Consider the following 68,986-nt stretch of genomic DNA (forward strand, 5'->3'; position numbering starts at 1 on the left):
CTCTCTTTCTCGCTCTCCCTCTCGAGAACCTGGCCCTGGAATCTGGCCCTCATATCAAAATGCTCAGACCACAGAGGCCGCTTGCAGCTCTGTGAGCCCACAGCGCCATCACAAGGGCGTGTGCCTCTTCAGCACTCCCCCCAGACCCCCACCCAGGGCGATGCGAGAGGACCCAAGAGACTTCTGGAACCTTGACTGATCGGTCCCTGGCAGCAGCCCCTTGGTCCTTGTCAGGAAGATCCTGAGAGTCCATCTGCTCAGGTCAGAACTTGGCACCTGGCCTTCAGACTGTTAGGTAGGCACCATTTCTGAATATTTCCCAGGAAAACCGCTATAGAGTTGGATGTACAACACATTTTACAGCTTAGGAAAGGGCCTCAGGGCTCTAGAGTTGTGGGGCTGGGGCTCAGGGAGGCTGCAGCTCTAAGAATGTGGGTCTAAGTCCAGTTCCTGTCACTCCAGGCTTCCTTTGCAAAGCTTCCAGAGGGAGCGGCCAGAAGAACCCACTGGCCCAACCATGGTGAAACGCAGACACCAGCCCTGCCACTCAACACCTGGCTTCCATGCCTCTATCTCCTATGGGGGCTCACACTGGACATGCCCAGGACAGAGTCCCACCTCACCCCACCCCAAACTCCTCTCCCTCACTGGCCCTTGGGGTCCAGACATCACTTCCTTCAGTCTCCACACTGTCGGCACCTAACTCCAACCCTCACTCCTGGCCTGGGCCAGCCTGGCTCACCTCTGTCTCTGTCTCTGTAGCTGGCCCTGCCTCTAGTCTGCCCCTGTCTCAGGAGCCAGATGTCCCTGAATGCAAACCTGATCTCTTCCTTCCTGCCTCCACCCTTCCCCAATCCCCCCTTTATGGGGTCAAAGGTTAGGCTCCTGAACTCACTTCTCCTAGTGACCCCCACCTGCCTTCCTGGATTGTTTAGTAAACTCAGTGTGATCCAGTCAAGTGGGGTCAGGGCAGCCAGTGCCTGACCTCCCAGACGTTACTGCCCAGTGTCGCAGATCACTGATGATAGATACACAAAGAGACAGAATAACACAGTTCATCCTTCTAGGAAGGCCACTAGGAGTGCAGGGTGGGGTGCGGAGGTCAGTGGGTACAGACTGTCAGGAAGGGCCCTGAAGAGAGCTGACCAGAAGGCTAGACAGAGGCTGGTAGGAAGGGCATTCCTGAGGGAAAGGCCCAGCAGTAGGGCGGGTGTGGGGTGGTCACTAGCCCAAGGGAAGGTTCTATGGGGAAGGGGGAAATCGCTGAGCTCAGGATCTTGGGTGGGGGTGTGGGGCCCGAGCTTGGAGGTGTACCCCTACCCTACTTCCTATACTGGAAACTGAGCTCAAAAGCCCTGGCTTTGCCCTGGCCAGTGTGGCTCAGTTGGTTGAGCATCTTCTTGTGAACTGAAAGATTACCTGTTCAATTCCCAGTCAGGGCACGTGCCCAGATTTTGGTCTTGATCCCCAGTGGGGGGCATGCAGGAGGTAGCTGTTCTCTCTCTCTCCCCCCCCCCCCCAAAATCAATAAAAATCTATTAAGAAAACAGCAACACCTGGCTTGCCTTAGGTCTTGGCTTAGCCTGGGTGGAGTCTTCTCCTTATTCCCCCAGTCTAGAGGCCAAGCTGGGCCCATTGTCCCTCTGGCCTCTCCTTGGCCTAGAGGTCACAGGTGGAGGCCCTGTTGCTCTCTGGGTGTGTCACTGGTTTTCCCATGTCTCCCTGCCTGAGGTCCCTGTCTATCATGGCTGTCCTGGCACCCAGCTCAAGGCTGCCCCATACCTGGCACTCGCACTCGGCAGAAGGATGGAAGTCCTGCAGCGTGGGGAGACGCCTGGAGGCTGCAGCTCAGCAGCTTGGGGACAGGGAACGCCGGAACCCCAGGGAGAGCTCATGGGAAGGAGCATCTTGGAGGGTCCCGCATCTGAATCAGCTCTGGGCACCCAGGCTCTCTGAGTAGCTATTTAGAGCCAAGTGTAAACAGGACACAGCTCGTTGGCAGAGAGAGCTGGGGAGAGAGGACCCCTTCTGGCATTCTCCTGCAGGTGGGAGTGTGTGGCTGGTTGGGATTGGGGGGCTTTGAAGGTTTGGAGGAGAACCTGCATCCTACAGAGCCAGGCAGGGCCATTACTACAGACTTTTTGCCCTGGGTTCCTCTCTGGGAGCCTGGCCCTCTGAGTGATGTGAGGGTGGGGGCAGCTCATCTGTGCCCGTGAGTTCTGTGTTTGCACAGGAGGAGGGGCTGGCTGGTGCCAGCTGAGAGCCTCAAAGGGTCGGCCAGCGCCTCTGCAGATAAGGCATTAACAGTCCTGTGGACTCACCCTTCAGATCTGCTGACGCTTCCTTTCAGCCTAGGTGCTTGGGGTGAGGTGCCAAAGGTTCCCTATAAAGTGCTGGGGCTCCGGCTGTGTCCACTCACCCTTCAGCTCCTGGACTGTTCTGCCGAGAAGAACCCACTCGTGATCACCATGGTGAGGCTTGTACTGCCCAACCCGGGCCTGGACGACCGGATCCCCTCCCTGGGGGAACTGGAGGTCATCGAGAAGGAGGAGGCCAGCTCGCGACCCAAGTGGGACAACAAGGCCCAGTACATGCTCACCTGCGTGGGCTTCTGCGTGGGCCTGGGCAACGTGTGGCGCTTCCCCTACTTGTGCCAGAGCCATGGTGGAGGTAGGCCGGGCAGGAGGGCAGACTGGGGGTCCAGGGAAAACAACACTGGTGTCCCCCAGGACATCAGCACGCCATTCAGAGTGGGGAGAAGTTTGGAGGGCAAAGGGTTGTGGGCAGGCTTGTGCTCTCCACCAGTTGACTTGAGCCCCCCATGTTTGCACAAAGGGCAGGGCTGGGCAGAGGGCTGGGATGGAGAATGCTCATTTGCCCAAGTTGGCGATGGAGGTCCAGTGCCTGATCCCACACGTCCAAGTGCCTGTGTGTCAGGGAAGACCACCCTTGCTCCAGGACCCAGGAGCCCTGACCTCTTCCCAGAGAACAGATCTGATGTGGGAGTGGGGGGACAGAGAGGGACAGCTGCTCCTCTGGGTAGAGCCCCTTCTCTGAGTGTGGAAGGTGCTGGCAGGAGGGGCAGTAAGGCCAGTCCTCCTTTCCAGTACACTGGTCCATGTCCTAACCCCATAGGTGGGCTCCACGTTCTCTGGGGGACCAAGGAGGAGCTGGGCCTGGAGTGGATGGCCCACAGAGGAAGGGCAGGCAGGCTCTGGATCAGTGTGCAAACAGGCCAGAGGTGGGAAGCCTGCATCCCCCATGTAAGGCTGCCTCAGCCTGTCCTGTTGCCTCCAGAGGTCTCTGGGGTCCTTGCCCGTAGCCCAGGGGTCTTCTCCCCCAGCTGCAGAGAGACCCCCTTGAGGCTGCTGGGTCTCAGTCTGCATGATCTTGTCCTTCCACCCACCCTCCCAGTGTCAACAAGCTTCAGGGATGGAGGTCACACCTATAGTCCCATCAGCCCCCATGTATCTGTGGCTTCTGTCTTCCCTGGGCTCCCAGCCCTGGGAGGGGAGCTGCCAGGAGCTGGGTGTCAGGAAGGGGAACAGAGTTGTGCTTGTCAGCTGGGAGGAGGTCTGGACAGGTGCAGCGTTTGGTGGGGAGACAGGCTCCCCAGAGCTGGTTGGGTGCTCTGAGGATGCTTCAGTTCTGTGGGCTTTTGAATGCCCTCCTTGGAATGCACAAACACCCTCTAGTGATGTGTTTATTTACTCTGAAGAACTGCAGGCTTTCGCCAAGCTTTGTGTCAGAAAAAAAAGCAGATGGGGTTGTTCCCAGGTCACCTTTGTGACCCATCTCCCTTTCCATGGCCAAAGACTGAAGTTTCTGAATGTCTGGGAGGGCCTGTCTTTATACTTCGGGTCCATCCTGTGCTTTCTAGATGGCCCTGTCAGTCTTCTCTGTGCCGGTAGAGAGGAGAAGGGAACCCCCGGGAGCCAGTGAGGTTATCCAACAGTAGGATCACTGACAGTCCCAGAAGTCAGGCTGCCCCTTCCCTCTGGAAGGCCCTGGTCATTTCCCTGACCCCCACCAGGGCTGCCCTAGGGCCAAGGTCCTGGCAACACCTGCAACATTTACTTAGTTCCAAAGGGAAGAGGCTGGGGGTGGGGGGGAGTAGTCTGGGACTGAGAAGAGTTCACCCCTGGGAAATGGGGCTTTGGAGGTGCAGCATACACTCACTGTGAGTCTGAAGGGCAGCATAGGGACACTGCCTCCAGACACTGTGGATGAGAGGAAGGTGTCCCATATTACCCCTGGGTCCTGTGGAATGGACAGCAAAGCGAGGGGTCCTAGCTCTTTCAGCTCTGGGAAGGTGCAGCTGCAGTCTCCCACCTCCTCGGGACCCTCCTGGTGGCTTACCTTCTGCCTACTCCAGGTCCTGCCCTGCTCCTCCTGTGTGTTCCCCCCCACCTGGAGGGCATCTCACTGTAGCTCTGGCCAGGAGCTGAGTACCTGGTCCCCCAAGCCCAGCAAACAATCATTGAGGACAGTGATAACCCCCCAAGCCTAGTAGACAATTGTTGAGGACAGTGATAAGGGGCCAATCCCCCGGGAGAAAATTGGCAGAACAATAACAAGGTGTGGCAGGTGACTGTGACTCCTCCCAGTGACATTTTCCAGCCTCTAGCCCCAGCCCTAGGGGAGGGAGTGGTTGGGTAACTTGGAGACACAATGACAGATCTGAGGACTCTGATGACCAGTCCTGTTTGGTGAAAACTTAGCTTGCCTTCAATTATGTCTAGGAATTTTTTAAAAAGTAAAACAAATCATTTACTTTATGTTTAACTGTATATTATGAAAAAGGAAATTTTGCCATGTTTAGTGGGGTGGTGGCTGTGCGTGATTGCGTGCGCACACACAGAGCCCCCTGCATGTTGCATTACACTGAGACGTGTTGTCACTAGAAGGCCTCACCTTCTAGGTCTTTGACGGGGGCATTTCTGTGACCAAAGGGGCAAACATCTCTCCTCATTCAACCTTCAGGGAACAGTGAGAGGAGCTTGAGGACCTATGGCCCCTGTGTGGGCTCTGGGGCGGGTGGGCCCACGGCCCCTTTTTCTGAAGAAGGGTATTTCAAGTTTCAGAAGTCAGCCCTGAGTTGAGTTGATATCAGAGTCCATGTCCTGGACCCTCTTACTCTCCTGTACACCTTCTGGGCCTTGGGGTTCCCGCCTGTGAAATGGAAGGTGATGGAGAGGTCTGATCTGAGGGCTGCACCACAAGGCTCCTCAGTCAAGCTTTGCAGACCTAGAAGCAGGGGGCACGCAGGAGATTGAAACCAGGAGACTTGACCAGAGTCAGGGCTCACCTGCTGCCTGAGTTGGCCACAAACAACCACATTCCAGTGACCAGACGGTCCACTGCCAAGAGTTCTGCACCAGCACCAGGCCCAGGAGTGTGTTCAAGTGAACAGCATTCACCACGCATCTGCCCAGAACATCAGTTGCCACGTGAATGCATCACCCACAGCCTGTCCACAGTGCTGCCCCCCGACACATGGTGTTCCCCTTATGCCTTCTTAGGAAGAGCGCACATAGGAGAGACGGGGTATGGAGGGGGGGAGCCCCAGGAGGCAGCGCCCCCCAAGGACCATGCTGACTGCTCACCACAGGGTTGTCCATGTGCTTCTGCAGCCTAGTCCCTGGGGCTGTTTTCCACTACTAGTGTTGGCCCTGCACCATCAGCAAATATTACTTGAGCTTTTACTCTGTGCCACACACATGACCTGCAGGACAGAGAGATATGGGGAAGGCTCAGACTCTGCCCTGGAAGACAGCTGCCGCCAGTTCCCAGCTCATCCCTCCTCTCCCCTCCTCGCTCCTCCCCCACCTAGCTTACTAAATTCTCAGAGAGAAAAAGCTGCATTTCTTTCCTTTTTAAATTTTAGCTCATTTATTTATTGATTTGAAAGAGAAACATCAAATTTTGTTGTGTTACTTATTTATGCACTCGTTGGTTGATTTTTTATGTGCCCTGACCGGGGATAGAACCCCCAATCTTGGCATATTGAGATAACACTCTAATCAACTGAGTTACTGGGCTAGGGCCAAGAAAGCTGTATTTCTATGCTAGTGTATCTTTCTCCTGTGGGACCTTTACACCTTGCCTTGTCCCACCCCATCTCTGCCTCTGTTTGTGTGTCCCTCGGTATGCAAGGGCACAAGACCGCAAGACCATGGGCCCCTGCAGACAGGAGGCCTGTCAGGCACCCACCATGTTACACCTGGAGGAGCTTGTAGGAGAGAGGGCTGCCAGGAGCACAAGCAGCAGAGGCTTCCTAAGGAGTGGCTATCCAAGTGGGGTTTTTAAGGATGAAAAGGAGTTTCCTGAAGGAGATGGAGAGGCAGTGGGACCTGCAGGTAAAAGTGACATCATGAGGTAGGGATAGGATCAAAAGACATTTGGGAACCACAGAAATTGTTTTCTTCCTGATAGCTTTGCCCAAAGGATTTTCACAACAAACTCCTGAGAAAACATTAGAGAGGCAAATCTTTTCTTTTTAAAAATGTATCTTTGTTCTTGAAAGTATTACAGATGTCCCCCTTCCCCCCTCCACTCATCCCCTTTCTTATTTTAACTTTACCCTCACTGATACCATGACCCAGCGAGTAGTCCCTGCCTGTGAGCCTGCAGCCCCAGTGGTACCCCAGACCTAGCGCAGCTCCCCACTTCCCTCCCGCAGGAGGTCCAGGTAGGGGGTCTTCACTGCTGTCTGCTTTTTATCTCATTGTCACATTGAGCTAACCATCACCTTTGAGTGAAGGTTCCACGTGCTCTCATGCCTTCTTGGTTGGATTTTGAGCCCCAGAGGGGGCTCACCACAGTCTGTGACCTCCCCGTGCTCTGCCCAGCATGTGGACACTTTCATGAATTCCCCAGGAGCTATTGTGCACACGCCCTGTAGAACAAGCACAGTCTTGGGGGGACAGCAGACAAACTGGCCACTATCATGAGATGGCACGAAGCGCCCCCCATAAAACAGTGCGGATGGTCCTCGTGAGTGGTGCATTGTTGATGGTGATGTTCTAAGCTTGTATTTGTGAGCAAGCTCGGCAGGTACTTTCTACCAACGCCTGTGTCTCCAGAGGGTCCTTTTGCCACCTGGCATGCGTTACCTGACACACTGCTGCCTTTTCCCCGCCAGGAGCATTCATGATCCCGTTTCTCATCCTGCTGGTCGTGGAGGGTGTCCCCTTGCTGCATCTGGAGTTTGCGATCGGGCAGCGACTGCGCAAGGGCAGCGTGGGCGCCTGGAGCTCCATCCACCCAGCCCTGAAGGGCGTAGGTGCGCATCTGGGCCCAGTCGGTGGGACCCCTGCCCAGGTCCAGTGTGGGCAGCAAGCACACTCCTTCCTTCTCTCCTTTCGCCTCTGTTTCCAGGGGACTCACTGCCCTCAGCCCTCTGCAAACCCTTGGAATCTCTCAGAAAAGTGTAGGTGACAAGATCCAGGTTGGGGTCACTCCTGGCCACCAGAGACCAGTTGGGCAGCAGAGGCTATCCTGGGTCCCCAGGTGCCCAGGGCCTGGGAGTGTATAGACTTGGGGAGACCCAAGTCCCCCATTGCTGCCCACAGCAGGGCTCAGCAAGCACTTGAGGGACCACCATCCTGTTCTCTGGAACCCTGAGTCGGCTCACACTCAGCCCTCAAGGAGACTCCCCTAGCACTGTCTTCTCCTGCTAACAGTGCCCTACTCCCTAGTGGTGCTCCCTCAGAGGTGCCCCCTAGTGGTGCCCCCCAGCAGTGTCGATTGCCCCCCAGGGATCGCGTCCATGTTCGTGTCCTTCATGGTGGGCCTCTACTACAACACCATCATCGCCTGGGTCATGTGGTACTTCTTCAACTCCTTCCAGGAACCCCTGCCTTGGAGCACATGTCCACTTAATGACAACCGGACAGGTGAGTCCCGGGCAAGGCAGGGTCAAAGGTCAGGGGATAGTACGGCTGGTTGTGCAGGAGCCTTGTGCACCTTTGAACATGCCGACAGTCCATGAATAGTCATCCTTTGATTTCCCCAAATTCAAATGGTTATGACTTAAGTTTGGCAAAAACCAGAGCACATTTACAGCAACAGGGAATTTAAAAAAATCACTGTGCTGGAAGAAAGCCTTTAAAAAAGGTGCTTCCACTTCAGGAGGAGCTGTGCCAGCCAAGGCTGAAATGAAGGAAAGGTGGGATGACGCCTCTGGGAATGATAGAGACCTGCTGCTCCCTGACATCACACAGAGTGGTGGCCTGATTCTCCACTGTCCCTTCCCACAGCATTCCTCAGGGTCTTCCTCTCTGCAGAGTCTCCCAACCCTCGCCACTAGGTCTTTCTGGGACCTCCTCCAGGGAGGGGGAGTGGGGAGCAGACCCTCTGCCTGGGGCCTGTGTAGGGCACAGGCTATGTGCTCAGCTCAGCAGCTTTCACACATCTGCATCAGGGCTCAAACTGCCTGATCTGTAGGCATGGGTCCAATAAGCAGGGCATGGTCAGTGCACATGTGTGTGTGTATCTGAATGCATGTCTTGTGCTCACACTTCTGTGTGCGCACATATATGCACATATGCACATGTCTGCATTCAGATATGTGTGTATTGTGAGTATGCATACATGTGTTCATGTGCAAACATGTGCAGGCACACTGGTATGCATGCATGTGAGTGTGTCTGTGTGGGTGTGCGCACATGTGTGTGTGTACACACATGCAGGTGTGCTCATGTGCATGCACACATATCTGTGTGGTTATGCACATGCATGTCTGTGTGCACTATGTCTCTGGTGTCAGTGAGTTGGGAGCACAACCTGGTTTCCTGTGGCACTACCATGTTCCACATCCCCCTCAGTTCCCTATGACCCACGCTGATGGGTGCGATCATCCCCTGCAGGCTACGTAGAGGAGTGCGCCCGCAGCTCTTCGGTGGACTACTACTGGTACAGAGAGACCCTCAATATCTCCGACTCCATCAGCAACTCAGGCTCTGTGCAGTGGTGGATCCTGCTCTGCCTCACCTGTGCCTGGAGTGTCCTCTACGTATGCACCATCCGTGGCATTGAAACCAGTGGCAAGGTGCGGGCTGGGCTTTGGGAGCTCTTGGGGGCTAGCAGGAGCTGGCTGCGCCCTTAACCAACTGAGTGTCACCATCCCATGTCCATCTGTCTGGGAGGGTCTTCTGCTGCCCCCAGCTTGGCCCTGGGGATGTGGTACTGGCCTGGACGGTCCTCAAACCTGTGGTTTAAAAGCTGCAGCAAGCCCTGGCCAGAGTAGATCAGTGGTTTGAGCATCAGTCTGCACATGGAAGGGTCAGAGGTTCGATTCTTGGTCAGTGAGCCTAGGTTGCAGGTTTATTCCCCAGCCCTGGTCGGGGCACGTGCAGGAGGCAACCAATTGATGTGTCTTGCCACTCTCTCTTTGAAAAATCAATGGAAAAAATATCCTCAAGTGAGGATTCCCTCCCCCTCCCCACACACAGTAGCTCTCTGACTGGGAGAGCTGAGTAGTGCTCGCTACAAACGCAGCAGGAGAAAACGTCGAATCTCCCTGCCCTGGGAGCTGCAGGCAGAGGGGTGCCTGGAGGAGCGGAGCCAGGGTCCTGCGTGACCAGCCCTTTCTCCTGTGGGTACTGTCTTCCCCTTTATCTCACTTCTGCCCTGTCCCCAGGCCGTGTACATCACCTCGACACTGCCCTATGTCGTCCTGACCATCTTCCTCATTCGGGGACTGACGCTGAAGGGAGCCACCAATGGTATCGTCTTCCTCTTCACACCCAATGTGAGTCTCTCACTGTCCACCCTGGGGCTCCAGTTCCTGTGGGAGAGGCCGCTCTGGGGGACAGGCCTCCCCGCCTGAGACCAGCCCTGGCCAGTCTCAGGGCCCCCTGATGCATGTGCGCTGGGCCTGAGAGCTTGAGGGAGGCTGTGTGGATTGATGGCAACCACCTCCAAGTTATTAGCTACCACCTTTAGGGGACGTTGTTTGTTCTGACCACCTGCCCAATGGCCTCAGCTGTCACCAGCCTCCAGTCCTGCACCTTTTCTGTGGGCTATTACCTCCTTGGTTTCCTGTGACCACTTGTCCTTGGGCCACCTGGCTGAGGGTCTCTGTTTGGCTGCAGATCACGGAGCTGGCCAACCCGGTAACCTGGCTGGATGCGGGGGCCCAGGTCTTCTACTCCTTCTCGTTGGCCTTCGGGGGCCTCATCTCCTTCTCCAGCTACAACTCTGTCCAGTGAGTGTGGACAGGGCTTCTGGGCCAGGCAGAGGGCTTGTCTCGTGCCCCATGGGATCATGGGATCCATGGGGCTCCATGCCAGGGAGGCAGGCTTAGGATCTGGGAGATTTTCACACACTAGGTGCCTCAAGCATGGCTTGTTTATGACAGCCCTTCTCATGGTGCCTTGGTCCTTGGGGTGGTGAATCCTGGGGTGCTCCCCTCTATCCCCCAAACTCCCTCTCTGGTTGCCCTTTGGCACCCAGGACCCCAGATGCTGGGCCACCCCAGTCCACTCCAGATCAATACTCACATGGAAAGGGCCCTGCCTTGTGCAGGAGGTTCTGTCCTCCTGAGACCTGTGGCTGTGGCCTGGCAGAGAGACAAATGAAATGAACAGAAGGAGGGGGTCCCTGGAGGGGCGTGGCACCAGGATGGGCTCCTGTGCAGAAGGTGCAATGTGAGCAAAGAGAGGGAGCGGGTGAGTTCGGATGCATGCTGGCTGCTCCCTCTCTGGCATTGTGAAGTGGTAAGAAGGTCTGGAGTGAGAGGCCACTGGCTGTAGGCACAGGACTTGGAAATAGCCCTCTGGTCACCTCTTGCTGGGCGCAGTTGGGAAAGGACAGGTGGGTGGGTTGTGTCCCCTCTTCCGCTGCACCCCAGCAGCTCAGGCTCAGGCCAGGCTCCTTGCCTGTGCTGACGTGGCCAGGTAGGTGGACACAGTGTTCTTGGCCTGCAGTGACCTGACACCACTCTCATCCGTAGCAACAACTGTGAGATGGACTCGGTGATTGTATCCATCATCAACGGCTTCACGTCCGTGTACGCAGCCACCGTGGTCTACTCCATCATCGGCTTCCGGGCCACAGAGCGCTTTGACGACTGCTTCAGCAAGTGAGTGCTCCTCCCAGCCCTCACCCACCTCCAAGGAGCCTGCCAGGCCTGCACCGCCTAGGGCCAGTGTCAGCCTCACTCTCTTTCCAGGAATATCCTGACACTCATCAATGGGTTCGACCTGCCCGAAGGCTATGTCACCCAGGAGAACTTTTTGGAAATACAGCAGATGTTCAACGCCACTCGCCCCGAGGCCTTTGCACAGCTGGAGTTCCAAACCTGTGACTTGAACTCTTTCCTGTCAGAGGTGTGTCTCCTTGGGGCAGCAGAAGGAGAGGAGGGAAGGACACCCTTGAGGGACACTGAATTCCCCCAGGATCTCAGTTCCCATGGGCCTGTCTCCATTCTCAAGTGCCTGCCTCCTCTGATCCTCCTGCCCCGCCCTGGTGCTTACACCCGTAGAACCTATCTGTCACACGCCTGCCCTGGGCCTGCATTAACTGTCTCTAACCAGCCAATAGGCCACATGTCCAAGGCAGCTATTTAGGGAACTCACTCAGGCTCTGTTGAAGTCATTCAGGGCTGAACTTGGCCATGTGGGGTGCATCTCAGGAATCGTCTGTGGGGGTGGGACACCCTGTCCACGAGCAGACAGCAGTCTGCATGGCTGCCAAATGTCTGTCCAGATAGCTCGGGGCCCTGACTGCTGCTGGACAATGTGATCCCCTTCCTATTCGTTAAGCATAGTTCAACTTTTAAAAATACAGTTGAGCCAAAGAGACAAGGACCCATTAATTCACAGGATGGCTCAAATGAGCCCCGTACCTGCACAGTGTGGACGTGGCGTGTGGAGAGCTGACCAGTGGTTGACAGGGAGGGAGAGGGACGTGGCTGAGGCCAGGGGTATCTGGGGAGTGTGTGACGCATCTGCTTGTCCGTGCAGGGCGTGGAGGGCACGGGGCTGGCGTTCATTGTCTTCACAGAAGCCATCACCAGGATGCCAGTGTCCCCACTGTGGTCCGTGCTCTTCTTCATCATGCTCTTCTGCCTGGGCCTGTCCTCCATGTTCGGGAACATGGAGGGCGTGGTCGTGCCCCTGCAGGACCTCAAAATCATCCCCAAAAAGTGGCCCAAGGAGCTGCTCACAGGTACACAGGCCAGGGATGGGCTAGGCAGGGCAGGCCAGTGGTGAGGACAGGCCTCGGAGGCCATGGCCAGGGGGGAGCTCTGTGTGCAGCGGCTGTCCTCTGTCCCCAGGCCTCATCTGCTTGGTGTCGTATCTCATCGCCTATATCTTCACGCTGAACTCTGGCCAGTACTGGCTCTCCCTGCTGGACAGCTACGCCGGCTCCATACCCCTGCTTATCATCGCCTTCTGCGAGATGTTCGCTGTGGTCTACGTATATGGCGTGGACAGGTAAGAGGGGGACCGAGGCATGTGGCCGTCTCCAACAAGCATAGGAAACTCCCATCCTGGGATAGGTAGTGTGGCGTCCAGTCCCAGGCGGAAGACATGTGCGCAGGACAAAGGCCTGAGGGACTGGTATGATGTGGGCATGGGTCTGGCACCTGGATGGGTGAGGTGGAGAAGAGGTGTATCTCAGATGAATGCCCATCCAGAGCAGTCAAAATTATAACCTCTCCAGCTTCCAGAGGCTTCCAGACTTAGCGTAGAAGGGTAAGCACAGACCGTAGAAGACTGTGTAGTCTCGGGGGTGGGAGAGAGAAAACAGCCTCACAAATTAAAATGTGTGACTGAGGCAGCCTTCTGCATGTCTGATCTGACCATGTGATTTAAAAACATAACCAAAGTATCATAAGCAAAGTCAAAAGACAAATAATTGGCTATAGAAACGGTTGCACAGCATAGAGGTAAAGCACCGATTGGTATACCAGAAGCCTTCGGCCGAGGAGACAGGACCAGAGGGACCAGAAAGCGCAGAAGGGTGCTCAGAGTCCTGTGGAGCCCAGAAGCAGCCTCCAGGGGCTGGGGAGCAGGCAGGGGAGGCGAGGCGAGGCGAGGCGAGGCGAGGCGAGGCGAGGCGAGGCGAGGCGAGGCGAGGGCGAGGAAGTGACAGGACAGGGACTTTAGCTGTGGGTAAGGGGATCTCTCTGTGATCCAGGGGGAGGGAACTGGATGTTTTACATCAATGGGTGGTCCAGGGCCAGGGAAGCCCCTGTGATGGGCATGCTGTGAGCCTTTCTAGGGGGAGAGAGGGCTCTCTAGCCAGACAGAGACTCAGGCAAAGAAGGGGTTGTGCAGTCCTTTCAGCCATCCCCTTGACCAAATATTCAGGATATCACTCCATTATCATAGATGGAGGGAGCAGAAAAAGGCACCATGTCCTTGACAGGAGCTGGACTTGCCACAATTTTTTAGAAATAATCAGCAGTGTCTATTAATAATCATCGGACATGCACAGGCCGGGGGGGGGGGGGAGGCTTGTGAATCCTGTTCTGCATCACCAAGACGTGTGTGTAAGGGCACAGTGCAGGAGGCCTGTCTCAGCCACACAATGCAAACAGCCACGAGTGGCAGCTGAGGTGAGACTGAGGAGCATGGGGCAGACTCACTGTGCCTAACATCAGACATGTGGGGGAAGGAGGCTCAGATGGAAAGGCACGATGTTGCTGTGGGCCTGCTGCTGGGTATGAAGCAGGCGTGACTGTCCTAAAGAATGCACATCCTTCTGTGAATGGCCCAAGGACAGCTTGAAGTCAGACACTCCCTGCCGGGGGTCCCATGCAACGCTGCCTCAAGAAGGCATATGAGTGGGAGGTGGAGAGCCAGAAGTGGCCCCAAGCAGAAGATACTTGTCACCATGCTCCCAGGCCCTGCTGGGAACAAGGCCTGGGCATCTGTACTTTTCCAGAAGTGTCCTATGGGCTCACTGGTGGTCCTGGACAGTTCACATTTATGTTCTGCCCACTCTGTTCTGATTTTACAGATAATAAACTCATTTGTGCTGGTGAGAGTTCAGCACAAGATGGGCAGGAGATGGTGGGGCTTCTAAGGTCAGGGCTGCTGCCCTTCCAAGGACTTGGGCTGAGGCTTCCTTCCTCCCATTACCCTCAGAAGTGTTGACCCCTGTTTGCATAAGTGGCTGCCCAGGTGTGTGAGGTCACAAGGAGGAGCACCTGGACTGTGGCTCAGTAGGGAGGTTTCCAGAGGCCTCCAGAGCAGCTACCACTGCCGAGGCTCCCCCGGGGAGGCGAGTCTTTGCCCAAAGGATGGCTAGAACTGTGATGGGTGAAAGGCCAGGTGCAGCACTGTGGGATGGCCACCTCGTGTCCTCGAGGAAAGGCTGGCCCACCCTCTGCTTTGATGGGATTAAACGTCCAGGACCTCCACCAGCTGATGGCTCCCTTTTGGCTTCTGCTTCCAGATTCAACAAGGACATCGAGTTTATGATCGGCCACAAGCCCAACATCTTCTGGCAAATCACGTGGAGAGTGGTCAGCCCACTGCTCATGCTGATCATCTTCCTGTTCTTCTTCGTGATCAACGTCAATAAGGAGCTGATATACAGCGTCTGGGACCCTGCCTATGTGAGCGCGCAGGCTCTGATGGGTGGGGGGTGTGGGGGTGGAGGAGGTGGGGACACCTGGAGGCAGGGGGGTGTGGGGAAGGCGTGGGGCAGAGGAAGTAAGGAAGGCATGGGAGACAGAGGAGGTGGGGGAGGCATGGGAAGCAGGGGGTGGTGTCCCTGTGAGGAGGTGTGTGGGGGTGGAGGAGCCTTAGGTCTCCCTCCCCTCTCCCACAAGGGTCAGGAGATGAGAATCTTGGGGAGAAGGGGGCACTGTGCCCTTGAAGGAGACCCCACTGGCTCTTTGTGTCTGTTCACCCTGTGGTTGCTCTCTCCCTAGGCGGAATTTCCCAAATCCCAAAAGGTCCCTTACCCGAACTGGGCGTATGCCGTGGTGGTCGTCGTTGCTGGTGTGCCCTGCCTCACCATCCCTGGCTTTGCCATCTACAAGCTCATCAGGAACCGCTGCCAGAAGCAAGAAAGCCATCAGGGGCTGGTTAGCACCATGTCCACAGCCTCCATAAATGGGGACGTGAAGTCCTGAGTACCCAGCCCACAGCTGCATGTGTGCATGTACATATGCATGTGTGAGCATGTGAGTGTACACATGGGCACACACATGTGTATACATGTGTGCGCACACGTGAGTGCACACAAGTGAGGGTGTGTGTATATATGTGTGCACATGCGTGTGTATATGTGTACAGGTGTGTAAGTTGTATGTACATGTGTGTACGTGTGAATATATTCACTTGTGTAAGTGTATCATTTATACTGTATAGCATGTGCACATGTGAGTGTGTATACATGTGCTTCTGTGTATGTTCCCATGTGATCTTGTGTACATATACAAGCACACATGTGTTAGCACATGCACACACATGTATATACATGCATGCACATGTGCGAGTATATGTGGCTAGGCATGTGCAATCATGTGTGCGTGTGTGCCTACATATGTGTGAGCATATACATGTGTATGTGTATGCACATGCAAGTTGTGTATTTATAAATGTGTATGTGTGTGACATACATAATGTGCTGTGTACATGTGTATATGCAGGTGTGTAAATGTGTATGTCTAAGTGTGCATGTGCATTTGTGTGTATGTGTATGGGTGTGTATACATAGCTTTGTGTGCACGTGTATGCGTGTATGTGCATGCATGTGTGCACACATACACACATGCATGTTGCCCCACAGCATACACATCTCCCACGTGGGGCCAAGCTGCCCTCTTGGTTCCCCATGTCATAGATGTGGTGGAGTTCCTATGCTCAGGTCCTTCCCTGCCTTCCAAGGAAAAGTCAGTCAAAAGTGACAGCAGGGAGGACACACCTGCTGTGCTCATCCCGTGGGAGACAGAAATGTGTTGCTGTCTTGGCTCCTTGGAACAACCTTGTTGCCCCTTCCTCCATTCCTTTGCTGTCGACCCCTTGTCCTAGGATCTCCTGCAGTAACATTGCAATTTTACCCCATGATGAGGAGCCCCGTCTGCAAGAGGCCATGGGCCCCTAGGCCAGTGAGACCTGCCTGTCCACCAGCCAGCAAAGATTTCCGGAGTCTTGGCAATGTTCCAGCTCAATAAATATTAACCCATTTAATCATTGCTTCTGGCTGCCACAAATAGATGACAGTTAAATAAAACTCAACTTGGCATAATTTAAGGCAGAAACACCCTTTGTGTTTTTTAAGAGGACATTAACTGTGTGAATTTTTAGCCTGATGTTGGAAAAGATGGGTTATAGGGTAACTCAGCTTTGCTCACTGAGGTTGAAGACAGTTCATATGTTCTGAGCAATGTCAGGGACCGTGAAGGCCCTGGAAGACCTTCTACTTGGTGCCACTCAGCAAAGGGAAAGTCCCATCCCCCTGTCAAGGAAAGGGCCGTTTCCTGGGACACAACATTCAACCTCAGCCAAAGTTAGTTGGCACTTGGGGCATTTATTTCAATGAACTGGTCACTTCCACTTTCCATGGAAACATCGGGAAGTTTAAGTTAAACCAGATCTCCTGACAATTCTCTGTGCAAGGGTGGGAGAGCTGAGTGGAGTGTGGTTCCTGGTGCCACGTTCCATCTGTCCACTGGGAGATGCCCCACTGTGCTCTCCCCTCTCCCAGTGCCTCCTGTCCAACAGTGGCCACAGATTTTAGCCCCGAAACCTAGCTGAGATCCTCCAAACACCTTGGAGTGTCTGGAGTTCTCTTATGTGGCCAGTCACGTGAAGGTCATGATCTGTAGAAACCTCCAGAGGTAGAATGGGAGGCTGGCTCATAGCCCTCCACCCTGGGCCACAACCATGCGTCCCTGCCCAGGAAGCCCACAGGCCCTAGGCCGCTCTGGTCTCCACCCCCAGGTGCCGATGGCTTCTGTGGGACTTCACCTCCTTCTCTCCACAGTCTTCTGACCCTTGACTGGGAAAATGCTCATCAGTATCCTGTGGATGCACTGCCCCACCCGGGGGTGCAGGAGAGGAGACACTGGGTGGGGCTAATCCAGCCAGTTCATGTTACCCGATGAGTGCCTCATCTTACAGATGTTATCTTTGCAAATTGTTAGACATGCAGGTTTTATGAGCATAAAGTGTACCTGTCTAAATAAATCACTATTTCATATTCTCAGCCTAAATGTTGTCCAAATGCAGAGGGATAAGCAAAGGGACAAGCCAAGCCATCTGGAAGGGATGGTGCAGAGCTGTGGTTCTGGTTTCCAGGACTTCCTCTGAAGAAGCCATGATGCGGTGGCCACGAAGCACGAGGCGTAGTGGGTGGACTGGTTCACTGCCTGAGGTGCCCTGTGATACACAGGCTGGGGGTGGGCCTTGGCCCAGGACCTGGGAGATGCTGGTGAGGTCGGGCTGGGGTTGAGGGGCAGGGAGAGGGAGTAAGGAGGACGGTGGGAAGGGCCCCTGCAGTTCTTCGGGCTGAGCACAGCCCCCTTTTCATCTTTGATTCTCCTTCGTCACTTTCCCTTTCACCCCCAAAAGAATCTTTTTAAACTCTGTCCATGGGACTCACACTTCCAGGACCCACATATTTGGGATGTGGCCACACGTTTAAAAGATGCAGTGTTTCAAACTGGGGAAGTGAGAATTGTGAATCTGGGCCCTGGCCTGTCCTGGTGGAAGAATTTGCAGTGTGTGTCGGGGGGGTCTCCCTGACCAGGGAGCCCTCAGTGGGAAAGCCTAGCTGAAGTCACCCCATGTCAACACATCACCTCTCCCTCGAGGGAAGGTGTCACATCCCCCCCCAACCCTCCCCCACGGTGTACAGTGGGTGTCACCTTGTCCTACCTGCTGCCTGAGGACAGCAGTGGGTGCTGAGGGTGGCATTAGGTGCTGAGCTTGGAGGGCAGGAAACTGCAGGGCCAAGAGGAGGGAGCCTGTCCCACCCCACCACCACCCCTGACCCCAGAGGTCACCACTGTGTGATTCCATTTATATAGCATTCTTGAAGTGACAACTATAGATTAGAGGTTGCTAGGGGTTAGGGAGGGGGTAGAAATGGAAGGGGTGGGTATGACCATAAAAGGGGACAGGAGGGACCCTCAGGTCCTGAGTGGCATATTGTGATGTTGACGAGATATTTGCAAGACATTGTCATTGGAGGAACTGGGCTCTTGGGCTCTCTGTAGTATTTCTTAGAGGATTATCGCACAATCAAGATATCCAAATGTGCTCCAGTCTTGGGGTCCGAGTGTCCTTGCTGGGAACAGAGGCCATTGTTGGAAATGGTTCATTGGTGGTGGCACCTGCAGGCTGTCAGCTTGGATCATTTGAGGTGGGGTGAGACTGGAGGGGGCCAGGGAGGGACTGCGTGCCAGAGCCAGGGCCTGGCCTGAGTTACCAATTAACTGTCTCTACGGTTTTCCTTTAAATAACAAAAATACACCTGAAGGGGAGACTGGTCCTCGCTTCAAGTCCCAGCAGAGATTCCAGAGACTCCAGGGTGCCAGAGACCAGCCATGGCGTGCGCTTCGGGACCAGACCCACTGGGGGACAGCAGCAGGGACGACAGGCCCAAGTGGGACAACAAGCTCCAGTATCTCCTGAGCTGCGTGGGGTTTGCCGTGGGCCTGGGCAACATCTGGAGGTTCCCGTATCTGTGCCAGAGCCATGGGGGAGGTGAGCCTATGCTGGGTTGAATCCTCAAACAGAAGGGGAGATGGTCGCACCTCAGACTGGTTTGTCACTGGTTCCCCTGGGTGGGTGCTGTTCCTCCTGGGAATTAGTGATACACCATGGCCCAGGGAGAATCCTGTCCCTCTGGAGTCCAGTCTGAGGGCATCAGAGTTCTTGGGACCCAGGCAAACCCTCCAAACGCTGCTTCTACTCAGCCTTGCCTTGGGGTTGCCCAAGTGCAGACTCTCCAGGCCTTTACTTCCTGAATCTTTGCGCTCTCAGGCTCCTTGCTCCCTTCAAAAGGGCTCTGGCTTTGAGCATCCCTAAGACAGAGGGTCTCCACAGGAGGCCATGGATCCTATGGGGAAATTCAGGCCCATTTGAGTCTTTTTTAAAAAAATTAATTTGTAGAGAAAGGAGTAGGGGGGGAGAGAGTGAGGAGAGAGAGATTTGTTGTTATGCATCATTGGTTGATTCTTGTGTGTGCCCTGACTGGGGATCAAACCCACAACCTTGGCGTATCGGGACGATGCTCTAATCAACTGAGCTACAGGCCGGGGCAGGTAGAGTCATTTATTGATGGTCAGAGGACATGAACCAAAGCCGTGAGCTGCTTCTTACTCCATGCACTTGTCTGTCTTGGCACAGCTCAGAGAATGTGCATGTCACTTTCCACCCTCAGTGCCGAGGACTTGAGGGCACAGACAGACAGGAACCACCCTTGGCAGCTGTTATGGATCATCTACAGATTTTGTCCCTGGATGTGATGAGCAGAGGACTTCCCAACCTAAGCTCATTCTTCTCAGGTCCCACCCTCTAAGGGCCGTCCTGCCCCAGTGCCATGTCCATTTGCCTTCAAGGCTCCTTCTGCTCCCCTGAGACTTGAGGGCTCCCAGAGAGTCCCTGGCAGTGATCACCTGGCTCTATGAGGTCTCTGGTTGGCAATGTGGGGAGTGTTTCCTTTGGCCAGAGTTGGCCTCTCCTGCCCAGGAAATGAGGGATGAAGGAAAGTCTGTGGGTGGATGAGCTCTCATGCCATGTTTTCTGGTCAGGAGTCACCCTTTCCCTTTTTAAGGGCAAACAGGTGGCTGTGCTGGTGGTGAAAGGTAGGCAGAGGGTAGGGCTGAGTCTCGTCGGGGAAGCAGGGAGGAAGGGCTCTGCGGGGACTTTGTGGCCCAACCTCCTCAGAGCAGAGCAGACAAAAGCACTGCTTGACACGGCTTCCTGGCTATAAGGACAACTCTTCCCCCTCCTCCTCCCTCTTCTTCAAATGTTTTAATTGATTTTTTAGAGAGAGAGGGGGAGAGAGAGAGAGAGAGAGAGAGAAATATCAATGTGAGAGAGACACATCAATTGGTTGCCACCCGCATGCGCCCGGACCAGAGCCAGGGATTGAACCTGCAACCCAGGTATGAGCCCCTGGCACAGTGCAAATGTGCATGACCCTTCAGTGCGTGGGCCAACCACCTAACCACTAAGCCACGCCAGCCAGGGTGGGACGCTTCTTTAACCCCCCCCCCCCCCGGATTATAAGAAGGTTCATGACATGTAGAAAATTTTGAAAATGCGGACAGAGAGAAGAAAACTCTTCTGTCACTGCTGCCCCCAGAGGTGTCAGAACCTTTATGGGGGTTTGGGGCAAGACAGCACCTTGAGCCTTGGGCTCCTGATAATAAGCCTCCCCGAGGCCCTTGGAAAGCTCACAACACCCTGACACAGAGGCAGAAGGCAGCGGTCACTCCCTTGGCCCTCCTGCTACCCTTTGCATCAGGAAAGAGGGAGAAGAGCAGGCTTGACGCAAGGCTGGACATGCTGGTAGTTACTGATGTCTGTAAACGTTTCACCAGCATAACTGGTTACCATGGTCGCTGCTGCTGCTGCCGGGACGGTCCTGGCCGGGAACTAATCTTCCTGAATCCTCGCCACCATAGGCTGTGAGCTGAGGCTGCCTTACCCGGGGGTGGGGGTGGGGCTTGGTCCCCCACCACCAAGAGGGCTGGGAGCAGTCCCTGTCACCATGGGAGCCCATGGGCCTTTGTCCCCATTTTGGAAATACTTCTTTAGGATGTATTTGCAGATATGAAAGCACTTGGTGAAATGTTATGAAATATTTAAGTTTCTTTAACACACACTTCTCCTAAAAACGTCCCCCTGATGTGTGTGAAGGCCCTTTGTGTCTCACTTTGACCACCACTGATTATTTTGAAAATGAAATATGGTGATAAACAGATAATGTGTCACATTTTTTATTTGCACAAGCTCATTACACTGAGGGTGACTATTATTTTCTCTCCCATTCATGATTATTCAGCTTTGTAAACTTACTCTTTAAACATAAGACTTAAGCGGAACTGAGCAGAGCATGTAGAGAATGATAGTGATTCCATCACATAAACACCATTGCTCGCTCTGTGGGGAAGGTCACACCCTCTGCTGGAGACCCCATGCTCCTTCCAACAGCCTGGGGATGTCCACAGGGTCTTGGGGTTCACAGAGCCAGCCTCATCCGCAGGCCTTGCAGGCAGAGGCTGCAGGTCCTGATCGTGCTGGGTACCTGGTTCCGTGGGCTCTGGGAGAGGCCAGGGCCCCAATTATACCGCTCAGCAACCAGGACCAAGCTTTTTGTTCTGCTCCTTCCACTGCATGGCTAGCAAGAGACAGAGAGACAGGTCCCAGCCCAACTCAGGGCGCAGCTGGACAGACGACCTGGGGCATTGACCTTCTCCAGCATTCTGTGTGAATGAGACAGCTCCATGCCCTGGGAGAGCCAGTCACCAGGGGTCACAGGGTCTCAGTAACAACAGAACAGCCCATTTGCTGATGAAACTGCCTCCGAAGCCCTGACTAGTTAGCTGAGGCCAAGTGATTTAAAACAACAGCACTGGGCCTGATGTGCAGTCCATCCCCTCTCAGGGAGGCCCCGGTGTTTGTCCTGCCCATGCGCCATCCTCTGCTGACCACAGCATCTTTGTAGGGGCCTTCCTCATCCCATACTTCATCGCCCTGGCCTTCGAGGGGATCCCACTCTTCCACGTCGAGCTTGCCATCGGCCAGCGCCTGCGCAGAGGCAGCATCGGGGTGTGGAAGGTCATCTCCCCCTACCTGGGCGGAGTCGGTATGCTGCCTTCTGGGGCCCCTGCCCTGCCCACAGCTGCAGGGGACGCCCGGGTGGAGGCTGCAGTACCGTGGGCACTGTGGGCTTGCTTGTCATGCCAGCACGCATTCCTGGCTCGAAACCTGCAGACAAAGGAGGGACCCTGGGTAAAGGTGCAGGGAGACTCAGGCAGCAGTGTCCCTATGGGAGCCACCCCTGGTCATGCTCCAAGGAGGCCTCATTCGGTTCCCCTGAGGAAGGACGTACGTGCAGGGTGTTGTGTGGAGTGAGCTCAGGGTGCAGGAGGAGGCAAAGGGCTAGCCCCACGGAGCAGCTGCAGGCTGCCCCATGTCCTGAGTCCTGCGGTCCTGTGCTTACACTAAGCCAGCATGTCCCAGGAGCTCATGGGCATGGGTGAGGGGGGAGATGAACAGGGGGTCATAAAATGATGCGTCATCAGCCAGGAGATTCAGCCAGATGCAGTTAGCGGTGGGGCAGCAGAAATGGCAGAAGGTGAGTCTATAACAGGGCAGTCTGTAGCAGGGAGGATGGTGACTGTCGTGCTCTCAAAGGGCTGGGCTGCTTCACCGTGTCCTTCCTGATCAGTCTCTACTATAATACCGTCCTGACCTGGGTGCTGTGGTACCTCCTCAACTCCTTCCAGAACCCGCTGCCCTGGAGCACTTGCCCGCTGGACCGCAACCAGACAGGTAATGCCAGGGACCAGGGACGTTCACTCTCTGCCTTCAATCGGAGCCCCACATGGTCGCCCTGAAATAGCACAGTTGAAGTCCGACTCTCTTCACCTCGTGTCTCTGTTCACTGCTGGACCCAGGGGCCCACAGACATAGTTCTGCCTGTGGGCCTTGGAGACATGCCGGTGCCCAGCAGTGAGAGGTTAGCCAGGGGAGTGCTGCTTTGACCAAATTAGGCCTTTAGGTCCAGACTTCAGTCTAGTGCTGGATCTGACTAGATCTCGGCGATGTGGGAAACATTCGTTTTCAACAGTTTGTTCATGAAGTTACATTCACTCTCTTTCCCTTCCCACCTCTGGCTGGTAGGAACTTGTATTTTATCCATTCTGAACAAGGCTGGCCCTGGGTGCCAGGTGGTGAGTCTGGGCCCGGAGGCTCCCTGTGTCTGCCCCATTGGCAGCACTGAACGCCCTGGGCAGAGGAGGGCACTGATCCTCCCCAGTGTGCCCAGCACTCCAGCAGCAGCCCCAGGATGGGCTAGGCACAGACTCATTCCTGGGTGGAGGGTTGCAAATCCCAAATCCCGCCTGAGCCCCTTGGCCAGTCTGTGATGAGACCTGGTTCCAGGGTTCGTGGAGGAGTGCCAGGGCAGCAGCATTGTGAGCTACTTCTGGTACCGGCAGACACTGAACATCGCGGCTGACATCGACCACAGCGGCTCCATCCAGTGGCGGCTGCTGATCTGCTTGGCTGCTTGCTGGGCAATCCTGTACCTGTGTGTCATCAGAGGCATTGAATCCACGGGGAAGGTGAGAGCCTGCGGGGCAGACCCCACTCCCCTGCTCCTCCAGCAGCAGAGGACACCCCCCACCAGTTCCTGTGAGAGTGGGTTTAGAGGCTCTGGGAAGAGGCATGGGGGTAAAGACTATCATGTCTCTGAGGGGAATCAATGCCTCTATCCGTATGCAGTGACTGTCCTTACCCTAGTCACAGTCTTTGTTCTGAAGTTGATTAAGATAGTAACATAGCCACCCAGTCTTCTTTGACCATGCTGACATTGTATGTTTTTTCCATTCTTCTTAAATAATTTTTTTAATGTGTTTTTATTGATTTCAGGGAAAGGAAGGGAGAGAGGGGAGAGAGAGATTTGGAGAGAGAAACACTGATTGGCTGTAAGGGCCCCAATCGGGAATCGAACTCAAAACCTAGGTACCTGCCGCTCTGACCGGGAATGGAACCAGTGACCTTCTGGTGTACGGGAGGACGCTCTAACCAACTGAGCCACCAGCCAGGGCCATATATATCTTTTAAAATCACTGCTTGTAGTCCAAGCACCTGTAGACCCCATCTCCAGAACCTGGTTGTGTGGCTTTTGCACAGACCCACGTGCACACTTAGGTGTTCCTTAGTGGGCAGGTAGATGTTACAGTTATTCTCACAAGAGGGTTTTTACACATGAAAGGACTGGAATTTCTGAGGGAGATCAGAGCAGCCACGAGGTCCAACAGGCCAGCCAGAGATTCCAGACAGCCCTGTTATGAAAGTTCCTAAAGATGCATCCGGTGACCTCCAATGTCAGTCTGTATTTGGGGACTCTGGGAGGCAGTAAGAAAAGAACATCCAATTTAGATTTATTTTGAGTAGATGCCATGTGCGTAGATTCCTGCCCAACCCTGACTAGGTGCCATGTGGGAGAGGGTGGGAGACCCCACCACCTGGATGTCAGTGCCCACCTCAGAGGACTCGGGGCACAAACACCTACGTGAGCCCACTTGTGACCAGCACAGTGAGCTCCAAACCCTCCGAGCTTAACCGGAGCCCCCCCGCCCCACTGCCACAGTGCCCTCAGCCCTGACCTGACTGGAATCCCAGATGAATGACCTGACGCTGGCCACCGAGGCGTTTCCAGCATGCTTACCTCTCTAAAGATTTTAATGTGGAGCAGATACCATTGAAAAGTCTCATAATCTGGTCTTTTTTAAGGCAATTTACTTCACAGCCTTGTTCCCCTACCTGGTCCTGACCGTCTTCCTTATCAGAGGGCTCACCCTGCCCGGGGCGGCCGAAGGGTTAATCTACCTGTTCACTCCCAACGTAAGTGGACCTCACATGCAAGTCCAGGCACCAGGAGACAAACTAGTAGGGTCACAGTCAGGCTCAGCTCAGCTCATCCCACTCCCTGGCCATGCAGGAGGAAGAGGGGGGAGTGTTGGCCTCAAGGAGGTGGTCAGGGTGGAAGCGAAGGGAGTAGGAGGACGACACGGTTTGGGACACTCAGACTTTGATGCTTGCCAGATGTTGGGGACCAGGGTTCAGGGGGGAGGCTGGCTGTGGACCGGGTGTCCTATCCCTAGTGCCCTGGACCTCACATTTCTGAGAGCCTCGTCTAGCTGCATGGCCCCACCAGGCGAAGAGCCACTGGACCACAAGAGCCCACAGCCCTTCTAACCCACTCCATACTCTCCAGATCCTAGCATCTCCTGGGAGATTCTGGGGACTGCATGGCACACCCCAGGCTCCCCAGGCAGTGCCTTTGTGTGGAAGTGTGTTTGCCAAGCCTGCCCTCTAGTTCCTCCTCCCAGCAGCAGAAACACCAGGCACTGAGTGCAGGTGGGCCCTACCCTGGGCAACTTCAAGTCACTCAAATCCACCAGGTCTGAGGGGGCAGATAAACACACCCAGGTTCAAGTTGCCCAGACCAATTTCCCAGCCCTGAGAGGTCTACAGCTAAGTTCTCAGTACTCACATGCCCCACGTGGATGGGAGCTGTGGGTTAGTTGACACGTCGCAAGATGGGAAGCTGAGTTTGCAAACTGCCCTTCCAAGCACGCTTCCTCAGGCATGGTCAACTGCCCGTGGGGCCTGAGCAGGTGACACCACTCATGACCACTGCCCCAGAGAAAGCCCGGGGAATATTCCAGGGCAGTAGGCGCTGGGGCTGGTGTGGTTTGTCTGTGGTATAAGGTTCTCCCATTTCCCTGCAGATGCAGACTCTCCAGAGCCCCCGGGTGTGGCTGGATGCAGCCACCCAGATATTCTTCTCTCTGTCTTTGGGCTTTGGAGGACACATTGCGTTAGCAAGTTACAACCCACCCAGGTAAGGTGGGGCTCAGGGTGGGTTCCTTCTAGTCGAGGTGCCGGGCCTGCCCCCATGTTCACATGGCATGTCTTTATGGGACTTCCTGCCTGGGACAGAGGGCAACCTAATATGAACTTGGGCTGAGACCAGATTCTGGGGATTCCAGCAATTACTGAGTCATCTCCTGAGGGCTGGAGGTCAGGCCTCCACAGCAGCCTCCTGCACGTTCCAGGGCCACTCCTGGAACAGAGCCCAGATAACTGAGCCCGGGAGCAAGGCCATAACTGGGGCGGATACCAATCAACATGAACCACATGTGTGGCGCATGAGGGCGTGGAGCAGAAATGCCACGTGTGTCACCTCTGTAATCAACTAAAGGAGACTCAGGGCACCACTCTGCAAGGAGCCGCAATCACCATTTATGAGAACTGGTACCCTCATAACCACCACGGCATTGTAACCTATACAGTGAGAGGTCCTGTGACACCTGTAAACCTCATTCCTTATGGTGCCAGTATTTCTACCCCTCAAAATGGGCAGAGACAGGAGGCGGAGGGAGAGAAGGCCAGCTGGGCCCTGGGCTGTGTTGGCAAGTTACTCTCTCACCTCTCACCCTCAGTAGCTCATGTGCAGTTAACCCACCTCTGCAGCCTGGAGCTGGAATCAACAGGAGGGGCTGGTGAGGAGGGGGTGGGCGGGGAGGTGCCAAGGCTGCCTGAGACCACCAGGAACAGCACAGTGTTTCTGGGTCATGCACAAGTGGCCCCAGGTACAGAGTGGGGGGTGTCCAGATGGGGGTGCTGAGGCAGCAGGCCCTCCAAGTTTCCTCCCTGAGGGCCCTAACCATAGCAATGTACCACTACGTCTGCTCAGGAACAACTGTGAGAAGGACGCAGTTATCATCGCCCTGGTCAACAGCATGACCTCCCTCTATGCCTCCATTGCTGTCTTCTCTGTCCTGGGGTTCAAGGCGGCCAATGACTATGGACACTGCTTGGACAGGTGAGCACAGTGTCCTGGGGCTACCAGATGGGGCCTACTGCACTGAGGGCCCCACTCAATGACCTTCTATTTCGTTAGGGCAGGAGGGCAGAGAGTGTCCCCCAAAGGGTGCATTCACCTGGAACCTAGAACCTGACCTGATTTGAAAATAGGGTTTTGCAGATAGTGCTGGTCAAGATGAGTTCATATTGAATAGAGGGCCCCAAATTCATGAGAGTGTCCTTATATGAGACAGAAAGTGATACACAGACACACAGGGAGAGGCCATATGATGACAGAGGCAGAGGCTGGAGTGACACGGCCACAAGCCTGGGAAGCCCTAGCACACCAGGAGCTGGAAAGGCAGAAAGGACCCCTTTGATAGCCCCCAGGAGGTGATCCGGCCATGTCCACAGTGCTGTCGTGACACCTGTTCTAATGTGCCGAGTCGAGCCCGCAGAGGGAGGAAGAGGACTGGGGTTGCTCCCAGGATGAGGTGGAATGTTCAGGAGGGACAGTGGGCCTGTGTCCTGGTGAGCAGAGTAATTCCTACTTGGCTCTTCTAGCCGCTTGCACTGAGAGGCACAGAGATGCCTGGTGAACACAAATTGTTGATCCATTAACTGTGCTAGAAGTCAGCCCGACCAGCTTCCTGGGTGGCGTGTCCTGATCTCACTGCTTTTAGGGATAGCATGTCTGCATCATACTTGGGGGACATTTTAAATGGCAAAATCACCACCAAAAGGCACAAAAATTGTAAAAAACATGGCTCTAACTGGGCTGTAAGAAAGACATTGTCCACAGTAGAGATGAAACAAGAAGGCAGTGAGTGGCCTGGCCGTTCTCGGTGGGATGTGCCACTTTGGACATGTCCTCAAATAACTGCAGAAGGGCCACGGGTGTTGATTTTGAGGTTACAAATAACTTTAGCAAGTAGACAAACTTGCAAATACAGAAACATCTGCGATATTAGTTTGAGTCGGGAACCCTGGAGATGGAGTGAAGGTCTGACAGGCTGGAGGAGCAGAGCTTGGGCCCACCCTTCCTGGAGTCTTTGGGGACCGTTGTGCCCAGTGTCGATTGGGGACCCACAGGTCAAGGAGACAAGGGAGCTGCCACCACCCAGGCTCAGTTGTACCTTACAGGGGAGTGCCCTTCAGGTCTGGGGCTGAGAATAATCTTCCCACAGTGCACATCAAGTAAATAAGCACCCTGTCTGCCCCCCGTGCCTGCTCCCCCAGGTATCCTTGAGACCTTGCCAGTCCCCAAGGGACGGACCCCCGCTGGTATCACTGTGGTCCTTTCTGGGCATTTCTGGCAGTGTTTGCCGTGGGAGCCAGGTGCCCGCCTTGCGCTTCCTCGGCCTCTCTGTCCCTGCAGGAACATCCTCAGCCTCACCAACGAGTTTGATTTCCCTGACCAGAGCATCTCCAGGGACGACTATGCTGCTGTCCTCACACACCTGAATGCCACCCAGCCCAAGAGGGTGGCTGGGCTGCACCTGGAGTCCTGCCATCTGCAAGACTTTCTGGATAAGGTACTGAGGGGGCTGGGCCTTGCTGTAGACAACTGACCAGGGCAGAGGTTGCCACTGGCTGTGGCGGAAGCTGAGCAGCTGCACACAGGGCCAGCTGACCCTCGGGGACCAGTGCAGTAGGCTGGGATGGGCAGTCGGGAGGCAGGTCCTCAGGGAAGCCATCTGGTGGGTGCCTGAGCCCAAGGGCCAGGGGTCCCACATCACGCGTCTCCTGCGGGGTGTTAAAGGTAAGAAGTTTTCTTTCACTCAGAGATGCACCTGTGTCGTCCCTGCACAGCCCCGATAGAGCAGGACCACCACCTTGGCCCCAGTGCCAGGAGGGGTGTTGGTGCACACATGTCTCACAGCGCAGGACATGCTGGTGCGTGTGTCCGAGTAAGAGGGGTGTCAGTGTGTGTGTCACAGCTTGGGAGCCCTGTGCACGTGTGTCCCTGTGTGGGCTGTGGGTGTCTTGCAGAGCGCCTCGGGCACGGGCCTGGCCTTCATTGTCTTCACGGAGGCCATCCTGCACATGCCGGGAGCACCCGTGTGGGCCGTGTTCTTCTTTTCAATGCTGTTCACGTTGGGGCTATCATCCATGTTCGGGAACATGGAGGGTGTCGTCACACCACTCCTAGATATGGGGGTCCTGCCAAGATGGGTCCCCAAGGAGGTGCTGACTGGTGAGTGTCCTTGCTGTCCTCCTGCCTCCCAGCTCTCGTTCCACTCCTACATGCTGTCCAGACACCCTCCTCCATGAGGGCTCAAGGGCTGTGTCACAGTCCCCGTGGAGGGCTCAGTCAGCCTTGTCACTTCTTAGGGCTGGTCCCAGTGGCCCTGTGCTGACTCGATCCCCCATGGGCCATAATGGGAGAGCGGAGGGTCAGCGGGACAGGGACAGGGATCGCTCTCACACTGCCCACTGAGGGCAATCCCAGCGTCCTCCTGTCCTCTGGGCACAGCTCAGGAATTGGTGGGGACAAGCAGACAGGAGAGAAGGAGCAAGGAACTGGGTGGGCAGCAGCCAGGGCGACTTGCCCACACGTGAGTGTCCGCCCTGCAGGGGCAGTCTGCCTGGTCTGCTTCCTCACGGCAACGTGCTTCACGCTGCAGTCTGGGAACTACTGGCTTGAGATTTTCGACAACTACGCTGCCTCCCTAAACCTGATCATCTTCGCCTTCTTCGAGGTGGTCGGCATCATCTACGTTTACGGGATAGAACAGTGAGTTCCGCTTCCCTCGGCATCCGCTGGGGCTGGGGTCCTGGCCCTCTGTCCCAGCATCCCTCGTATACAATTCTGGGCATTGTGGCAGCCAGCCTCCAGGGCAGCTACAGGGATGGGACAGAGTCATCTGAGGCCCCTCCCAAAACATACCCAAGGGTGGCTCCCAGGGTCCACAGAAGCCCCCACAGGACCAGCCCACCTGGCTGTGCCAGCCTCCCAGCCTGTGGGGAGACAAGTAACAAAATGGCTAGTCTCCAGCCACATGGGGAAGGCTCCTCAAGTACAAGGATAGGTAGACACTAGGGCAGTGGGAGGTCTGCACTGCCTGGATGCCCTCTTGGAGGCTTCCAAGAAGGCTCAGCACTGGTCCTGCCCATCCCCACCTGGCTCAGGCTTGCTACACACTTGTCACTCACACCTGCATTCACACCTGTTACTTATACCTGTCACACACACACTCAGACCTGCACTCACCTGAGTGGCCCTAGAGGTTGGTGCTCTCTGTCCTTGGTTCCAAGGCATATTGGAAGTCACCAAATCCAAGGCATTCACCCCCTGGGCCAGCATGCTTGCCCCAAGTTGAGACACTGCCCACCTGGAGAGATGGAAGTGAGAAGCAGCTGTCTGGGGGGGCCTGACCTGGTAATGTGGGACAAAGAGTGAGCCCTGGACTTCAACCAGCTGTGTGGTCTCAGGAGACACTCAGGAACCACCTGGAGTGGAGCTGGGGTGGAGGAAGCAAGCAGAGGAAGGGCCACAATGTGGGTATTGCCTTTCCAATGGCTCCTAGATGCAGCTGCTGCACATTCTGGGTCAACTCTGTCCTAGCCCCTGAGGCCAGGGTGGCTCTCAGGTGGCTTCTCCACCCTGGGCACTGAGAGCGACAGGTCAGGCACTAGCTTCCTTCTCACAGCTGGGCTAGCAGGGGCTTTGCTGCTGCTCACCCAGCCGTTGAGCCTCCCAGGGGAGAAACCCACAGTTCCTGTCCAGAGGCACCTCACCAGGGGCCAGGCTGGGTGCTGGGCTGACCTCCTCCTTGCTGTCCAGCTCAGGACAGGAGCCCCTGAAGCACTCCCTGCCCAGCCTCTTCCTCAGCAGAACTGATCTGCTCTCTCGGGACTTTTCCACATATCTAAGGGAGGTTGAGTCCTCATGGGGATCTGAGAGGGCTGCCCGTAGGTGGCTGCTCAGGCAGGCATGAGGGCAAAGGATAAAGTAGAGGTGGGAGGGGATAGCCCCCACAGTTCCCATCTTGGTGGCAATGGATGAAGCTGCTGGTTGAGTTTGTGGACTCGCAGACATGGGGACAGCTGGGAGAACCTAAGCCCAATGTCTCTCTCTGGCAGGTTCTGTGACGACATAGAATGGATGACCGGGAGGCGGCCTGGCCTCTACTGGCGGGTAACCTGGAAGGTCGTCAGCCCCTTGCTGCTGTTGACTATCTTCGTGGCTTACATTTTCTTCCTGGCCCGGACAACGCTGAGCTATAGGGCCTGGGACCCCCAATACGTAGGTCCTTCTGATGGGGACCCAGGGGTCCTGGGATCTATCTCGGGCCTGGCCTGGCCTGGCTCTGGTGCCATCCAGGGCCCAGATTACATTCATGGTGGACATGTGTACCCTAAAGGACATTTGTACCCATGCGGGCTGCCTTTTCTATGTGACCCAAGGTCATGGGACCTCTAGAGTACCCTGGAGCATCAGAGGTGACTCTGGCAGCCCAGACAACCTTGGCCAATGGCAGAAGGACTGGAGCAGTTTCCAGACTCTGGTGACATCACAGGTCCCTGTAGCCCCACACACAGAGGTGTGGCCTCCAGCCACACTTCCCAAGCGCTGTGTGGACAGGCACCACACACTGCCTGCTCCTGGTCTGAGATGGGAGAAGATAAAATGCAAGTGGCATGTGTCATTGAACTGCCACCAAGCTGAGCCATGTGGCCCGACTGACCTGCCACCCCGTCTGGTGGTTCTGAACCTCGCTGTGCCCCTTGTGGGGAGGGAGGAAGTAATTCCATTCCAAATTCTCCTTAGAAAGGGGAGCTGCCCAAGACACCAAGGTCAGGAGAAGGAGAAATGGTGCTATGCTTCTCCAGGAATTTTCGTGAATATTATTCTATTAGATTCAAAAGGGCCTGAAGTTGTCACGTTCTCCAATAGAGGGGAGAAAAGGGGACCACAGGGCCTAATGATGCTCAATGGGTCAGGCTGAGGGAACCTTCAGATTGTGGGTCCCCTTGGGGTGGTCAGGGTGGCTCTTTTCAGAACATAGCCCCCTGGGTTCCAGGTCTGTCTCTCAGACTCAGTCTCCACAAGAGACTTGGCCCACGTCCTGTCTTGACTTCAGTCCCCTGTGCCCCCATCGCTGAGGGAGCAGCCCCTGGCCCTGTGCCTTTTCCATTCATCCACCTGGAATAAACCAGCCTGCTGCTTCATTTCAGGAAGAGATGGGGTGAAGCTGCCCACACAAACCACATTCACTTGACTGAGGGTCAGCCTCGCTCTGGCTGGGGTGGTGGTTCAGGGGTAACCCCGTCCCCTTCCTCAGATGCTCACCCTGTGGCCTCGTGTCTCTGCAGGAGCAGTTCCCTTCGAGGCAGGAGAAGTCCTACCCAGGTTGGGTGCAGGCCGTCTGTGGGCTCCTGTCCTTCTTGCCTGCACTATGTGTCCCGGGGGTCGCGCTGGCCCAGCTGCTCGCCTGGCACAGACAGAAGCAGGAGCACGTGCAGCAGGACATGCACCTAAAGCTGCAGGACAACGTGGTCTGCTGAGGGCAGGGAGGGCCCAGCCTGTATGCCCCTCGCTCACAGATCTCCCAACCCCCATTATACTCACCCTGAACCGAGACCTGTGGTTGTTGCTTCCAGACATTCTCACTCCCTCTGACCCTGCTCAGTGCGCAGCCCAGCTTTGACATCACAGTTCATGCTGTTCTTCAAATGGGAGAAAGCCTGGCATCTGGGTCCTGGGGCCCTGCAGCCTGGGGTCTTGCACAGCACCATCTGGGTGGTCATAGGCTTCGCAGGGCAAATCCATGGGTAAAATGGAAAGGGGTCCTGCTGCCAAGCAGGCCAGCAGAGAGGTCTCTGAGGAAGCCACATCCACACCCTTTGCAGTGGGGTCTTGCACCACAGTTGTGGGAATTGCAGGGCTGATCTCTAAGAAGAAGTGAATGAGCCCTTGGCCCACAGCAACCCTTGTACCTAGAACACTCAGATCATGAGGAGGGTCTGTTAAGACCATGTAGGTGAAGGGACACCTCACAGGCAGTAGGAGCACAGGTTTGTCTCAGGTGAGGTGGGAAGCCTGATATGAGAATTGTCCCAGGGAAACCATGGCCATCCCAGGACCCAAAGACGGGTCCTCCTCAAGGGAGTGAGCCTGGCCAGGGACCTGGGGGCTGTCTGGCTTCTCCTGAGGTTTTATCAGAAACACTGCCTTTTGTTCTTTTAAAACTTTCTCAAAGACTTAAATGTGTGCCAAGAAGGTATGACAAGGCCAATTATCATTCAGGTTCCTACTGCCTCCAGGGGAGCGACATCAGCAATGGCCAGTGAGTCTTTCTCATGTGGTGTTTCTCTGACACGCTGTCTCTTCAGCCTTTTAGGGGCCCTGTGATCACACTGGTTCTCCCAGATAATTCAGAATCATCTCCCATTTCAGTCAGCTGATTAGTTGCCTAATATTCCTTGTAGGTTTCAGAATTACATGTGTGGGATCCTTTGGAGGTCATTACTGTGCTTCTAACAGCACCTGGGGATTCTGAGCCCACCCAGGTTTGGGAGCCCTTTACAGTGTCCTTCATAGCCAGGTGTGAGCATGGGCAAGGGAGGGGCAGGGTTGTGGGACTGGGGGGGATGACCACTTAGCCCTTCGGGAGTACTGGAGGCATCGCTTTCACTCTCGCTTTCTTGTTGCTCCTTTTCATGCCTTGACTCTACTTGCTCCACACACATCTGTGGGATGCAGGAGCAAACGGGCTCCTGTTCATGCAGTTTAGATCTAGGGAAGACCAAAAATTAACGTTTTTTCCTTCACTTTTAAAATTTTATTTCCACATTTCACCCTGAGCTTTGGCAGACTGCACAGTGGTTTTGAAAGAGATAAATCAGAAATTCTTAGTGAGTGAAGCCTGCCCAAAGCATGCACCCTTCTCAAGGGATTAACACTTGGGTAAAGATGCGTGACCCTGAGTAAACTGCCATGAACAGATTTCCTAGAGAACAAGATTCTGGATCTTCTAGGATAACAAAGCCATAGCTGACCTCGTGGGTTGTTTGCTACAGAAATGCCCAGGGTTCCGTGAGCCCATGGTGGCAAGGGTGGGTCAGCTCAGGGGCCTGCGGCGGAGCTCCAGTTGTGTCCTGTCCTACCTGCCCTGGGTGTCCTTCACTTTGGGCAGCAGGTCAGTCCTCCCCCATTTACGACAGCGAGAGCATTGCAGGCCAGCACTCAGGGTGGGACTCAACCTCTCACTGCTCATTTCTCCTGGGCATTTACAATGCACTTGGTGGACTTGGCTCAGCCATAAATGCATAGCCTGTTTACTTGAACACTCTCCACAGTAGTAGTAAACAAGGCAATATCCATAAACTTTGACCGCAGCACATGCTCAACCCCCTCCAAGGTACACTCAATGGCACCTGTCACGTTTTGTGGCCCCATCAGGGACGTCCGGAAGGAAACCTCGAAATTGCTCACCACTCCACCCCAGGGAGAAGGGCAGAGCGTCATATCCCTTGGTAGGGACTCTTTCTTCTGATGATGCTCCTTTGAGCTGTCCTGCCCCGTTGTTCTTTGTGCAATCCTTCCAGTGGTCTGTTCAAGGACATTTGTCCAGTGCCCTGCATAGCCCACCAGTGCACAGCATACCCTCCACAGTGGTCCCAACAGGCGTGTTGTTGGTCTCCCACTTGAGGGGTCATTCTCACAAAGATGAAGGCTTAACTCCGGCTTCCTGTTCTGATGACACCTGCAGCTCCGTGGATAAGTCCTTCTCTCACTGGGGCTCCTTACAGGGACCGGAGGCCAGGGTGGACCCAAAAGGTGGGGATTTGATCAGGGACATGGGGAGTGGGATGCAGGCTCTGGTGAAGCTACTGTGAGGATGGCCCCTCCTCCCCATCACCAAGGCCCCAGACCGCCCACTCTCATACAAGCCCCTCCAGACTCCCAGTGACCTCTCCCAGGCGGCCTCTCCCATGCCCCCATAACCTCACCCTCCACGCACCTCTAAACTCCTGACCATGGAATGAGTGGAGCTGCTGTCTGCTCCCCAGGCCACTGCATAGGAGAGCCCCAAGTCCAGCCCCCAAACCTCCCAGTGCCCCCAGCAGTTCTGTGTGGGGCCCCACCCTGCCAGCCAGCCAGCAGCATCAAGAACTTGTTAAAAGTGCAAACTCCCAGGTCACACCCCAGACCTGCTAAACTGAAACTTGGGGGGACCTAACCTCAAGTTAAGTGTAGTTCAAGCCCCAGGGAACCCAGAGCTGAGGTTGAAATCTGCCGTCTCAAGAGCTCCCAGGTCACCTCCAAACTGAGCCAGTTGTAGGCATGGGTGGGTACTGGGCTGGGCCCTCCCTGCCCACCAGCATGCTGCACACGCCCTGTAGGAGCATCCTTCCCATCTACCCACCTCCCTCCCTCCCTCCCTCCCTCCCTCCCTCCCTCCCTCCCTCCCTCCCTCCCTCCCTCCCTCCCTCCCTCCCTCTCTCCCACCACACCTCCACCCAGGAAGACCCTCCAGCCCCACCAAACCAAGGACCATGCACATCAACACTCAATACTCATGTTTCTGTAGTTAACAGTACTTAATGTGGTACATATTTTAATATAAACATGAGAGAAATCTTTAAAAACTAAGAAAACAATAAACAAAGGATCTTCTCTCCACAGCTCTTACCCCATTACTGGGGTGGTGGGATGGAGGCAGGAGGTAGTACAGGAGGGGCCGTGGGGGCTGTGTGTTTAGTGGGGAAAAGAAGACTCTGGAAGTGGGGACAGCAAGTGGGTGTGGGGTGCTGTACACTTGGCTCCAGGAGGCCTGGGTAGGGTGTGGGGACAGGCAGGTCAGAAGCATGGGTGTGGATGGCGAGGATAGGCCTCAAACAGCTAACTGGGACCTTTGCTTCTGCACAAGCTCAGCAAGGCATGGACTTTGGATGCATCTGGGGGGTCAGCTGGGGTGTGTGCTGTTCCAGTGGGAGTGAACAGCTCAATTCTGAGCACTATGCAGATCAGCGGGAAGGAGCTCACACCTGCCCACCACACGTGGGCCATCACTGCAAACTGAGGTGCCCCCACAGCAAGAAGGGTGACAAAGGTCCCTGGTACTTCCCTTCCAGATACCAACACTCCAACCAGGCTCTCCTACCTGCCTCCTCCTGGAGGTGGGTGGCTGAAGGATGAACCTATTACTAGAAAGTGGTGATGGGGGTGGGGGTGGGCAGGCTCTACTTTCCTGAGGACTTGGGGGCTGACCCCCTCCAGGAAGCAGCCCACCCAGAAGCATGTCTTGGGGTCTTGGGGCACAGTGGCCAGACTCTCTGGGTGGACCCAGCTGGGATGGAGCTTGAGGGCCTGGAGCCCATCACCCCAGGCTGTGAGACGTGCTGGACATCAGTCCAAGATGGTCTTGAAGTCTGTGGTCTGGGCTGGGTCAGCTGCAGCCTCCAGAGTGGCAAGTGTTGCCTTTGGGAGCTGCCGGCACAGCTGAACTTGAGCTGCAAGATGACTGAGATCAGATCTCCTCCCAGAAGAAACCCAAGAATGTACTTCCTATCAACCTCGTGGACCCACTGAGGGGCCGGGAAGAGATGGGTTGTGTGCTGAGTGCCTACTGTGTGCAGGACAGGCTCCAGGTACTGGGAACCTCAGCAAGAGAAAATACCCGCATGGCTGAAAACACATGGACCAGTAAGGATGTCAGAGCATGGCAGAAGGGGAAGTGCAGCCAAGACACAGGCCAGGGGTGGGAGGAAGGGCACGCAGATCAGAGGGGGCTGGAGAAGAGAGGGAGGGAGGGAGACGCAGTTCCCGAGGGAAATGTCAGCCTTGGAGGTGAGGAGTGGAGAGGTGGAGTGACTGAGTGGGCATGTCAGGTGCCCCAGGTGAGGGAGCCGTGACCCTTGAGTCACCGTACCCCATCACCTGGGGGTTCCTATTCCCACCACCTGTTACTCAAACACAGAAGGGCTGACACTTGCTCACTTAAGACAAGGACAGGCCCTGCACCTGCACAAAGGGGTGCCTTGGGGCTCAGCACACTCTGCCCAAGCTTACCAGCCTGGAGTGCTCCCAGGAGACACCTGTAGGTGGTGCTGTGACAAGACAGCTTCAGCAGGAAGGCATGGAGGCACAGCCACCTAGCGGCTTCAGAAGGAAATGGGCCTGCAGCGCCCTTGGTCCCCAGCAACATCCCTGGGGAAGAACACATGAAGAGGCTGCCATTTGTCCCTGCCCCAACGTTCCTCCCAGGAGAGACTGTGTGCTCCAGTACAGACACCTAGGGTCCCTGCCAAGCTGAGTGCAGAAACAGGCTCGAGGAGCAGGGGACAAATAGGCAACTTCATTTCAGGGGCAGCCCCAACACAAGTACCACGGAATTCTGACAACTGAAATGTTTTCAACTTCTTCAAACAAACTTCTACAAAACAGAAAATAACAGAAAGCAAAGTCTGTTAATCTCAGGACCATGAAGACATATAACCTGAACTCAGACTGATCATGACCCTGCATGACAAGGCTGTGGGGAGTGGAGATGGGGTGAGTGGCTCATATGGGTGTCCCTCACTTTCCTCCTCTGAAACTGGCAGGGGGCTCAGGACCCAGCTTCCTCCTGACTACTGGCCTAGGTTTGTATAAACGCCCCCTGAGCATGAGAGAGGAGGCCCAACTGGGAGAAGGCAGGGTGATCCAGGGAACGCCCTCAGCCAGTTCCCAAGTGTCCCATCACATTCCAATCAGGAAGAACGTCTGCCCACAGAGCAGAGGGTGGGCGAGATGAGGCCAGCAAGTGGTTAGCAAGTTAAAGCATACTGTGAGGTGTTGAGAGTCCAACTCCCTGTCTCCTGCCTCCACTACACCCAGGCCTGTGCTGCTCCAGCCGCAGGTGCTAATGGAGCACATGGCAGCTTCATGCAGCTCCATGCAGGAATTGTGTGGTGAGCATCTGGTGTTCCCCAGCACCACACGTCACCCCAGTCCTGGGTCACTTGCACGCACCTGTGTTCTTGGCTTTCAGAAAGGCGTAGCAGCGAGATGCAGTGTCAGAGATGACATGGAGGAAGAACGAGGGGTTCTTCCGAATGTGCTGATTAAATGGGAGCTGGAGCACACAGGCGTGAAACCTGAGGAAGATCAGGTTTGTCAGAGGAAATTTCCCTGGCTTCAATGTGTATGTGTGTCTACAGGTGCACATGTACATGTATATTCAACCTGTTTATACATGTGTGCGTGTGCACAAGTACCCATATGTGCACGTGACCACATGACAAGCCCCTCTCCAGGTACCTTATGCTCCTGATCTCACCAACTCCCTGGGCCTCTTCTGGAACAACATGCATGTGTGTCCATCCAGTCAGCAATATGACCCCTCACTCACACTCACTCTGTTGAGGTGGAGGTATCTTTCCCTCTTATGGCCATGAGAGGGGAGCCAAGCCTAGAAGGGGACCACATTCTGCAGGTGGAGGACCTTCTCCCAAGGGAGGCATGGTGTTCAATGCAGAGTAGGGAGAGGCCTCCACTAGTGGATATTACATCTGCCAACAACTCCAGCCTGAAGCCCATGCTTGTCCAAGAAGAGCTAAGCTTGGCAGGTCCCAGCCAGCCAGTGTCTCCCCGCTACCTGGGAGATGGCCGAGGACCCCTCATCCACACCATGGCTTACAGCCACTGGCTGACTTCGGGCAGAACGCTTTCTCCATGACAGATGGGAAGATAGCTCCTCCCTGCACTGCCTGGTGGCAGGTCTCCCCTGGTAACCACTAAGCAAATACTGGCTTTGTGTCCTGAGGCCAGACGGGCAGGTAGCCAGGTTAATGCCCATCTTCCTGAAGGAACAGCACAACCTGACAGTGGCTCCAGTTACCCACCAGTTCTCAGTTCTGCCCCAGTTCTCAGCAGGTGGCTGCCAAACTCCTGGGGACAGGAAATGTTCTGGAAGCACAGCTAGGCCTCAGCACACACAATGAGTGGGACGGGAGTGGTGGCTGAACTGTTTGGGAGCCATATACCAGAGCCCCTTCTGGGGGCACTGGAGTGTCTGTGGCCACAGATGGTCATCTGTACCCAGCTGGATCCTCTGCTCTCTGGGATCCTCCCCCCTAGGGCATCTGCCTCCCACAACCACATGTGGGCTGCCTTTCTCGCGCTCCGCAGCTCTTCTCCTACGACCTCCTCCCGCAGCAGGATGAGTCAGCCCGCAGGCATGCAAGGACACCCAGGCCTTGCTGGCCTCCTACCACCAGCTGGTGACCAGCAACAGGACCTCCAACAAAGCAGAGCCTCCGTGGATGCGCACAAAGAGGCAGCCTCTGCCACTGAAAATGCTTTCTCATAAACTGAAGGTTTCGATGTGAAGGCCTGGGAACCAGGGAATGGGTGCTATCCCAGGCCGCAGGAAAGTGGGGCCCAGGCGGTGTGTGGCTCTGTGCCCCCGTCCTGTGGTGGCGCAGCCAATGAGCCCACCTGTAGGCCTGCAGCAGGAATATCTTGTAAACGTTTGTGTAAACGGTCTGAAGGCTGTTCACCTGGAGCCACAAGGAAAGGAAATGGAAATATGTCTGAAATTTAAATTTCTTTTGCTTTATCACCAGCTCAAATGAAGTAAAAAAGAGGACCACTGTCTCTTCAGTGACATCCCACCAGGTCCTCACCAGTGACCCCTCACTGTCTGGACTCTGCTGGGGCTGCCTAAGGGAACCAGGCAGGAAGGGACAAGGAGACAAGCACCCAGGCCGGCCAGGATGACGTCTTGGGCCCCTAGGCTCTAAAGCCTGAGCCCACTGAGGCCTCAGAGCCCCATACTGCAAGGAGGAGCCCCGGGGCTGAGAAAGATGAGGCCTGAGGGGGGATAAAAGGGGCTCTCACACACACAGGGGCACATATGCACACTCACGCATGCATGCACACATTCACATGTACACACTCACACATGCACACATGTGTATATCCATATGCATACACACCCATGCATTCACACTCACACACGTGCATGCTCACTCACGTATGCATGCACATCCACACACACACACATCTGCATACTTATACTCAAACACACAAAAGGACCTATAAAACAATTCCCACAGGTAGACTGAGCAGCAGGTCTTCCGAGCTCTGAAGTCGGCTGGCTGCAGGGCTCACCTGCTGGCTGCATGCTCACCTGCAGATCCAGAAGCAGACTGTGACACTTCAGCCTTAACACCGCAAAGAGCTTTCGACGCATGCTTCTCCCGGCCTTGAAGCCCTGGCTGAAGGTGAGACTTGCTCTGATCGAGGTGTGGGCATAACTGTAACACAAAGGGGGTGTTCCATGACACGCCTGTCCACCTCACACCATCACACAGCCTGTGCCCCCTGCTGTCAATACATGCTCTGATCACACCCCACACACATGAGTCTGTCCCTGAAACCTGTGGGCTTCGCCCAGAAGAGGGCACCCCACCACCATCCTCTCAGTACAACCCAGCTGACACCCAACAGTCATTCGATGGGAAACATGGGGATAGAGCACGGACAGGGCCCCGCTCACCACTGCCGGTAGCTCCGGCATTCCCGCCATGTATTTCCCTGCACGGAACTATCCAATGCTGTGGCAAGTTGTGCTACCCTGAACATTTAAAAATGGTCAAATAAAATCTTTGATGATGTCTCTGATTTTTTTCTTCGATTTCTAGAATTGAAATTACTGGAAAAATGTTTTAACAATTCAAGAACTTTGATATAAATTTACAGCTTTCTAAAAAAGTGATTTCTGTTTGCCCCACTCTAAGAAACACACAAACATGCCCTCACCCCAGCTCCAGTGCTCAGTGATAGTTGTGGTGCAGGGGACCGTCAGAGTGAGGGACCAGGACCTCGGTGCCGTTTTGGCAGAGTTGGGCCTAGAGGCGGGGGAGCCAGGGAAGTCTAAGCACAGAGTTCTCAGGATGAGGGAAAATCAAGCAGACAAAGCTGGGGGGCCGGGGCTGGGCAGGGAGTGGGGTCAGGACAGGAAGCATAGGGGACGGCTCAGTGAGGCCACAGACAGGTGACTCATCCGGACTGCCCATAGAAAGTGCCTGTGCCTGCCTCTTCCCTTTCCAAGCAAATTCCCAAAGAGCCTCTTGAAAACAGAAGCAAGTGCAGGCACAGAGTATTCAGGCAGAAGAGCTAGAATTCCCAGCACAAGGAAAGGGAGTGCCCGCCCTCCACCAGTGATTTGGAATCTGTACTTTTATTCATAAAACGGTAGGTTCCTGTATCTGTGTTCACCCGAGTCAGTTCACCGTAGGCCTGAGGCTGGGCTGCATGCAAGCTCTGAGGTTTGGGAGAAACAGGCTGTTAGGGCTGAACTGTGTCCCCCAAATTCATGTTAAAGCCCTCTCCCCATGGGACTGTGTTTGGGAACAGGGCTTTTAAGAAGGTAACTGAGGTTAAATGAGATCATTAGGGTGGGCCCTAATCCAATGTGACTGGTGTCCTTCTAAGAAGAGAGAGACACCAGAGATGCTCAAATGCAGAGGGATGGCCATGTGAGAACACAGGGTAGACGGCGGTCTATTTGTCAAGGAGGGGCCTCAGGACAAATAAGCCAGTCCACACCTTCATCTCGGATTTCTGGTCTCCAAGACTGGGAGAGAATGTCTGTGGTTTAAGCTATCCCATCTGTGGTACCTTTTATGGCAGCCTGAACTAAGGCAGGGACCCACGGTATCGTGTACAGAGCAGGCCCATGTGCCATAAGCCTGCTTCCCTGGCAGATCAAAAGTGACTATGAAGCCATGATGTCCAGTGAGGCTGTGGATGGGCACTGAAGTACATGCCCTCACTGCAGAGACTCATGTCCAGCAGGACCTGAAATCTCTGGGTTCAGATCTATAGCACTTCCCTACATGCTGGGGTCCCCGAGTCTGCTATACAATTTCCTTTTACCAAAAATACCCCAGAAAACTGCTCACCTGGTGAGTCCCCTCACCCCCACAGAATGACATGCTCCTGCTCTGAAGGGGGAGATGGCACCTCAGCCTCTGACCTTTCGAGACCATAGCCACCTGTTACACACAGAAGCAGGAATGAGACTGGACCAGCCCATGTGCACCTGGCCAGGCATACTTACCTGGAGTAGTCGCAGAACACCTCCAGGGTCTGTGTGTCCAACAGCAAGCCACACCAGGGGAACAGGCAGTGGGCTGGCAGCTGCAGGGGGGCCGCGCCGCCCATGGCATCGTCTTCCATGGGGAAGTTTACTACTGTCTTCTGCAAGTTCGCCTTGCAGCCGTACTCGGGCACCCCCTTGAACAGGGTCCTAAAGCAGAGGATTCACATCAGCCACCGAGAGGAGAGGGACGCCACCCAGGATCTCAGAAGCACTCCCTTGACGAGAGGTAAAACCCCAAGAGGCAGTGGGGAGCAAGGGCTGGCACTGAAGGGAGGTCACAGAAACCCTGTTGGCCTACAGGTGCTGGTTTCCAAAGGCTTTGGATGTCTGATACTAATGATCACAGAACAGGGTGGCTGCCAGGAAGGGAAGAGGCCGGCAGCAGGGGAGGGGAACATGAGGCTGAATCCTGAAGGCCAAGTGGATGCCATGTGACCCTGTTTACAGGTAAGTTAGGTGAGCAATAAGCTCAGGCTCCAGGCTGAGAACTGAGACAGGCCAGGTGGGAGGGCAGGCAGGGCCTATGGATGACATACATCCTCTCTGCAATGGCCAGTTGTGTCCACTCAGAGGCCACAGTCCCCAGGTGTGCTGAGGTATTTGTAGATGAGGTCAACATCTGCAATTAGTTAACTTTAAATGAGGTTACCTTCCATAGTGGGGTTGGCGTACCCATCAGTGGAAGGGTCCAAGAGCAGAACCAGGGTGGTCCTGAGAGGGTAGAGTCCTCCTGTGGACAGCGGCCTGAGCTCCTGCCCTTCCTGCTGCTTCCCCTTGGATTTCAGGCTTGGCCCACCATCACATGGGCTGACTCCTTGCAATCTCTGTATATGTCCCCAGTGGTCCAGCTCCTGGGTGGGACCCCAATGTACACACTCTGAGCCACCTCCCTGCCCAACACTCCCAGAGCAGCGGTGTCCCCCAGATGTTTCACGATGGAGGCCATGCTTCCTGTCTGTGCTGTGCCCTCTGGCAGCCACTGGCCACATGTGGTTACTGATGTCTTTGAAGGTGACTAGTGCCCAGGGTCCTGGATTTATCATGTGATTGAACCTTGATAAATTTACATTTGCATGTCATCCTGTGTGGGGCTACTGTGTGGGGCAGTGAGGCCCAGTGCATCCCAGCAATACTGTGCACCCTCTGAGCCCTGAGGATCCCTCAGGGGCAGACACGGGGTATGGGGACACCACCCAGACGGGTTCTCCAAAGACAACCCTGTGACCAAAGCAAACTGCTTCTTAGGCAGTGACACTTCTGAGTTTGGTTCTATCACTTTCTCCTTCCTTGGAAAACCACACTGTGAAACAAGCCCTAGAGGCAAGGATCCCTGTCTGTATGATTTTAGTTTGAACAAAATGAACTTTAAGACCAACACTCCAAGTGATCCCCATGCCTCGTAACACCGTCACTTAGCAAGCTCCCTTCTTTGTTCTCTCCCAATGCCCACCACAAAGAAAAGAGATTCCACATGAGAAGCTGCAGATAAGCACGCAGGGCTGGCCCCTGAGGTGCCATTGCTCCCTCTACTATGCAGTGCACTGTGTGTGTGTAACCTCAGAGGGCTCAGCCCAGTCCAGATGCCTGACCCCATGCTTGTGCTCCCCGTCTGGGGACACCTTTGTCCTGGTGCCATGATGTGAGCTCCAGGCTCCTGCACTGCATGCCCAGGTTCTCAGAACAGCATGTCTGTGCCACGTGCCCTCAGCAGAGATGCTGGGATGCCAAGGGAAGCTCAGGCATGAGGTGAGACTTACTTCTTATACTAGTCAGCTACATGTGGCCAAAGACGCACCTGTCAAGACACACGTGTGTGTAGGCCCTTACCTGAGAAAGGCCTTCGCTTGTGTCAGGTGAGGGGTGACCAATAAGAAGTCGTCTACCAAACGCAAGAGTACCCTGATAGGGAAAGATGCCCGAGAAAGGGCATTAAATACCTGAGTTCACATGCACAAGAACAAAGTAAACTGTGGGACTTGGTACTGGCTGGGGACAGAGGGCTGGGGCCCCACAATCTTGCTAGCACAGCCACTGCCTGGGTCCTCTGGAAATGCCTCACTCCCGGTGCACTGGGGAGCCACTCACAGCCTACATTTGAAGCCGGCTCACTACCTCCCATGAAACCTCCCATGAAGAAAGGGCAGCCCTATCTGCACCAGAGCACAAGAGGGGAAGAAAGCAACCAATGACAAGGAGCCTATTACCCATCCTGCTGAAGCCTGGGGAACACCCTGCTCTCCATGTCTCCGTAGCACAAGCTGCAGAGCAACGTGGACAGGATGGAGCCCTGCGGGACCCCCTGACACTGGACGTAAAACCTGGAGGGAGACATGGGCAAAAGGGTGAAGCACATATTCATATCACAGACACACATGCAGACCACATAAACGTGCAGGCACACTGCTCAGACCACAAAATCATATGCGTACACCGCACACAAAGAACACAGATCACACACCACCGCTGTCCAGGGGGATGTGAATCAAGATGTCACACCCACCCATGAAGCCCTGCCATGGACTGTCCAGAGGTGACACAACCCTCTACCAAGGTAGCAGCAGGCAGCCCTGACTCACTTGCCCCCAATCCTTATGACGTGGTTGTGCACCAGGCGCAGGAAGAAATCGAACAGGCTGCTACTGGCCTCATTCAGAGAACAGCTCTGGAAAAGCAAGTGGGAGATGCACTGGGTGGAAGGACATGCAAACAAGATGTGCAGCGGAGATAAGGGGCGGGTGGTAGCGAACGAGCAGGGCCAGCATGGGTCATCTGTGGCTCAGACCCATGGCAACTGGCCCAGATAGCTTGTGCCACACTGTGACTACAGCATGTGATGGGGCCCTGGTGGTCAAAGGAAAGGCATCCAGAGGTCTCAGAGCCATAGTCGAAGGACTGGCTCGATCCTAAAACTGGTTGTGCAGAAAGCCACAGACTCAGGAAGTCTCTGCTCACATACAAGAAAAATAGGTTTCCTACCTGATAGGTAAATTCAAAATAGGTCCATAGGTCAAATCCAATGTGTCTTCCTAAAGGAAGGGGACACATTTTCTTTTGTCCTCAAGATCATAACTAAGCAAGATGTCTCTAGCAAATCTTGAAGCAGCTGGACAGTAGCACAGAATTCATCAAGGCAGCAAAAAAAGAAATTTGGCTGAAGGCAGAAGCAAGTGTCTGCGGGCTAAGGAGGGTGGCCTCACCGTGTCCACAGCCCTGCCCCCAGCAGTGTGCCGGGTGTCTACCCACACTGACCTGCTCGATGACCACGGCATCCCTCAGTGAGCTTGTCTTCTGCAGTTGCTGCACGAATTGTTTCATGTAAGGCTGGAGGTCTGTGAAGGTGGCCACCTGCCGGTGAAGAGGGCAGAGCATGAGGCAGGTAGATGCCTCTCTCCCTGAGCCCCAGCCTGGACATCGACAAGCAGAAGTCATGTCATGGAAGACTAAGTCAGCATTGGGACAAACCCCAGGGAAGCCCCGCCGTGCAACCTGTGTTCAGGAAAGGGAGAACGGAGATCCTGGGGAGCAGGAGAGTGCTACAAAATCATAGGGACAGGGCTTCCAGTCACCTTCCCCATGACTACTATGCCTACTGAGAAAATGCAGATGAAAGTTTCTTGGGGGTGCTGGAGAGGCAGGAAGCAGATGGACTTAGAATCCCAGTCCTGGGTGCATCCCACATTCTCTACCTGAGGTCTGTCTAATCCAGGGAGGTGGAACTTAAGCAGAAAGTGGGGGGCTATGACTGAAGAGAGTTGGAGTCCAGGGCCATTAAAACAGCTAGGATTGAGGGTGAGGTCCTAGGAGGAGGGGCCCCAGATAATGGAGTCAAAACTGTGAGTGATTTCTTCTCCAGTCCTCACCAACTCCCAGTGTCAGGAGCTCTGGGGAGACTGCTGGAAACCCAGCAGAAGCAGAGCTGGAGCTGAGCCAAGTGTGGTCACAGCAGCCACTTGGGGCTGAGGGGAGCCAGGGCCCACCGAGGGCTGCACACCTGCTCTCAGGCGAGACAGCCGAGGGCCACAGCCAGGAAAGGAGCAAAATGAAGGAGACTAGCCCCACACAGTGTAAAGACAACCCTTGTAGGATTAAGGTTGTCCACCACTCCAATCGTCAAGAAAATATTATTCTCTCCAAAGGAAAACATTATGCAGAAACCGATGTTTTAAATTTTTTTACTTAAAAGTCTAGCATCTCATGAAAAAAAATGACAGGCCTGTGTAACCAAACCACAAGTGAAGCAACAGAAACATACATGATCGATCATAGCATCCAATATGGGTGGGTGGCTACTTAGTTATGGAATTTAAAAATCAGTAAAGATGAGTCAATAAAATAGGGGAGAAGATGGGGAATTTTACCAGAGACTTGGAATGTATGAGAAAATTCACATGGGATTACTGAAAAATAAGACAACTGGACTTAAGAATTCAGTAAGTGGGTTTAAAGGAGGATTAGAGACAGAAAAAGAGAAGATCAATGAACTGGAAGGTAGGTTCATGAGAAATCTGGATTTAAGCAGAAATAGAGCAGTTTAAAAATACCATACACAAAAATTAATTCAAAATGGACCCTATACCTGAACACAAAAGCTGAAACAATAAAGATCTTGAAAGAAAACATGTAGGAATGTCATGGTGACTCAGGGTCAGGTTTCTCAAACAGAACACAGTTTCAGCCATAAACAATGGATAAAGACTTCTTTAAAATTAAAAACTTCTGGTCATCAAGACTCCACTTGTGAAGAAAAAGGCGAGACACACCTGAGAGAGGACTCGTACCCAAAACATACAAAGATCACCTATAAATCAACAACAAAGGTAGACAGCCTGTCAGAGAGTGGGGAGAGGACTTGAACAGGCATTCATGGGAGAGATGTCCATGTGAAGGGTCATTGGGAATGCAAGTCACGATCATACAAGATGCTGGGCACCCCCTCAGGAAATTCAGGCTACAACCTGAATACTGACACTTGCAAGTGTGTGAGCATGAGCATGCCACTTTGGTGTTCCCATGGCTGTCCCCCAGGAGCCCAGGCCAGGCCCGTGGCTGCACAATGGGGTCGAGTGCTTCATGGCTACTTTGGCACAGCCACTTAGGAACACTCTCTGGTGATGTCTAAGACTAAACAAAGCATGCCTGTGACCTGGCAACTCCACCTCTGAATCCACCACATCACAGTAATGCTTTCAGCGGCATTCAAACCTCCCAATGGGAACCAGCAAAGACCCATAAGCAGCGGAAAGCAGAGCCACACTGTGCAGCGTGGACACAGGAACACGTCCAGGATGGGAGGGATGAAGGACAGGTGCTCCCGGGTGCCTAGCTCTTTCTCAGATTGGCTAGGGAGCAACGGAAACAAGATGGGAAGATGGGATTCTGTCTGAATCATGGTCACAGAATTTGAGACAGGTAAGAGGGTCTGCACAATGCAGGTCAGAGTGGTAGGCACCTGGGGAGAAAGGGGGGACCTTGAGGCTGCTGGTGACTTTCTCTACTTTGATGCAAGTGGTGGCACCATCTGTCCACAAATGTATAGTGCTATACCCTCAGGATTTGCAATCCACACTCACTTGACTTGCCCAGGGTTTTTCAGGTGTGCTTTTCCCAAGAATTTCTGAGAACTCTTTTTGTACTCTCCTGCCTTCCCCACAGCACAGCTTCTGGGGGCTGGGTGCCCACAAGCTCCAAGATGCTCATGACAATTGCTCAGAAACGCCAATGTGCTAACTGGGTCTCGAATGCAACCTGAACTCCAGATGTCCTTTCTCAGCACCACTGAGGCCTCAGGCCCCTGGCCGCTGTGAGGAAGGGCGCCCTCGGACCCTCAGCCCCACCGCAAAGGCAGAACCACTCAGTGAGCAAAGCCCAAGTGTCTTGGGCAAGGTGCCCTCTGGCCCTCTCCTCACAGAACCAGCACAGCCCCAGCCATAAAGCACTTGGCCCCACTGTGTGCCATGGGCCAGGCTTGGGCTCCTGAGGGGCAGCCACGGGGACACTAAAGAAACATATGCTTGGCTCTGCTGCCACCTCCTCAAACTCAGGGGTCCTGTGAAGGGGCAGCATGCAGGAGTGGCTTGAAGAGAGGACTGAATGTGACATGAACAAAAGTATGAAGATGACAAGGACGGAGGCACCTCTCAGCAGTGGGAGCACAGGAAGTGCTTCTCAGCACACATGCGGGAGGGCCAGACCGCAGGGGCAAACACATGCCAGACCACAGGTGTCACACTCATGTCACACCTCCTCATGGCACACACCCATGGGTCTCACATGTCTTTTGAAGGACTTCCGGACGTGTCCATGGGCAGTTCTCTGGACCACGGCGTACTGGCGCAGGCAGTATGTGTGCTCTTGGGGCTTGATTATGTTGGCAATCACTTCCACCAGCCTGTCCTGAGGGAGGGCATCATAAGCACCCATCACGTCCACCTATGTAGATGGGATGCATTTACAGGCCGCTCATACTTACCTTGGCCCCCATGTCCTGGGTCCTACCCATTCTGCCCTGCTGAGCTGAGACCCCAGCCTGCCCTTAGAAAACTCTGGGGTGACTGGACACAGTAGGACCAGGGAGCCCCTGAACACCCTTTCCAGAGCCCTGTCCCAGCCACACATACCCCCCCCCCCCACTGTGGGGCTCTTGCTGAGATGCCCCTACATCCCCCAGACTCTGAGTACCCCAGGGTGGCTCTGGGTCCCTCTCTCCACACCCAGACTAAGACACTCTAGGGTGGGCCTATACTCTCTGAGTACAAGCTGATGAGCAGAGGTCCCTGGCGGATGACCCAGGCACTAGGGCCCCTGGCACTCTGAGCTGAGCCACGCGTGCTACCTTCTCAGGTGATCCCCCAATACCCTGAGCAAGTGGCAGTGTCATATTCTCCCCAAGAGTAAGGGCCCTTGTGGAGCTGGGGTACAGAACTGCAGAGTCCATGACAGCAAGGAAAGCTCAAAGTTTCTGCCCCAGGGAGCCAGGTGCTACCAAATGGAGCCGGGGTCACCTGCCTTCCCTGCTCCCAAAAGTCTGCAGCTCCACCATAGGCACCTCACCCTGGCAGACAGAGGCCCTGAAAAAGCCAGCCACACCCCACATCCTGCCCAGGGCCCACGATGCAGAGTCACTTGGTAGGTGAGCCTGAGGGTGCTGAGTGAGCTCATTGGGGCAGGGGGCACCCACCTTGACAAAGTACAGCTGAGGCACTGGGTCCTGGGCTCGCATGCGCAGCACAAAGGCATGCCAGGCCCTATAGATGTCATCCATGCCCAGCACAGAGGCGCCCAGGAGGTCAGGGCGCCGCACACGCTCATAGTTCAGCACGCTGAATAGTGTTTTGACTTTCGAGGTGAGATGCTGTACCTGCAGGGCCAGTCCAGGATGGTGGCATAGTCACAGGATGCCCCCAGCCAAGGGGCACGGGGCCCAATGGCCCCCACCCTACCTATGGGGACCAGTGATGACAGGCAGCTCTGCTTCTGCACCCCCCTGCCCACCCAGCTTCCCTCACATGAAAGGGCCAGATAGCTGACCCCAGGGCATCCCCAGACACCCACCCTGGAATCTCAGAAACAAGGTACAGAAAACTGCCAAGTAGCTACATGCAGGACCATCTCTCCCACCTGGCCCCCACCCCACCCCAGATGAGTTCTTGACTCACAGACCAAACCAGATCCCTAATCCACATCAATAGCTTCCCTTTCTTTTGGGGGGCAGCACCAATAACAACAAAAACACTACAGGGAGGCACTCTGAAGGGGTCAAAATTGCTGGTGACACAGAGATACCATTGGTGGAAGGGGATGCTAACCACAGGGTGGGTGGGGGCAGTCCGACAAGGTCTGGGAACCTGAAGGCTAAATGGCCCAGTCCTTTCCATCCCTGCATCTCGGAGAGCGTGCACCCCCCGTGCTACGGCAGGACCATGGGCGCTGTGTCAGTCCCTCGTGTCACGGGTCCATGTCTTGAGAACCTTGTGGGTTCTCAGAGCCTGTGTAGCAGCTTCTAGGGCTGGCCTTCCTACAAGCTCCTTCTCTGGACCCAGGAACACGGCTCATCCATGGGGCTCTGCCCACCTCACTGTGGCCCCTTGGAATTGTCTCACTAGACACCAAGCCTGGGGTTTAATGCAGTTTGCTTAAAAAATCAAACAAAGTGACCTTCTTGTCCCTGTGGAATGTCCTGGCTCCCACGACATAGTCCATGTTCACGATTGGCCGCAGCCCACTGGGCTTGGGGAGGAAGCGGAGTCTGGACATCAGCAGAGCGGGTCTGGTTTCCTGATGCCGCTTGACCTCGGCTGCCGACAGTTCTCGAAGCTGCACCCTATTGAAGTGTTGTCTGAAACAGAGAGCCTCATGGGACATGGCTCGGCAGCCACACAAGAACCCAGGTGTGTCAAACTGTGGAGACGCCTGTGCCCATGAGGCTGACACACTCACTAGATGCTGCTGGAGCGCCCTCCGTGGCAGGTGCCCCAGACACCGGGTTCCTTATGGTACAGAGCCCTGGGTAGTGTAGGCTGGGACTGGACAGGACCCCTGGGAGAAAGACCCCATGTTCTGCCACTTGGAATGTGCAAGGCGGCTACTTGGTGTAACCCCACAGGGTCAGAACTGTCTCCCTAGGGAACCCCCAGCTCCCTGTTGGCCTCTGCCCTGACACCCACTCACGGAGGGGCAGAGGCTGAGAATGCTCCCTGGGTTGTGGCCCTGGCAGTGAAGGGAGGCTGGAGAGCACAGCCCATCACAGATCTTGAATGTCCAACAGGCAGGGTGATGGTTCCCACGGTGAAGATATAAGTGATCACTTCCTGCAAGCTCCTTCTCTGGACCCAAAAACATGGCCCATCCATGGCACTCTGCCCACCTCACTGTGGCCCTTTGGAGTTGTCTCACCAGACACCAAGCCTGAGGTTTAATGCCGTTTGCTTAAAAAAATGAAACAAAGGAAGTGACCTTCTTGTCCCTGTGGAATTTCCTGGCTCCCATGATCATATACCATGAATTTTTAAATTATTAAACAGGATGTACTGTGTATCAACTCAGACCTATGATAAAGGATTCCAGACCCCCTCCCAGGAGCAGGACTGGGACTGGGCCTCTGGTTCAGGAGTTGCCACTTCCCTTCAGAGATATATGGCTCAGGCTTGGGTTTGATTCAAATGTGCATAGAGCCTGGGAACCCTGATCTGGCCACTTTAGGGTCTTCGCCAAGCCTTCTGAGGTCATGAGACGCCTTGGCCAGGTTGGTCACAGAGAGGAGGAGGGCTTAACCAGCTTACATCTGCCACAATCCTGCACAATGTACCCAAAACTGCCCACTGGGAAGCTAAGACAAATCTACTCAGAGGCAAGTCATCCTTCTGGAAGTTTCTGCCTCAGGATCCTACCTCACAGTGGGCACCTGTCCCCAGACACTTCCCACAGTGAGTTGTCAAGTAGGTGGGTTTCATTTTCTTGTGACACAAGTCCCAATTACTCTGTGCAAACTAAAAGAGAATCTGACCACACGCCAGGGATAAGTGGTTTGCTTGCACCATTGTTCCTGCCTTTGAGACCCTAGAGATCACTTAGCTCAAACCCCTGATCTACAGGTGAGGAAAGAGGACCTCCAGGAGTCCATGCCAGTACAAGACCCCTATGGGTCAGGACGGCCCCTAGAGTAGCTGGCTGAGGGGCCCCGAGGTGCGGGACACAGGGAACCTGCAGCAGGAACTAGAGCTGCATCTGCAGATGGGAAGAAAGGGAAGAAACAGGTCGCGCGACGCTCTGACTGTAATACCTGATCCCAATGCTTTGCAACTGGCTCCAGACACTCTTCCGGAAGAAGAAGAGCTGGTTCTTCTGAAACGTGGTCTCCGTGACATAAAAAAAAGACCGTAGCAGCTCAACCACGTATGTGCCCATCAACCAGCATAGGAACTTGGCCAGGACAGCTTCTCTCAGACAGTGTTCAGCAGCCGGGACATAGCGACCCCCTGGAATGAGAAGCACATGCTCACCCCACCTGCATGCCCATCACAGCAGCCACAGGCCACTTGAAATAGCAGATCTAGACTACAGACACTGCACATGCGCCCCACACGCTAGGTCTCATGGACTTGGGCAGAGAAAGAAGGTGGAGCACCTCATCAATGATGCCTCTACTGACTCACTACATGTTGGAGTGGCAACATTTCCAATATATTGGCCTTTAATAAAGTGTATTGTTGAGTTAGTTTTACCATTCCTTTTTTACCTTTTTAACGTGGCTACTAGGACATTTTAAATCATGCACATGGCTCACGTTCTATTTCTATTGGGCAGTGATGGTGTGAAGTGTCACCACCTGTCCTGCTGTACCAGCAGAATGGAGAATGCAGAGACGAGCTCTCCCCATGGGACAGCTGGGTGTTGATTTGTATGATTTCAGGCATCCTCATTGAGCAGCAAGATCCAGAAACGCCTGGGGTTCTCCAGGCTGGACAACCCGGTGAGTGGTGGCAGTCACACGCCAGCTAAGGGAAGCCACATGCTGCTGGGCTCCAAACGCGCACCAAGATGCTGTCCTCCTCTGTGGTCCTCTGCAGTTTGTTCTATGAAACGTTGTGGGAAGAGGTCCACAAATATCACCCATTTGCCACAAGGGCCACGGCACAGATAGAAACATGTAAAGGAGAAGAAAAGGGACCCAGAGGCAGGTCTGGGACAGAAGACAGGAGGGGAAATGAAGGGGTGAGGAGGAAGCTAAATACACATTAACCATGGGAAACAATAATAGTATCTAATTTGGGACATAATCAGGCTAGTGGGAGAACAGCATACAAGTTGGGGTGGGAACCAGATTAAAATATGCTCAGGCCCTTATGTTGCTCAGGAGAAGGGAAACCACTAAGAGAAGAGAATAGAGAATATAATTCCAAGCTACCGGGAGGCAAAACCAGAGTGAAAACACACTCAGTCAGGACACAAGGACAAAGGGCATGAAAAGGTAGGGAGAAACTGAACAGAAAAACGGAAGAAAAACATGCAGACACACCTGTAATTACAGAAAAATTAAAACAAACCAGATTCTCCAGGAAAGTGGCAAAGATTATCACACTGGATCGAAAATAAGCTTAAAATGTCAGTGATATGCTATTAATAAAACACATCTAAATTATGTAGATATGAAAAGGCTGAAATAAAAATTAAAGAATGACAAATGATGTAAGAGGTAAACACAAACCAAAAGGAAGCCCGTGCAGGTGTTCTCTAAGGCGTTAAAACAGACCCTAAGGTAAAAAGAATTAGTAGCTGCACATAAGGAAGATAAAACTTCTCAAACGTGCATGTGCCTAATAAAACCACCATGCAAACACTGTCAGAACAGGAGGAGCCAGACAAACTGCCCACGTGAGGTAAGCACTCGGCCGTGGGAAGGACACACAGTTTCTCATAGCACATAACGAGCCTGCTACAGTAAACACAGACACCAACCAGGCCTCCAGGACACAAGGAACACTGGTGAAGACTGTCTATGCACAAGATTACAAAGCCAGTTCACATAGCTGGGGTCCCTCAGGCCACTACACACCTGAGCTGGAAATCAGTAACAAAAAGATAACTTAAAATATCCACATATCTGGAAAATCTAAAATATATGTTTAAAAAACTCACTGCAGGGGTGGGGGGATGTGCAGGGTGGAGGGGATCAACGAGGGAAAAAGGGGATATCTGTAATACTTTCAACAATAAAGATAAATTAAAAGAACAACAACACGCTGATCAACGAAGAAATGCCAGAAAAAACCTCAAAATACTTAAACGCAGTTGATATAAAAACGTGAGCAACATATCAGAACACAGGCCCAGCTGGGCAGGACCGAAGCGAACGCACAGCCATACACCCACCTGAGAGGTCAGAGGATGACACAACAAACCTGAGAGCAGAGGAAGGATAAAACCATTAGAAAAACTAATGGAATTCAAAACAAAGGCCCAGTAAAGGCCCCACGCAGACTCCTCTCTGAAAGCAAAGGCAGCCTCCATAGGAGGGACACACTGGGGATGGCAATTCAGGAAAAGTGATCTGGTCGGATGTGAGCTGGAGGCAGAGCACAACCTAAACCAGCAGCAGTGTATGCCCAGGTTAGGGGCCAGGGGTTGCCACCAGCCCAAGGATGAGCAAGCCCAGGGAGAGGCAGCGAGTAAGCCAGCAGGGAGCGATGGCAGCGCCTGAGTTTCCATCAGGAATCTATCTTGCGATGTCTCTAGCAACGCTGCAGCAGATGCAGTTAGCTGGCAGTCTGGCCTCGGAGGCTGGGGACCAGAGAGCCGACGGGAGTCAATGGACAGCATGGCAGGTGGGACAATGGTCAAGGCTGGCTAGACAAAAGCAAAGGAGCCCAGATGCTGTTGATGGAACACCTGGCAGGACAGAGGAAGGGACGTCCTAGCAGGATAGGGTGGAAGAGGTGACCACGGATAGCCGTGATCAGAAGAGGTGGCTCAGAGACCAAGACTGTCCTGTGCATCATTTATTCAGCCAGGAGACAACTGGCATGGTCCAACCAAGGAAAACAGCAAATGCCTAGGGTACAGCTTGAGCGAACAAAGACGCTGCAGAGGTCAGTTGCCTGGAAAAACACCACCGTGGAGTCACGCCTTGTTGGAAATTGGGGAACAGGATCACAGAAGTCAAACTCTCTTTTCACAGGCAAGCTGAACCCCCGAGTCGTGTGACAGCTAACTGAACTGAGCCTGCTGCATTTGAGAGTCACCCACACTGCCCCACATGGTCTGTTGGTGTATGAGTCACACAGTATTAACAAGTTCTGGAAATATGCTGTGCAGTTCTGCTTATACTCAGCACTGTTGTCCTGTACATGCAAACAGCGGTTAAGACATACATCTCATGTTATGTGGTATTTCCCGCAATTAAAAAGAAACAAACCAAAAAACAAGTTACTGGAAGGGCATTTGCTGTCTGAATCACCTGGCCCTGAGGTCTCTTGTTAGTCTGAGAGGGTGTGCCCCTTTGCCTTCCTGTGGGACACCACTGCAATTGGGATCTTGGGGGATGAGAATGGGCATTTTTAAGACCCCTACCACAGGAGGCTATCATGTGCATTTGGGTGGGCAAGACTGGCTGTAATAGAGGGCTCTGAACCATCCTTCTTCTAAAATCTTAAATGTCTTGGGAGTTGGGGGAGGTCAAACATAGCATAACTTGGGTCTATTCTTACCACCACTCCTCTACCAGGGGGAGCACGGAGGGTGGCTGGTCCTGTCCACTCCTGGTGCTGGTGAACAAACAAGGAGGATGCTGGCCAAGAGGAGGCTGAGTGGTGGCTGGACTGGAGGAACCTCATCATTAATCCCAGAAAACCAAAGGGCCTGGGGGGAGAGACACCACAGGCCAGCTTGACAGAAAACTTCCTGCAAGCACCCATTGCAATAGTCCACCTTCCCTGACACAGGAGTGTCCTGCTGCTCCCTCTGCTTCCTCATGACGCTTTCCTTCCTAAAGATGGGCTAGGGTCCTTGTGCAAGAGACAGTCTTTTCACTTATCTAGCTGCCCTGCCCTAGCATAGCAACTGTACCATTAAAACTTAAATTTGAACCCTCCAGCAAAGTGGGTTCTACTCCCAACCTGTTTCTTTCAGCGGGGCATTATTTCATGGTGATAAACATGAATGCCAAAAAAGGGATTATGAATTAACATTCTGGGCAGAGCTTCTGGATGCTTCCATCCTGTTGCCATAGCCCTATTCCATCTGCTCACTGCCCGTCTCCAGCACCCAGAACCTGCCTGAGTCCATGAAAGTCTTGCAGGTTGATGCAAACTGGGTGGGAGAGGGGATCAGAGGCAGAGAAACCAGACAGAACCACCCAGCAGTAGCAAGAAGCCAGGTGTGTGGGGGTAGGGGAAGGAAGGGCCTGCAGGGCCATGGCCGATTATGGGGCCATGGCACCCACCTCCTCACCTGGGCTACGGCACAGCCAGGTGCAATCCTGCACTTTCATCTTCCAGGTCAGTTCCTGACTCAAGAGCTTGGAGTACTTCCCCAGAGAGATGAGCTTCTTCACGTTCTTCAAGAAGCGGCGCTCATTGTGCCTGGAGCCCCAGAGGCCTGCGGGCACTAGCCTGCGAAGACACGCCCTCAGGAGCCCATACACGTGCCTAGGGCTGCTGTGCTGGTGGAGCAGCTGGACCAGGTCCTCTTCCGGGGCGCAGACACCCACTCCACTGCACCCCTTGTCGCTGGATCCCCCCACGGCCTCCACTGGGGTGGCGGCGGCCCGCAGTGGGCAGTGCTTCCTGAGCAGCCTGCCGTAGGGGCACCGCGCGTGGTTCCCAAGCAGCTCCTGGAACAAGGGCCTCATCCGCCAGTAGCGCGGGGGCAGGCGGCGCGCACTGCGGGGAGCCCCCGGCTGCAGGGGCTTCGAATCCAGAAAGATGGTTTCCACTAGTCTCCGGGCCCCCGTCAGGCTGGGCTTCAGGGAGTTGAGTAGGAAGGAGGAGCGCAGTCGTTCCTTGCCACCCGAGCAGTAGAGAAACTGCTTGGTCTCAACGACCACTCTGGGACCAAGAGCGGCCTGGGGACGTGACCGCCCAGAGGAAGGGCAGCCGGCCTCACGCTCACGGCCCGGCAATGGTAAGGGACACCTGGTCCTGTGCGGCTCACTCTCCCCAGACAAGGCTTCCACGGCAGCTCCCACAGGTGTCACCGCGGGGGGGTCGCCAGCACTTGGCCTCCGGGCCGGCTCCGAGATCAGGCCGGGCCTGGGCCTCTTGGCCTGAGGTGGAGTTCCCCCCACATTGCTCCGCCGTCGCCTCGAGCGGCAGCCGGGGGGTACCCTAGCCTCCCTGCCTCCGCCATTCCAGGCCTGGCGCGTGGGTCTGAGGCCCGCCAGGGTCCCGCCAGCTTGTCTTGTGGTGCAGAGGTCGTAGAGTGGTGGCCCGCACACCTGGTAGGCGCAGTTGGGGGCCACCAGCAGGTAGAGCGCACAGCGTGCCAGCAGGTGGGTGAGCACGTCGTCGCCCACGCGGTGCAGCAGCAGCCCCCACGCGCCACTGCCGCGCAACGTCTCCGTCACCGTGTTGGGCAAGTAGCTGCGCACACTGGTCGTAAAGGCCACAGGCGGGCCGCCGCGCGCCCCGTCCAGTAGCGCGAAGCCGAAGGCCAGCACGTTCCTCGCGCCGCGCTCGCAGAACCTCTGCACGACCCTGGCCACCAGCTCCTTCAAGCAGGACACCTGCGGGAGAGGGGTCTCGAGTGGCTAGGTACGGGGGTGCCCGGGGGGCGGTGGGCAGCGGCGTCCGGCCTTATTCCCCATGGCCCTCACCCCACCCCGCAGGCCTGACCAGGGTCCCCGGGGAGCCCACCTGGCGGAAGTCCGGGGCGGCGGGGGGAGGCTGCGCGTCCCAGGGCACGCACACCAGGCACTGGGCCACCAGCGCGCGAAAGGCCTTCGGGTCCCCGCGCTGCACCAGGCGCCGGCCCTGGGGACCCAGGCGCCGCACGAAGGCGTCCAGCGGCAGCACCTCGCGGTAGCGGTCCCGGAGCAGGGCGCGCACAGCGCGGCACCGGGGCGCGCGCGGCATCGCTGGAGGTGGGCTGGGTTCCCACGTGCAGGGACCCAGTGTAACCGCGCAGCGCTGCAAGGGGAGGAGGTTGGTCGGCGCGGAGGAAGGGGCGGGGCCGGCGGGGTCTTCGCGGTGGAGGTGAGACTGGGGGAGGAAGGGGCGGAGCCTGGTCAGGCCCGAGGGGCGGGGTCGCAAGCGATCGGTGCTCCGCCTTTTACCTTCCCTCCGGCTTCGCGCGTAGGGTCCCTGGTGTTGGCGTCCGGTGTCAGAGACGCCCGGCGTGCCCCCACCGCGCCCAGCGACCCCTCCCACGTCCAGGGCCCGCACCGAGGGTCGCACAGCGGAGAGGCTGGGGGAGGGGGTGCCCAAAGGGACCCCGGGGGACGTGGTGCACTCAGCATCCCCCGGGGAGAGGGCCCTTCTGGTTTGTCATTTTGCTGCTCTGAGGTTCAGCAGAGGGCTTTAGAAGGAGCAGGACAATGTATAATGATGTATAAAGGAGGGAATGGACCCTACTTCTCAGGCCTGGCCTGGGGAGAACCGAAGGCACAGGTGCATCCTCGCTGGGCACCCAGTGGTGCTCCTGGAGCTCTTTTCGGCAGGGGCAGTGGGCCATGGTCATTCTGCAGCAGCAGTACTTCCCGCTGACTTGGTCTTCTTGATCCAGGGCTGTAGTTTTTCTTTGGCTTCTTAAGCTTTTCTTGTCCAGACCATAAACAAAACACCCCCAATCAATTCCCTATTAATCACGCACCTGGTCGGTTTGCAAAGAAAGGGGAGAAAGGAGAGCCACAGGCTCCCTTCCTGGCATCACCTGCGGGACCCTCCACAGCCCTTCTACCCTCCCCAGAGACAGGACAGTTTTGACAAGGGCTGGTCATAAGAACAAAACAACTCACAGGTGTCACCTTAATGAGATTACACCCAAACCCAGACACTGCCAGGTGATCACGACGTTTGCATCACTAAGAAGTGGAGAAGCTTCCAAGTTTGGGAGACTCCTTGAGGTGACAGATCTGAGTCTGGCAAACACTGAATGGCTGAACAAATGTTAACCTTTCACAACAGGAAGAAGCTTGCTCTGGAAATTGCTTTCATTCATGGCCTTAGCATTTAAACAGGCCTCTGCTCTCCCTCCCTTGACAGACAGATGGTGTTTCAGATTTATGGTGCCCTCATGGTGTCTGCCACCTGGTAGTCCTGGAGATGAAGGGTTGCTGTTCTTTCTAGAAGTCCACAGAGTGAGCACTTGGTCCTTTGTGCGGCTAGAGGATTTGAGGCTGCTGCTTCAGGAAATTTGTTCTTTTCCAACAATGAAGTTACTCTGGTTCACTGGGAGAAACCACTACAAAAACATTAAAAAAAAAAAGAAGAAGAATGATGAAACTGAGGCAGAAAATGACAGGTGTGTGATTAGTACCATGTCCATGGTGAGGAAACCTCCCAGCTTGAATGGAATTGTACACATCCTGAGTCCTCCATTGACAGCTTCTGTTGTTCTATCTCTGAGGTGAGAGTGATGGTCTTAAATCATTGCCTCATAAGATATGATAAATGTTCCAAGAAAAAAAGTGGCATTGTCAGCTTAAGATAAAATACAACCACGAAATCCCATTTGGGGCTTCTAGGAGGCTGTTGCTGGGCTTCACCTTACGCTTGGAAGTTTCTAAACAGCAGATTCTGTGCTAGGAGCCAAAGGACACCGGTGTACCACTCACTCACTGGAAGATGATGAATAAGAGACTGAAGTCCCGAGATTGTTAACTATGCACGGTGACTGGACACTGGGCTCCTCCTGGGGAGAGAGTTAGGAGCCCCAACTGGACTATGGCCCGGAGCTGCCCTGCAGTGCTGTCCACTGTGGCTCCTGCTCCATGAGTGATTACAGAAAACCCTGTAGAGGAGACATCTGAGCAAAGGGGGGGAAACAAATCCATCAACTCCAGACCAGTGAGTGTGATGTGAGCCCAGGGAGATGTCTAAATAAATGATTAGGTCATTGGTTTCTCCACAGGGCTCAGCTCTGGGTGGCACCCCGTGGGAGGCGGGGAGGGTTGTACGTGGGGGTGAGCCTCAGTGAAGAGCTCTGGAACCGCCTGTGCCCGTGCCCACTGGATAGCTCGCCAAGTGCCCAGTACATGCCTCATCTGGGCACCTTATTGTCAGTGTCCTGGATGAATACACATGCTCCTGTCTCAGACCTACAGCCAGGAGGAAGAGGGGAGACCAGATCACAGAATCAGGGTTCAAACGGGCTCAGGGGGTCAGGGTGGTAGCCAGATGAATGCTGTTGACATAACGGGATGCATAAAAATGTTCTTTATGAACCTGACCACAAAGCAGTGTAAAACCAAAAACCTGGTCATGCCCGGCCGGGCGTGGCTCAGCGGTTGAGAGTCGACCTAGGATCCAGGCGATCGGGGTTCGATTCCCGGTCAGGGCACATGCCCGGGTTGCGGGCTCAATCAATGACTCTCCTCATTGATGTTTCTATCTCTCTCTCTCTCCCTCTCCTTTCCTCTCTCTGAAATCAATAAAGATATATTTTAAAACAAAACAAAACAAAACAAACCTGGTCAACAGCATGCCCTTGCCTGAGGAAATGCCAGCGCAACTCCAAACTCAGCGCCAGGCATGAAGACAAGACACTGGGAGGGCCTCCAAGCTTTCTGACTCCAATCTCTTCCCTACCCTGACCCTCCTGCCTCCCTCTCCCAAAGACCCTTTGATTGATTGATTAGGGCCAACTGGATAACCCAGGCCTACCTCCCTGCCTCAACATCCTTAACATAATCTCATCTGCCAAGTCCCTTGTGCTGGGTGAGATCACACTAACAGGTTCCAGGACCAGGATGTGGCATCTTGGGGGCATTATTCTGCCCAGGACACTCAGCATGGCAGAGAATACAGCTGTTAGAGGAACCAGTTTGGCTTCGGGTTCCTCTCCCAGATCCAAGTGGTTAACCTCCCATAACTCGGTCAGCACTAAGCCAGAGCCAGGATGCTGCCCCTGGTAAGTGTGGGGGTAGTTTGATGTCCCTTTGTCACCTGTAGCGTTGTGTGCCCAGCACTGTGGTTTTTCTGTGTCCTCGCCTGCATTTGGTAGTGTGACTAGTTTTTACCATAGCTACTCTGATAGGTGTGTAGATGAAATAGAGGTTCTTGCAGTCCTGCAAGGCCTTGACAACCTCTGGGCTGGGGGTGGGTTACAGAAGTGGTTCGGGATCTGAAGCTGGCAGGGAGAATTCGGGGCTGCTACAGAAGGACCTGCATTTGGGCTGTGAGGCAGGTTCTGGCTCAGAGAATATTGGTGAAGTAGAAGATAATGCCAGGAGAGCGGTCATTCAAACTAGACATGGATTGAAAAGAGGGGACAGCCTGAAGGCAAGTTTAAAAAGTGTTTTCTGGAGAAGCAAAGGGGGAGGAGGGAGCCAAGGGACATGTTGGGAAGGGGGTGGAGCAGAGGACACAGCTGTGTGGATCTGTGTACCCAGAGTCCTGGGATGGGTGGGTGGGGAGGAGGAGAGATGCCCTAAAGAACCTCTGCGCCTGTCTGTCCGGCCTTCCCGGTTTTCTGAATCCAAGAACCCATTGTTCCAGCTGCTATTGTTACCCCAACCTGGGGGGCTCATGGCAAGCACAATAAAACAGTAATAAAACGGTGGTTACTCTATGCCTGTTTCATTTTGCCAAAGAGGTTACTGGAACACTTAATTCTTAGTGGTGAAGCTAAATAACAATATGAATAATGGTCTTTGTTTGTAAAGAGTTTTACAATTCACATTAGCAAATTCATTCTCTGAGCAGCCCTGGGAAGTAGGTTGGTAAGTGCTGATGTGCTTTCTTACAGGTTCAGAGGTGGTGGCTTCCTGAAAATCCCAGATAATTTGGGGCAGAGCCTGGGCACAAACTCAGCCTCTCCAAGTCCCAGACCAGTGTTCCCCCAGTGCCCCAGGCTGGTGTTGGGAATGTGGCATGGGGACTCTGGGGACATGGCCCCACTGGGTCATGAGAGTCCATGGGAGCTCAGATGTCGTAGCCTCGCCCAGTTTGGCAGCTCCCGAGAAAACTGTCATGTTTTCCCACTTTCTTAGCTGGACTAGACCTTTGATCTCCCCCACTGGCAGCTTCACCACATTAATCCTTCTTGACCTGTTTTCATCTCCTGTGTACTTTCTCTTGCACCTTAAACCCCCTTATGAAAACCAATAAAAAATGCTCAGGGCTCAACCCCCCCAGGGCTGCCAGTGTTTACTCCTTGCACCTTAGCAAACAGTCAGTTCCTGCCACCCATGCTCGGATTTCTGCACTCTTAAGAGGTATTTGATGAAATTGAAGAAAGCGGTAAGTTAAAATTATCCACTGGGATGCCAAAAGGTGGAATTTACTTAGAGAATTAAGTCCTTTAATCACTCCCTCTGTGCACAGCACGTTCCCAGCCTAGCCACGTGCTGGTTCCCTGCCAGCAAGGCACAGGGACCGGGTGCCTCTGTGAGGCCCTTCAGAAGCAGGGTGCTCAGGATCTTGCAGAAACACAGGGCTGGGCAGCTCAGTGGCCCGGGGGCAGTCTGTTCCCATCAGCAAGAGTGAGGGGAAGATAGGGACAGAGAGAGGAGGTAAAGACAGGGCTCCTGGGCTTTGCCTGAGAAGAATGTTAGTGGTTTTATAAAGAGGAACTAAACTCGAACTTCCTTACAGGTAAGCTCAGTCACTGCTTAAGATGAAAGCAAGATTGAAACCACATGCCAGGGAGTGTTCTTGGTTCCTCTTTCTGGCAGGTGCCACATTAGCCACCGTCATCTCTTCCATTATTGCAGCACGCTTCAAAGTCCCTCCATTCCTGCTAGCCATTCAGGAAGCATCTAGAAGGATCTTTGAAAATCACGACTAAGAGCATGTCACATCCTTCTGATACCTGCTAAGGTCTGTCACTGATCCTAGAGTAAACTCAGGCTTTGTACTCTGGCCTTCAGAGACGCACATTGCCTGGTCTCTGCACCCCCACCTTGCGTGCTTAAGCCAGGACCCTTGAAAGAGCTACAGTCATTTTGTGCCCACAGAGCCCCAGGCAGATCTGACATATGCGATCATTCTGGAAGGACTCACCCACATTTTAGGTCTGGGGGTTCCCACAGATGAAGTTTAAGCTATGAACACACCATCAGAATCCTCCTAACACACAAGAAAACCAAGTGCCATGAGCGAGAGTGGGCAGAAACACGCAAAACACGGTGGGGCAGATGCCCAAATTCTGCAGCAATTGAAAATATTTATAGTATAGTGCAAATTTGTTTCGTATATTTAAAACCAAAAGCAGGAGGGTAAGGGATAGCTAAAGAGCAAGGCTACTAAAATAGACCGGGAAGATGCCGAGAGGGTCAAACAGGGTGTCTAGAATTATACGTACGTATCGATGAACAAAACTCAGCAACGCGAACGGGGCAGCGAAGTAGAGACAATTAGAGGCATGAAAAAGAGGTAACTGGAAAAACTGCAGAGACTCCAGCAGAGACAAGGGGGTTGACACAGGAGAGGGCAAGAGATTGGAACAGAAGCACAGGGGAGAGCAGCAAAGTGTGGGAGCAGCACGATTAGAGAGAAAGTGGCCGAAAGTTTCTATTGCTGATGGAAGCCACATATGCACCATTAAAGTACATCACACACCAAAAGGATAGATAGAAGGGGCTACGCGAGTGTCAGAAAGAACATCCTACATTCAGATGGGAGAAGACAGCTCGCTGACCAAGGTGACAGCGATCTGGGAGAACACCCGCAGGTAACCAGGGGAAACCGCCGTCTGTCTGCTAGTGGTCCCCACAAAAACATCTCTCTCCGGAATGAGGGTGAGACGAAGACATTTTATCTGAACAAATCTTGCAGGATTTACCAGGAGCCAAAAGTCTAAAGGAAGGTAAGAGGTGTGGACAAAAACATGCACATGTATGAAATAAAAGGAAAATTTAGTTGGTGAGGCTCTAAGAAAGCAAGCAAGCTAAAATACAATCATAGCGCTGACGCTGGAGGGCTGATCCGAGTTAAATGGCCTCACGGGCCCAGCTGGGAGGCTGCGGTCACCTCTGCTTCCAGGTGTGTGTGGCACTGGTATTACTTCTTCCCTGAGTGTCAGGTGGACCCCACTGTGACTCCGCTGGGCCTGGAGTTTTCTTTGTGGGAGGGTCTTAATGACAAACTCAAGTTTTTAAATAGAGGGCTACTCAGGTTACCTGTTTCTTCTTGAGTGAACAGTGGAATTTGTCCATTTTATCTTGTTGACTATAATGGCATAAAACTACCCATAATATTCTCTTACGATTCTTTAAATAAAACCTGTAATGATGTCACTTCCCTCATACCTGGTACCGTAATTCATGTTTTCTCTCTTTTTCTAATTATCCTGGCTGGAGGTTTACCAATTTTATTAATCAATCCCTAGGAACAACCATTTGAGTTCATTAATTTTTTTGTATTGTTTTCTTTTTTCTATTACATTGATTTTTTGTTTGCTCTAATATTTATTATATGCTGTTTACTTTGGGTTTAATTTGCGTTTTTAGTTTCTCAAGTTGGATGCTGAGGACACTGAAACCTTTTTTCTGTCCTAGGTTTTCAGTGCAGTGAATTTCCACGTCTGCTTTAGCTGCACGTTCACCTATCCAGTTATCACAAATTTTGATACTTTCTGTTTTCATTTTCTTTTAGTTCAAAGTACTTTTTAATTTCCCTTTTGATTTATTCTTTGATCCAGGGGTTATTTCAAAATGTGATATTTAATTTCCAGATATTTAGAGATTTTCCCAGAGATCTTCCTGTTTTAATTCCACTGGGGCTAGAGAGCATAATTTGTATGACTTGAGTAGTTTTAAATTTATTTAGGCTTGTTTTATGGCCCAGAATATTGTCTTTCTTGGTAAATGTTCTATAAGCTCTTGAAAAGAACGTGTATCCTTCTGAAGCTGGGTGTCTACAAATATGTCATATGGCTGAAAGTTCTTGCAGACTTTCTGTATACTTGTTCTATCAATTTCTGACAGGGGTGTGGAAATCTGTCGTTGTGGTTTCCACTATTTCTTTTTGCATTTCTAATGGTTTTTGCTTGATATATTTTGAAGCTGTTATTGAGTACATAAATATTTTGGATTGTTATGTCCTTTTGATGAACTGATACCTTTGTTTTTATGAAAAGACTATTTCCTGATAATGTTCCCTAAAATCTACTTTTCCTGATATTAATATAGTCAGTCCCACTTTCTTTTTATGGTGAATCATCTCTTAATGTTTTATTTTTAACCTATTTGTGCCCTTGTATTTCAAGCGGTCTTCTTATAAGCAGCATTTAATTGAGTCTTGCTTTTCTCAGTCTGGCAATCTTTGCCTTTTAATTGGAGTGTTTAAACCACTTACATTTAATGTGATTATTGATAAGGCTGGGTGGGTTTCAATCTACTGCACTGTTATTGGTTTTCTATTTGTCCCATCTGTTCTTTGCTCTTCTTTTCATATTTTTCTGCCTTATCTTGAATTGAGTATTTTTTTATGATTCAATTTTACTCCTTAGTGGCTTAATGGTTGTAACTTTTACTTTAGAGGTTGCTGTAGGGTTTACAGTACCATCTTTAACTGATTTCAGTCCACTTTTGGGTTATATTATGTCTTCACATTTAGTAGGAGAACCTTGCAACAGTTTCTACTACGGCCCCTGCGTGCATTTGTGCTGTTGTTGTCACACATTTCATTTCTGTGTATGTCATGAACCCCACAAAACGTTGTTACTATTTTCGCTTTAAGTGGTTCATTATCTTTTAAAATAATTTAAGTAATAAGAAGACAATCTCTACATTTACCCACATAGTTACTTTTTCTGGTGTGCCTCATTCCTTTCTGTGCTGCTGCTGGGAGGATCTCTGGCACAGTTCCTGTACAGTGGGTCAGCTGTGATGAATTCTAGCTTTTTTATGTCTGTAAAAGTCCTCAATTTAAAAATACATTTTGAAATATATTTCACTGGGTAAAGAATTCTAAGTTAGCAGATTTTGTCCCTGCAGTATTTGAAAGGTATCTTCTAGCTTGCATTTCTTCCCAGAAGAAATTCTCTTATTATTTCCTTTGTCCTTTGTATGCCATGCTTTCTCTCTGCCTGCTTTAAAGATTTTCTCTGTTACCAGTTTTCAGGAATTTGATTATAATGCTCCTTTTAGTTTTCTTCATTTCCTGTGCTTGGTTTTTGGTAAGCTTCTTGAATCTGTGGCTTTTTTTTCTCTTTCTGATGGATATGTTGAGTATTTTGATTGTGGTGATGATTTTATGGACATATTAATATGTAAAAATTTGTCAATTGTACATTATTGTATCTCAATGATATACCTCAATAATGCTGAGGGGGAACCTGATAGAAAAAACATTAGATATAGTAACCCATAGAATGTTTAAATATAAAAATAATGCATAATGCATTTTTCTTCTGATTCCCAAGATATGAAGGTACTAAATGGCATGGAATATTTGCAAACGTACTGGGCACTGCTCTATGCCCTTCACATACAACAAACCATCTAAAACTCACAATAACCCCACGAGAGGGATACTAGTATTATCTCCCATTTACCCAACAAAAAGCCGAGGCACCAAAAGGTTAAGTAACTGGCTACCCAGGGTGAAGGAGAACCAGTTCTCAAGCAGGCAGTTTGGCACCAGGATCTGTGCTCTTGGCAGCAATGCTCCGTCATTTTCACCTTGAAGAAAGGCAACTAATATTGTGTCCAGCCACCTGCATCACTGTGCAGCTCAATCCTCACAATTGCTCAACAAAAAGACACGATCATTCCAATATTTTACATGAAACAACTTAAATTCAGACTATGTCCCACAGTAATGTTATCCATGAGCATAAATCTCATTTCATCTGCCTCACCTTCCATGTCTTGTTCACCAGTTTATTTCTTGTTCATCTCGATGTCCTATGTCCCCAATTTAATTCCTAAATCAGCCCTGGCAGGTTTGGCTCAGTGGTTAGAGCGTTGGCCTGGGGAACCAAAGGTTTGCAGGTTTGATTCCTGGTCAAGGGCACGTACCTCAGTTGCAGGTTTCCTGTACCAGGTCGAGGTGCCTTCGGGAGGGAACCAATTGATGAGTCTCTCATGTCAGTGTTTCTCTCTCTCTCCCTCTCTCCTCTCTCTCTCTCTCTCTCTCTTTCTCCCCCTCCCTCTCTCCCTCCCTTCCACTCTCTCTAGAAATCAGTGAGGGAAAAACATCCTTGGGTGAGGCTTAAAAAATAATTCCTAAATCAGCTGCAGCTGTGAAATGAGTGAAATGATAGGCACCTATTCCCTCATATAATACAAAGAAATGGTCAATTATAAATAGGCTAAGATACAGAAGAGGGATTCCTAGTTCTTAACAAACAAACAAAAAAAACCCTGCAAATCTAATTACTCCTGCCTCAGGAAATAGAGTTTAAACCGCCCATCCCTGAGGATAGGCTGGATTCAGTAACTCACTTCCAAATAGTAGAATATGGAAAGATAAAACTTGTGACTTTACTGTGGAAAAATCTGGCAAATATCACCTTGACCTAGTGATCAAAGTTGATGCCTTAATGGCAGCATGTGGGTATCTGAGCCCTTCCCCCCAAATCTGTGGCTTTATATCTTTAAAATGAAATCTGACACATTTTCAGACATTTCTTTAAATATGTTTCCCCTGACTCTTCTCTCCCGTGGGGGCTCCACTCACATACAGTCGGCCCCTCAAAGTTCTCCCTCAGCTTCCTGGTGCTCTGTTCTTTTAATTTTTCTCAGTATTTTTTTTCTTTTCACATAGTTGCTATTATTATGTCTTAAAATTCATTCCTTTCTTCTGTAGAGTATTCCACTGATCCCATCCAATGTATTTTTCATCTCAGACATTAGTTTTGTTTTTTTTAAAAAAATATATCTTTATTGATCTCAGAGAGAGGAAAGGAGGGGGGGGGAGAGATAGAAGCATCAATGATGAGTCATTGATCGAGCCCGCAACCTGGGCATGTGCCCTGACCGGGAATCGAACCCCAATCGCCTCGATCCTAGGTCGAAGCTCAACCGCTGAGCAACGCCCGGCCAGGCTCAAACATTAGTTTTTATCTGCAGAAGTTTGATATGGATCTTTTTATGTCTTCCATGTTAATACCTTTACCCTTTCCTCTAGCTTCTTGAACTTGCAGAATGAGTTATAACTGTTTGCTATCCATGTCTGCTAATTCTATCACATGTCATTTCTGGTTCAGCTCCAGGTGACTGATTAGTCCCCTCATTATGGGCTATATTTTCTTGCTTCTTTGCATACCTGGCAATTCGGATGCAGACTTTGTGAATTTCACCTTGTTGGGTGAAGGACATTTTTGTATTCCTATGAGTATTTTTTAGCTTCTTACTGGGAAACACTTAAAGTCTTTGGAAACAACTCAGACTTTTATGATCTTGCATTTAAGTATTGTTGGTGGGACCAGAGCAATGCTTAATCTGTTAGGTTTTTTCCCCCAACTACGGGGCCAATCTCCTGAGAGTCCTCTAACTGGTACCTCTTGAATTATTAGGTTTCCACTCTGGCTGCTGAGTCCCATGGATCATTCCTTCCAGTCCTCTGGGCAGTTCCTCCTTAGACTTGTAGCGTCCTGATACACACGTGCTGACCAGTAACCAGCTGAACACACAGGGGACCCTCTGCTGGTTTCCAAACTTCTCCCTGTGCAGCTCCCTCCCCTCCAGCACCATCTCCCAAAGCAGTCTCTGAGACAGCAGGTTGCCTGGTACACACACTGGAGCCTAGAAAGTCTTTCCTGATGGGCAACTGTGGATAGGCCTCCTTTGTCCCTGGCCTCTCAGAGATCACTGCCTCTCCCTTTTGGATGCTCAGGGTCTTTAGGACTGTGATGATATATTTGTCCAGCTGTTGTCATTTCACATGGGAGGTAAACCCCAGTCCCTGTTGCTTCTAGTTGTCTAGAAGTTCCTAAAACAGAACTTAAATGCCTCATTTGAAAAAAAGGCTGAAAATTAATGAGTTAATTAGCCATCTGCAAAAGTAGGAAGGATATCAAAATAGACCCAATACATGTAAACAGAAACAAAGATCTGAGCAGAAATTGAGAGAAAACAAAATATAAAGAATCAACACAGATAATCCTTTATTGTGTGTGTATGTATATACATATACACACACACACACACATATATATATATAAAATCTTTATTGATTTCAGAGGGAGAGAGAGAAATGGAAACATCAATGATGAGAAAGTCATTGATTAACTGCCTCCTGCACGCCCCTACCAGGGATGGAGCCTGCAACCTGGGCACTTGCCCGGACCGGAAATTGAACCTGGATCTCCTGGATCATAGGTCAATGCTCAACTGCTGAGCCATGGTGGCCGGGCCCTTTACTCTTCTTGAAAACACTAATAATAGTAAAAACTGACAAAATCAGATTGATCAGGACAAAAAAAAGATACAAATAACTTTACAGAGTTATGGGTTTGTATTTGTATTCCCCAAATTCATGTGCTGAAGCCCTAACCTCCAGGACCTGTGAATGTGACCTGATTTAGAAACAGGATCTTTGCATGTGATCCAGTTAAGATGAGCTCATTAGTGTGGGCTCTAATCCAGTGTGACTGTGTCCTTATAAAAACGTGAAATTCAGACACACATAGGGAGCGCACCAGTGAAGATGAAGCCTAGGAGAGAACGTAGAACAGGTCCTCCTCAGCCCTCAGAAGAGACCAGCTCAGCCGACACCCTATTCTTGGGCCTGCAGTCTCCAGGACCGGGAGACAATAAAG

At 53.1% G+C, this 68,986-nt stretch overlaps 3 protein-coding genes across 7 annotated transcripts; 2 read left to right on the forward strand and 1 right to left on the reverse strand.

The window, feature by feature from the left end:
- The first annotated feature begins 2,408 nt into the window (after positions 1–2,408).
- On the forward strand, positions 2,409–17,179 carry SLC6A19 (solute carrier family 6 member 19). Its single transcript, XM_081132631.1, has 12 exons — positions 2,409–2,670; positions 7,145–7,285; positions 7,761–7,898; positions 8,871–9,052; positions 9,644–9,754; positions 10,098–10,210; positions 10,958–11,086; positions 11,177–11,333; positions 11,970–12,174; positions 12,284–12,443; positions 14,413–14,575; positions 14,894–17,179. The coding sequence occupies exons 1-12, from the start codon at positions 2,469–2,471 to the stop codon at positions 15,095–15,097; spliced, it is 1,905 nt and encodes a 634-aa protein (XP_080988757.1). The 5' UTR covers positions 2,409–2,468; the 3' UTR covers positions 15,098–17,179.
- Positions 17,180–18,458: 1,279 nt separating this feature from the next.
- SLC6A18 (solute carrier family 6 member 18) lies at positions 18,459–32,714 on the forward strand. Of its 4 annotated transcripts, none has more exons than XM_081132342.1 (12): positions 18,459–18,677; positions 21,649–21,789; positions 22,341–22,478; positions 23,091–23,272; positions 24,447–24,557; positions 25,448–25,560; positions 26,416–26,544; positions 27,904–28,060; positions 28,518–28,722; positions 29,103–29,262; positions 30,612–30,774; positions 31,845–32,714. In XM_081132342.1, the coding sequence occupies exons 1-12, from the start codon at positions 18,518–18,520 to the stop codon at positions 32,034–32,036; spliced, it is 1,851 nt and encodes a 616-aa protein (XP_080988468.1). In that variant the 5' UTR covers positions 18,459–18,517; the 3' UTR covers positions 32,037–32,714. The 4 variants fall into 4 exon arrangements, with proteins under 4 accessions (XP_080988468.1, XP_080988469.1, XP_080988470.1 ...); XM_081132343.1 differs by having other exon boundaries at positions 30,612–30,678; positions 31,845–32,111; XM_081132344.1 differs by lacking the exon at positions 28,518–28,722 and having other exon boundaries at positions 29,153–29,262; positions 31,845–32,111.
- Positions 32,715–35,040: 2,326 nt separating this feature from the next.
- On the reverse strand, positions 35,041–57,244 carry TERT (telomerase reverse transcriptase). Of its 2 annotated transcripts, XM_081132051.1 has the most exons (16): positions 56,974–57,244; positions 55,571–56,843; positions 51,405–51,600; positions 49,781–49,961; positions 48,804–48,983; positions 47,897–48,055; positions 44,876–44,971; positions 44,203–44,288; positions 43,831–43,944; positions 43,454–43,525; positions 41,585–41,773; positions 39,650–39,776; positions 38,956–39,017; positions 37,489–37,613; positions 36,547–36,684; positions 35,041–35,987 (listed from the first exon to the last, which is right to left on the reverse strand). In XM_081132051.1, exons 1-16 carry the CDS (start codon positions 57,190–57,192, stop codon positions 35,884–35,886), a joined length of 3,321 nt encoding a protein of 1,106 aa, XP_080988177.1. In that variant the 5' UTR covers positions 57,193–57,244; the 3' UTR covers positions 35,041–35,883. The 2 variants fall into 2 exon arrangements, with proteins under 2 accessions (XP_080988177.1, XP_080988178.1); XM_081132052.1 differs by lacking the exon at positions 43,454–43,525 and having other exon boundaries at positions 56,974–57,241.
- Positions 57,245–68,986: the final 11,742 nt, after the last annotated feature.

The sequence above is a fragment of the Miniopterus schreibersii genome, assembly GCF_964146895.1.
Source record: "Miniopterus schreibersii genome assembly, chromosome: 3".
Classification (NCBI taxonomy): Eukaryota; Metazoa; Chordata; class Mammalia; order Chiroptera; family Miniopteridae; genus Miniopterus; species Miniopterus schreibersii.

What these genes read in the sequence shown, in the direction of transcription:
- SLC6A19 (XM_081132631.1), top strand. Translation starts at nt 2,469, where the DNA reads ATGGTGAGGCTTGTACTGCCCAACCCGGGCCTGGACGACCGGATCCCC. An exon ending in ACTTAATGACAACCGGACAG is followed by an intron (nt 7,899 to 8,870) that starts GTGAGTCCCGGG and finishes CATCCCCTGCAG; the next exon opens with GCTACGTAGAGGAGTGCGCC. An exon ending in TCCAGCTACAACTCTGTCCA is followed by an intron (nt 10,211 to 10,957) that starts GTGAGTGTGGAC and finishes TCTCATCCGTAG; the next exon opens with CAACAACTGTGAGATGGACT.
- SLC6A18 (XM_081132342.1), top strand. Translation starts at nt 18,518, where the DNA reads ATGGCGTGCGCTTCGGGACCAGACCCACTGGGGGACAGCAGCAGGGAC. An exon ending in GCTGGACCGCAACCAGACAG is followed by an intron (nt 22,479 to 23,090) that starts GTAATGCCAGGG and finishes ACCTGGTTCCAG; the next exon opens with GGTTCGTGGAGGAGTGCCAG. An exon ending in TATGGACACTGCTTGGACAG is followed by an intron (nt 26,545 to 27,903) that starts GTGAGCACAGTG and finishes CTGTCCCTGCAG; the next exon opens with GAACATCCTCAGCCTCACCA.
- TERT (XM_081132051.1), bottom strand. Translation starts at nt 57,192, where the DNA reads ATGCCGCGCGCGCCCCGGTGCCGCGCTGTGCGCGCCCTGCTCCGGGAC. An exon ending in CCGCCCCGGACTTCCGCCAG is followed by an intron (nt 56,844 to 56,973) that starts GTGGGCTCCCCG and finishes CCTCTCCCGCAG; the next exon opens with GTGTCCTGCTTGAAGGAGCT. An exon ending in ATGCCGTGGTCATCGAGCAG is followed by an intron (nt 44,289 to 44,875) that starts GTCAGTGTGGGT and finishes TTGCTTTTCCAG; the next exon opens with AGCTGTTCTCTGAATGAGGC.